Below are 60,948 nucleotides of genomic sequence, written 5' to 3' on the forward strand. Positions count from 1 at the left end.
GTACCCTGTGGATGGACAATCCTTCTTGCTGTGTTGAGGTCAAAAGTCCCACCGGCTGAATGTGCTTGTGCATCTATTTATAACAGTGAATCTGTACGTTGCTCTTTAGTTGCCCTTGAGCTGGGAACTCCTGGGACATGTGAGAATGGTCCAGTGAAGGCACAGTCTAATTGCATTAACTACTAGTATGGGATTTGGTTTGTACCCTGTATCACTAATATTGGGGGAAATTCACCTGAACGCCTGAAAAAAACAAACAGGGATGTGGGCAGGGAAACACCTACCTTAATCTATGATGTCACTGAGCATCCTGAAGGTACCCAAGGAGCAAGGACCCACCCACCTCAGACACTATAGCAACATGAAAATCACACAAACATGCTTAGTGTTCTAGGGTTAAAAAAATAATGTTAGCTCCAGTTGCAGAATGGCACCCTCTGCTGAAAGACCTTTGGCATTAGCCTGGTTAATAAACCAGACCGAATCAGCCGTTGGCAAAAAAAAATTGCCTACTGGCGGATTTCGGTCTGGAGAGGCTCAATTGTACGCCCATTTTCTACACACGAAAACGTGTGCGCCCAATAGGGACACGGTATGCAATATGGGCGGGCTTTGGTACAGTGACGTTCAATGCTTGAGACCTTTGACTGACAGTAGCTCTGACCAATTGCGTCAAAGAGAAAATGTTTCCCTGGAAATGAAATCCAAGCTGAGCCTCCCCAGACTAATATCCCGCGGATCCGTGCGATATTAGTCTGGTTTATTAACCAGGCTACTTTGGCATACCATCTACTACTGTTTTTGAGCGGTGCACACCGCTCCAATGACTGGCCGCTTGTGTCCCTATGTCCGTATGTCTGCATGTCTGTCCGTTTGGGGTATGAACAGCTGCAATACCGCTGGGTGACCTAAAGTGGCACTGTTGAGCAGCCTAAAGGGCCACTCGCACTGAGCACCACAAGTATAACAAAAGTATAACTAACAATAAAACTCTACAGTACAGTATAGTTACAGTACAGAGTACAGTACAGTAACTATCACAATAAAATTATAGCCACACCGCTCAGTTCACACAGGTGTGAATTTTTGCTTAAAGGGTGACTTCATCTTCTTCATATATAACGTGACACACAAAGACAAACACATCCAACTCGTACTTCAGTATCTGGTGATTCATTACACACGTCGACTCTGACTATACACCCACACTGTTTTATGTCATTATTTACAATGTTGGAAAGTAACTAAGTAGGCCTACTTTTACTCAATCCACTCTCAATCTACTTTCCTGAAACTGTTTGTCTGTTACTTTTGCCTCTCTGAGGTATTACCAGACAGGTATACTGTTCTATTCTGGGCGGAGCAATGTTCCAGCGATATTTACCCCTCAAGGCTTGAGGTCCCTGGGGTCAGAAAGAGTTCCGCCTTTCGGTTTGTCTCTGCAAACATTAAGAAGTCACTCCTGAACTTGTTTTATGGCATGAAACCCGCTCTGACATTGTCAGTAGTCGTGTTCGGAAATATGTTTATTTTAAAATAATATTTTAATAGAATCGTGACAGCATTGTCATTAGGACTACACGACGCAGGGGATATAAGCTTCCACGGTGTGACTTTGCTCGGATCTAGTTGCTACAGTTCATTTTTGTGGAATAAGGTTTCTCCTTTTTCCTTTATCTTGGATTCAAGGATGTTTGGATAAAGTATATCAACCCCAATCTCTTGTTTATAGGCGATAGCACAAACATAATATGTTTAAAAGGCTGCACACAAACATGTTCAGCGGCTTCAGCCTTTTACCTTCGAACCTCTGTGGATGTTTTGGAGGCCGCAAAAGGAGGAAGAAACCCGGCACTAATATGAAAGAGGTGCACCAGTCTGGATCGCTCGCACCACTTTCTAAACCTGACGAAGTCAAAGCGAGAAAAGGAGTGATAGTCAAGGTCAGTTTTCCAGGAGCATTGCAGATCTCATGAACACGAATGTCCCAGTAGTTATTTCTGCAGACAAAGCCAATCCAGAGTTCTGCGATGCTTATAATGTCTCAAATAAGTGGATGGCAATAACTACACCATTGATGTTGACTATATGGACACATGTACCTTTATGGCCATTGGCCCCAGCATGGGACAGGCTGGTGCAGAAGCATCCTTATGTTTTTTTCAGGATGGTTTAAACTAAAGGCTGAAGTACAGATAAATCCAATCCAGGTTAGTTTGAGAGTACATCATCTTTCTTGGTAGAAAGCTGCAGTTTTATCTGCATGTCATCATTCGTGAGCTCATCATTGAGCAGTCCAAATAGTCGCTCGTTTCAGTTACTTGGTTCAGACTATTTGTTTTTATATTGGCAGCCAAGGATGGTCGTTATAGGGTTCCAACAACTTGGGATGCCCAAAAAGTCTGGAGTATTGTGCTGTCTCAGCTATAATTGGCAGCCGCCACATATGGCGGAGATGCTGTTACTCATACCCATACAGCGCAGGCACACCTTAAGCATCATGAAGATGCCTAAAGCCGCTCGTGGCCGGCGTCTCTTCTTGGTTTTTAGACAGCTGGTGGATGGAAATGAAGCTCCACCCACGCGGCAGAATGCCGCGTGGGTGGAGGCAAGTTCTTCCGGGAATGTGTGATACATAGTTTGTGTGAAAATGTGGTTTGGATTCAGTTTTGGATTCAGCAGCCCTTAATACCCCTAAAAACATGTATGTCATAAATTAACACTTTAAATAAGCACATTTTCTGAAATCCTGCCTAGACTATGAGATTCAACGAAGATACGCCCAACTGCGACTCTGGACTCAAACCTGACCAAGTCGCTGAACTGAACGAAGAAGAAGTAGCCAACATCGACCAAGGAGTCGAGGCCAACATCGTCATTGTGGAGGGAGTTAAATGTAGGTGATTACATGTCAGGATTCAAATTTAAGACAACAGCAACAAAATGCAAGTCCAGGCCCCAGGGATGCAGGGGTCCCTGGGGGGGTGACTATCTAATCACACATAGTCATGTGTGGAAGAATCACACTATTTTTAGATACAAGTGTGTGTGTGCGGGTCAATCAAGTGCAGGTGTTATTATTAGCACAGGTGCTCTTGATGAGAGCTTGTCTTTCGGTTCAGAACAAGGACTAAAGGAGAGAAAAACACCAGAAACACAGCTTAGAATGTGTATTTATTTTACGGACTTTTATAAGTTCACTACCTGCCTAGTATTTAAGTTGTATGTGTCACAGTGTCACTGACCCAAAGTAAGTCACCCAAAAATATGTTTTCTGTTTCATTCATAGACTAATTATCACTATCAGCTTAATCTTTCCTTTGAAAATGTGGCAAACATGTGCTAAATATACTGTATTCCATTTTATTGTGATTCGAGTGAGATTGTGAGATTTGTTAGTAATGAGAATTCCTGTAGCCTACTGTGCTGTGTTACTATTAACAGAGACTTTGCCTTTGTGCAATACTACTGTTCTACCTAGCCCCTTTGGGGACCCTCGGTTACCTTTTCTGAATTTTGGACAGCGGTACCCTTATCCTCTCAAACAACATTAGTTCAGTGCACATGCAGGAACACAATCAACCACTCATATGGGGTTATGTGGACTGTCTGATCCATTATTAAAGGTCTGACATTGTCTTGCAGTGTCGGGAGGGGCCATGATCCTTGTGAATCAACCAGATGATCCAGTGAGTATTGTAATTTTATGACACCTGTCACCACTCGGTCAACAATATAGGCTATAAATCCCACTGTTCTTTTGAATGTGCAGGTGGAGGGCATTTTTGAAGAGGAGGCAGAGGCAGCACTGTATCATGTCAGTCATCTTCTTTAAATAGGCTATTCTACTTATATGCTATACTACTTATTAAAAATAAATGGATTCAGTATTTATGTATTTGATATTCATTTTAGCTGCCCTTCTCCCTTCCTATACGAGCCCATTGTAACTTCAAACTCCATTTTAAAACTGTTTAAGTGCCAAAACCGTAATCCCGTTTTATGGACGTCTTTGCAATGGGTGCCAAGGCCGACAAGACGTAATAAAAATAAAATATATATTTTTTTCTTTTCTTTTTTTTACAATTTTTCTTTTTTACATTTTTTTTTTGTCCTCTTTTTTTATAATGGGAGAATTGGCACTCAGAGCCTAAACTGGTGACCACCAGGTGGTACTGAAGGAGTTTGGATTCATATTTTTTTGCCCTTCTAATACATGAGGGGCCATGTTTATTATAATTTACTGTTTTCATTTTTTTTTTTTAATGTTTTAGTCTCCTCTGGCCTCCTCCTGGAGGCGGTTCTTCTTCCAAAACAATTATTTAAAATAAATGAAAAATGTAAATGAAAAAACACGGCCCCCTCACGTATTAGATAATATCAGTCACCAGAAAACATGTGTGTTTTCGATTAATCTATCATGGTTAAAATTGAGTTTTGAGGTTTGAGGTTAAAATTTATGTTTGATGTTAATGGGTTTGTATAGGAAGGGGGCTGGGCAGCTAAAATGAATATCAAATATCTAAATACTGAAACAAAACTGTCTGGAATGTAAGCCTGAGTAGACGATAAAAGGACAAAGTTTTTTTTTAAGTGAAATATCCCTTTAAGTCCATAATGGCTAAGGAATCATGATGTGGTTGTCATAGAAAACATAATTTCCTAACAGGAACCAACAGATGCAGAAGCTGGACAGATCCAACTTCGCAAAGCAGTGAGTATCAACATTAACATTTACCCCCAATGCACAATTGCTCCTGCTGTGCATATGCTAATTAATTGATGTGTTTAACAGGATTCACAAACTATCAGCAGTCTGTACACCACACACTTAAAACAACAGATTGAGTTGGCTGATCTCCAACTAGAAAATGACAAGAGGAAGAGCCGAAAGTTGGACCTTGAAATCCAAATACTGGAAAAACAAGTATGATCGTCATTTCAATACACACACTGTAAGCATGACTGTAATTTCTGTGTAGTAATAATATCCCCCCCCCCCCCCCCCCCCTCTATCTCTCTCTCTCTCTCTCTCTCTCTCTCTCTCTCTCTCTCTCTCTCTCTCTCTCTCTCTCTCTCTCTCTCTCTCTCAAGGTTTTGGTGCAGCAGGGAAACGGCCTTAAACGGCGTCTGACATTCATATAGGGGTGAGGCTTCCCTCACTTGTTCTGACAGAATTACCAGTCTGGTAACTGCCTTTCTTGGATTGAAAGTCAAGTCACTATAGCCAGCTATGGCTCACAGAATGGGTTTTCAGACGATAGTAGAACATGACAACGCCCAAGAAAATCCCCACCAAGTAGGGGAGGGCTATAGGGGGAGGAAAACCTCGCCCCTACGAGGGGTAAATTAAAGATTTGTATTATTACTTTTTCGTAATGTTTTGTCAGTTGTGAGATTCAAATAGGTCACAAGTGTTGTTTATTTTTGTTCCATTATAGCAGGGGTTTTCAACTGATTGTGAACGAGGGAGGGACCACCACTCTGACTTAGGATCAACCTGGGGACCACTGTTGTGTTGGGGGGAAGGATATGGGCTAAAAGATTAGTGCTTTTGTATTACTTGCTATGCATCCCATGTGTATACCTGTACATCCCATTGTTTCTCAACCAATGGTCCATTGACTACTAATCATTTCCTAATAATAATGACTGACAATCCAGTGCACTTCCCCCTTTTGAGATTCTAACTGATACTGTATAGGTCACCAGGTCATTCAGTACATGGTTTCTCAAGTAGTGGAAAGACAGACAAATCCTAATATAATATGTATTAAATACATAATACTAAATGTATGGTCAGGGACCACATGAATTACCACCACGGACCACCTGTTGAAAACCCCTGCTTTATAGAGCTAGTGGCCATCATAGTTAGTTTTGAAGGATTATACAAAAATTAAACCTTAAATGTTGTCCTTGTTCTTGCTTACTGTAAATCGCTCTGGATTAAGAGTGTTGTCTGCTAAATGCCTGAATTGTAAATTGCTTCAATGCCAAATAAGAGACATTAAAGACTCAGTAACAGAAATGATGGTTTACTGTGTGGTCATAGATCTAGAAACCTAGATACCTCATTCGCCGCTGCAGTTCATTGTGAGCAACCATATCGCGGCCGCCATATTTGGGGAGCCTTACTGCCACTCAAAGTGATTACTTTTACAGCTTGTCTTCTCCGGGACTTGTCAGAATCTATAGGGTGCATTTGAATAAACGAACGGCCAGAGGGCCCATCAGTGAGCTTAGTGACTATATCAGAACGCACCCTGGGTTACAAATAAACCGGCCCCCACCTGCCTCTGATTGGCCTGCCGAATGTCCCCTTCTGTGACGCACGCCGAAGCTTGCCTTCCCTAAAATGCCTGAGATACAGACACCCCAGAGCCTGAGGAGGCGTCTAGCTTTTTATGTCTGTGTGTAACTCTGAGTGTACAAGTGGAACAAAATGGACCCGTTATGTGGGTCCTTGAAATTAAAAAGTTTGAGAACCACTGTGGTAAGAAATGGAACAGAGCCTTTGTTATAGGTAAGACCTATAGGAAGTAAAGAAAAGGACCAATTTCTTTCCAACACATCTGTCGTACCAAAATCCGTGCCACAAGGTTGCGTCCGTTGTCGTGACTCGTGAACGCATGCACACAACTCCTGAAACCCCTTGTCAATATGGACCACGCTGACGGGCAGGACCACCATACAGATTTTCTGGGTTATTTCCTCTGTCCTCCGTGCATCACACAGTCTTCCCGATTTCATGGAGGGCAAAGTTTGTTGTAGGGGCAGCAGTGCATGGCTAAGGGGTAGTGTGGCCGGTAGAGCACCATTTTGGCCTCCGGGGCCTGACGATTGCCTTTTTAGTGCAGGTGTTGCTGATGTACTAGACTAGAGCAATATTAATTTTGCATTGCACAAGTTACAAGTAACCTCATTATTTTCCTAATAACAACTATCCAAAACACCACTTCTCTTTGCGTGCTTCATTTTGTGTGTACTAGTCGACAAAGAGAATATAGTTTTAGTGGAAGTCACATGTGGTTGCAAGTGTAATGGGGCGGCTGTGTGGCACAGCTAGTAAGTATTATATAGCAGGTCGTCCAATGATCCGTGGGACTGCGGTTCGAATCCCAGCTCCTTCTGTCCACATGTCGAAGTGTCGATCCCCACATTGCCTCCAGTGGTTGCCACCATTGGTGTGTGAATGTGGGAAGTGAGGACGCTGGTGATGACTGTTCACCATTCACCTCCCAATGTATGAATTAATGGACCATTTTAAAGCACTTTGAGTAACCACTCAAAATAAAATTCATATTAAAATTAAATCAATTATTAACGGTTAACGGCCATCCCTAATATACACGATGTATTGACCTTTTCTGTGTTACACCAACAGACATCGGAAATAGGTACAGAAGTTGTCCGATACCAAAACCAAGTTCGCTGAACACACAAAGAATTACAATTTACAATTTAGGCATTTAGCAGACACTAATCCAGAGCGACTTACATTAAGCAAGAACAAAAGCATGGGAATACATCACATAAAAGCATTTATCATGAAACATGCGTAAGCTAAGAAAGTAACAGTGGAATATCTATATATATATAATGAAACTATACATATAAACTACATATATACTACTATGCTATACATATGTACTATGACGTGCTATGACTACATACAAGGCAATTATAGTGCTGTCTACATAACATGCTATAAGTCTGTATCAAATGCTATCTAAGTCTACGGAAATGCTATCTAAGGGGGTAGGGTAAGTGCTATGGGCCATGATGGAGTCTGAAAAGGTGGGTTTTCAGACTACGGCGGAAGATTGGGAGTGATGCTGCAGTTCTGACTGCAATGGGAAGTGCATTCCACAGTTTTGGAGCCGGAAAGGGAGAAGAGTCTGGGACGTGTGGAGCGTTGTCCCGGGGTTTAGGCAATTAGGTTCAAAACATTATCATAGTGTAATTCCCTGTGCTTTAGTTCAGTTCACTGTGCTCCAAACCTGCAGTCCCTTGAGCCAAAAGTCCATGTATAAACATTCACCGGGTTAATTAGGTGTCTGATGATACCTGATGTTTGTCCCCTTTGCATTAAAGCTTCAACAAAATGACAACAATAAGAAAGTTAAAAGGGGCATGCTGCCAAGGGGGGGAAAAAATCAATCTTTGACTTAGTTTCTAATAATTTCAGTTTGTGAACTGTTTCACTATTTCAGTCAGTTTGTCCCCTTTAGTATCCATGAGACTTTTACTTGTCATTTTAAGTTAAGTTAATTTGAACAATAATATTTGTGTGACATCACGATCATCACCTGATCTGCATATATGGAGCCGGCCAGCAACTCTACATCTGACCTCAAACCTCAAACTCTTAGATCTCCATATATGGAGCTGACCTGTTCTGACATTCCATTATGTTGTTGATCCTTCCCCACTCGTCCTTCCTCTTCGATGTCTCCCTTTTGACTGATACCTGTCCATTCAAACTCTAGATGGACACGCCCCAAAGTTATTAGTGCAGCCGCGCTCGGCAGCCGGAGTCGAAAAGTAGAGTTCTCAACAGGCCCCAAAATTAAGGCCCAGCCCTACCTGGGCCCTCATCAAACCCTGTACACTCAAGACACTGCCCCCGCTGCCACCCTTAGATCTCCATATATGAAGCTGACCTGTTGTAACATTCCATATGTTGATCTACCTCATCAAACCCTGTACACTCAAGACATGCTCCATATATGGCCAGTACAGAATTCATTCCATATGTTGATCTGACCCCCCCATGCCAAAAGCGCCAGCGCTCGCCCAGCAGTCTGCCGTCACCCAGGCGGATGTGTGCACACGACCTCGCCCACAGGGGAACTGCCCATAGATCCGAAGTCCCGGTAGTCCGAACATGCACTGCTCCCGTGCTTGCGGTTAGGTTTAGGTTTGCTTCCATGCTTGCGGTTAGGTTTAGGTTAGGGTTAGAGATAGGGATAGTAATTTCGGAACAATGAATCTTCTGACGTCTTACTTTTTTAAGATGTTTTATTGGGCTATGTTTTTGCCTTTATTGATTATTGAGGTTGAAAGTAATCTGACAGGAAATGGGGAGAGAGACTGGGGGGAAGACACGCGGCAAAGGCCGTCGGGATCGGGAGTCGAACCCACAACACGCCGCGAGGATGGCTCAGCAGCCAAGGTGCCCAGACGGTTGAGCTAACCGTCTGGGCCTCTGCAGCTCTTTCTTAAACAGAAAATGCAATTTCAGGTCAGGATACCAAATTTTATCGGATGCGTAGCAATACATTACTAACCCTAACCGCACGCGGAAGCCACGGGTGAGTCTTAACCGGCCGAGTATGTCAGACTTACGAGACGTCGTACTAACGTATGCCCCCCAATTTATCCAATCAGGACAGAGAACTCAGACAGGATACAGATTAAACAAGTTAAATTGGAAGTGATGACACAAAGAAATGAGCAGACAAAATTGGAACTGGAACACGATAAACGAATGAAGCTGATATAAATGGGTACTCTCTCCTGATTCGCTGAAAGTTTGCAATGCACCTGCAAATGTATTTTCTTTTTATTGAAGAGCTGGAGAGATGGAGAGACTCCTGCTACTGAACACTATACTAGCAATGATTACTATCAGAACATTGTGCTTAAACAAAAACACATCACTTACCCTAGCTTTAAAATGTAGATTATATTTTTTACTTTTAGAATTATATTTTCCTAATATGAATTTGAGAAAATGAATGAGGGCTACTTGGACGTCATTCACTCTGACGCCCTGATCTTGTGGGAGCATGATTGCATCAATGAATACGTCAGAGAAAGGGGGACTATGCTCTCAGTTTGAAGGCAATATAAACATTGATGATCGGGTGGCTGCTTCAGAGGAAGGACTGTGGACAGGAACTCAACAAACACGCAGAAGAGGACCACCCAACTACAAAATACTTCACTAGGCTAATAAGGCTGCCGGTATATAATATTGACTAGGAATGGGTGCAGTGGACCCATTCAACTGTGCTCTTGGGAAAAACATCTCAAATTTAATTCATCCAAAATATTTCACAGTTTGTGGCTTTTCTGGTGTACCCAATGCAAAGTATTACTATGTCTTCTTGTTTTTTGTTTACATCGTCTCGGTGATGGGAAATTGTATAGTGATGGCTGTGATATATTTAGATTCCAATCTTAAAACTCCTAAATATATTGCGGTCTTTAGCTTGGCATTGTCAGATTTATGTGGTATGTCAACCTTGGTGCCAAAGGTTATTGACATTTTCCTATTTGAAAACCAACAGATCTCCTACAATAGTGGTTGGACGTACTACTTTTTCTTTTCCATCTTTCTGTGTATGCGGTCTCTTAAAGGGATTGTGACATTAAAAAAAAGGTTTTGGAATTGTCCTTGTTTTTTTTAGGTTTTCTAATCTCAATTGCACCCAAAAAACATGAACTTTTAACATTCAGTAGATTTTCTGTGATCTGGGGTTTTCTGGCTCAAACAGGTGCTCTGATTTGCCGGCAGTAAGTGATGTAAGACCCTGCAAATCCCATATATGTCAATGGGATTTGCCAGAAGATGTCACTGTTTCACTGTGTTGCCTGTTTTCATTGTAGCTCAAAAGGCCCAAAAAACCCCAAAGAAAACTTCAGACCACAGAAAATCCACTGAATGTTCAAAGTTCAGGTTTTTTGGATGTAATTGAGGTCATAAAACCTAAAAGAAAAAAGAAAAATAAATGAAAATGAATGTCATAAAACCTTTAATCTGGTTGCACTCTCCTATGACAGACTGGTGGCTATCACGTTCCCTCTGCATTACCACGTGATCGTGAACCACCGGTCTATGTATGCAATGGTTGCCTCTTTCTGGTTCTTCAGCGTTGCTCTTATGCTTACAGCAACTGCCCTCCATTCCAGACTGTCCTTTTGTAAGCCCCTGGTTTTGAACAGCTTCTTTATAGATATCGCGCCCGTAATGCAAAAGGCCTGCAGAGACAACTACACATACATCAACTATATCTTTGGTCATTTCATACCGGTTTTAATACTCTGGCTTCCACTGCTGTTTATCTTGGCTACGTATACTGCTGTATCGGCTATGCTCTGTCTAGCCCATTCTGACCTGAGATCAGATTCATACGAGGTTTCCGCCAGACACACACTGGTCTGATGAACCCATTCTGACCTGAGATCAGATTCTAAAAATGTCAGTCGTTCTTCGATTTAAAAAAAAAATAGCAGACCTACAAGCTCGTATCGCGCCACTCGGTGGCGCGATATGAGCTTGTAGATCTGCTATTTTTAGATAGCTGAAGCAAAACATGATGCTGACACCAAAATGGGTGCCCGGTCAGAATGCGCTAGAATAGCCACCGCTCAGGAGAGATTTAAGGCCATGAAGACCTGCTCAAGTCACTTGTTATTAGTGGGCGTTAATTACTTAACATATATCATCACCATGAGCTTGAACCAACATATCCATCACAATGCTAGGATGATTAACTTGTCTCTCAACTACACCCTCCCTTCCATGTTGAATCCGATCATATATGTCCTGCAGACAGAAGAGGTCAAGGAATCTGTGAAGAAGTTGCTAAGATTTAAAAGACTATCCAAAATCACAATGCAGTGAAGACGTGAATCGCAATGGGACAATCCAGCCATGTACTGTAGACCAATGGTTCTCTCTTTTTTCTTTTTCTTTTTTTCAGTGGTTATTTATTTTTATTTGTATGTGCCTCTAAAATTTGTCTCTCAAATTTGACAATTTGGCTAATGTTTTATAGTATAGTTTGCTTTTGCTGCAGTAATGGTCCTTTTTTTAGGTATTAAAAAAGGTTGTCACTTCCTTATCAAAATGGTGTGGACTCACAGGTTGAGAACCACTGCTGTAGACGGATGTTTAGCTACTGTACAGTACATCATTCTGGGCCTGATCTACTGTCAAAACATAACATAACATAACATAACATAACATAACATAACATAACATAACATAACATAACATAACATAACATAACATAACATAACATAACATAACACAACACAACATACTGTAACACAACACAACATAAACTGGGGCCTGTTTCACGAAACTTGGATTAGAGATTAAGCCGGGATTTAACACATATCCTGGCTTAATATATCCTGGATCAGCGATTAACCGGTTTCATGAAAACTGGTTAATCTTGCCAGATTAATTTAACCAGTTAACCTGGATATGTTGAGGCTTGATTCGGTTTCATGAAAGTGATGCTACATTAGTTACCATGGAAACTAATGCTTTGGATTTAGCCTAACAGCCAGGTTTAACCTAATCCTGATGTCTTTACTGTTCATTAAACGCCCAATGCATTCTCAATAGCAATAGCACAAACTTTGTAAAATTCAGTTTACTGAGTTATTTAATTTAAGCAGTCAAACTGATCACAAAACAATGATGTTTTCCAGAGTTATTCAATTATTAGGGGTTTATGTTGCCTTATTTGTATCGGTCTGCATTAAAGGACTAATTTAAGCACTATATAAAATCAAATAACCAAAATATATAGGCTGCACAACATCATGACAGCTTGTGAGCTTGTAGATCAGCTGCTTTTGGTGAATGTTCCTCAGAATAGGTTTGATGTCGTGCAAGTGCACGGTTAAGAAGAATTATTATATTATATTATATTATATTATATTATATTATATTATATTATATTATATTATATTATATTATATTATATTATTATTATATATTATTATTTTTGTAAAAGTGAAAACCACTAAATATTACCATTACTCATTGTTTTACAACATATTACCATTGTAACGTTTCACCCACTATTGAACCCATGACCCACAGTCACCAGTCTGGCCCCTGTCTGGACAACAACCCCCTTCCCCAAAGGTAGCTCCCTCAGAGGAGGGAGTTATGGCCAAATATCACAATGCGACAATATCATTATGCTTACAATATTAAGAATTCTGTTTTAAGTTAATAGTAGTGGTAAAATGTAAACTATATTTTTGGGGTAGTTAATCATTCAGTCTATCCACTATTGAGAGTATGTTCTCTCTTTAATTACAGCAGCAGTATTTATTTTAGAAGCTTAAGTCCTTGTATCAGTAAGTCTTGAATAGATTAGTAAAGATACTGAGATATACAAAAGGGGGCAGTAATGCAACTATTAAGGATGCAAACTGCCATAATACCGCATGAAGAAGAAGGATCAGTAAATCTGTGTTCTACAGACAAAAAGTCAGGCTATCTATTCAGCCAGGCTTGCTGATCCCGACTCGCCAAATCCGCCAATTCTGAGCCTCGCTTGGCTTTAGTGCAGGGTTCCCCAATTAATTTTCCTCAAGGGCCATATTTTGACTAGCGTACCAGTCTGGGGGCCGAGTCTGCACGCGCGAGGTCGAGGTCTTGCCCTGAAAATTCATTTTCAGGGCAAGACCCCATTTGAAAAGGATGCCCAGTTTGACATGCATAGGCTACTGACCCCCATTTAATGCCATTTATATCTGGGACCCTTAAAAAAAAAAAAAATGAAATTCTTTCATGGGCCACAAGGGGGCGCTCTGTGGGCCGCAAATGGCCCGCGGGCCGCCTATTGGGGAACCCTGCTTTAGTGGAACGGAATAAACCAGGCTGTAAAGACCAGGATTGAAAAGCCTGGTTTTGGCCTAAATCCTGGATTAGTTAATCCAAGTTTCGTGAAACAGGCCCCTGATTACCTAAAGATATAATTGTGAGCATTCTGCTACTTTGTTTTCCTATTTTGTATACTGAAATCATTAACATTGGCTTTGTTTTGACAATCTACTGTGTATTCCTGAGACGGGTTTCCTGAGAGAAACAGTGAATTTCATGTGATGTACAGTAAGTACACATGGAAAGAAGTGGTTTTGAGCTCCCTTAGCACCAGATCAATTTTGCATAGTTGTCTTTGTACTGATCAAGGTAACTATTGTTTATTCAGTTTACAATTACAATTTGTTCACTTTTATCACTGATGTACTGATGTCTAATACTTATTGTGTTAGTATAGCTCACAATGTTTGCAAACAAACATGTAGAGTGGTGTTTGTCTAGAATGTCTACTCTACGGACACGGATATTTACACAATATAAAATAAAGTATACAGAACAGTCTAGTAGTTAGCCAACCTGTGGATATTAACAACATTATTATTTATAATAGAATATCATACGCGTCCTTCTTCCAGAAATATGTTTTAATTTATAATACTTTCTTTAAATCATTATTTTTCATATCTTGTTGCAATGCTCTGCTATAAAATTGTGAAAGGATTCCTTTCTTCTGCTCTGTTCTTCTTTGCATAATAAACAACTGTTCAATATTGGATGGTTCCCTTAGTTTAGTATATTTTCCCACTCTCACTATTTGTCACTTTCCCCATGTACTCATAAAAAATATGAAATACTGTTTCCCCTCAGTCACTTGCGGTGCAACATAAAACATCAAGCCTATGCCTATCTAAGAAACATGAGAAGACCAAAGATAAAACGCAGCATAAAGAAACATTTAAAAGAGAGCCCCAAGTACAGTATGTGATATCATATGACGTGCGATTCATATAAAAGCTAGGTTACCAACACGCACATATAAAGTGCCATGGTGCATTCCTTAAAAAAAAACTTTACCTGCACAGTTTTAGTAAAGTGCTGTTGTGCACTTCAAAAGTGCAATTATATCATGTCCAGGCAAGCAAGATAATGCCCCACTTGTAGATATTTGTATTGGTCATGAGCAGATAAATTCAATTCTTGTTTCTGTTTTTGAAATTATTTTAATACTTGTACTTAGTTGATATGTAATTGTAATAGTTGACCAATATATAATATGCCAGCCCTCCATTTCCTAAAGCCTCTATCAATTCTAGCTGGGTGAAATTCTGGATTTATTAATATTTCTGTGGCTCTTGATTTAGAGATTTTATTTTTATTTTTAATTGAAATTCTTCAACAGAAATACGTTTAAATGAATAATACTGCCGCAATGTGACAGTTATCTATCTGGAAACATATTTCTTTGGTTGTGGTGATGATGATTCGATCTATTGTTTTATTGTGAATTCTGACACTTTATGAGTTGATGAATGTTATTTTCTATTGATATATACTAGCATGCTTTGTTATTTAGCAAGTAAAAGCTATTCATACTGTACTTAAATGTAAAATGAGTGAACGTAACACCATGAAGACTGTCTAAGCCGGCTGTCTAAGCTTATACTAATTCATTGGATGAAATAAAGACTGAGAAATATAAATATACTAGGCTGAAATCTATATGCATGTTATTTTGAGCTATGTGGCCAATGTAAACAGTTTTTTGCATAGAAAATGAATACACATGTACAGGAAATCTTTTAATATTGAGATGCTAATATTCTGTTAAAAAAAGCTGTCAAAACCTGGCATTTAAAAGGAACCTTATTACTGCATGAGGCGACTAGAGGCCTCAATCCAAATGAAATATGACTCTCATATAAAGAACACAAACTTAACTATAAATTAACTTAAAATCAACTAGAAATGCACTCTCGAGATGCCAACTTGCGACTTGCACACAAGTAGGCCATATATGGCCTACTTCATGTCATCATGTAAGTGCTCTAAACAAACCCCCCCAAAAAATCACCTATAGGCTTCCTTCCATATGATATAATCTTCAAACGCCATGCATTGGCTTGCGCCCCTCCAAAAGAATAGAGATCTGTTCAGATCTTCATTGAAGTGTTGACGACGCAATAGAAATACAGAAGAGCTTTTTCAGCATCATCAGTGTGCAGACTATATTCGTTTTTATGATACTTTTGCTTGTCTTGAACATGAGCAACTGGTGTGCATGCAGCACTGCCCTCCTCAGGAGTGAGTTCATACTATGGTTCATACTCATTTTCAGGCCTGTTTTGAAGGAAGCCAGTGATCCACATTTTTTGAGGGATGGTGTCAGGGTATTCCATACTTTGGTGACTGAAGCTGAAGTCGTTAGTTAAATTGTGATAATTAGCACATAATAGACAACAAACCCATAGATTCAATATGGATAGTTGACCAGAGTTTCCATATTTGGACATTCAGGAATCCATATCTGGGCTTTGGATGACATATCATGACCTCATGACATGTATGAAGGCGGTGCAGAGACAGAAAAGAGAAAAATGCAAACAAGTGAAAATGTCAATATGTGCCAATGATGGGCTTAAGAGAGCAGTTTGGAAGCGGTTAAAGGACACAATCATTACAGATTGCAAACGATCATCATCATGGAAGATATTGATGCTGGATCCGTTCACCACCAAGCTCCTGTCATTGTGCTGCAAAATGTCCCTGCTCATTTCAGAGAGAATCATAATTGTGGAGGATCTGCACAAAAACAGAGAACCTGCTCCAGGATTGGAGGCTATCTACTTCATGTCACCAACTACCAGGTCTGTGGGAGCCCTCATTGATGACTTCAAGGTCAAACCCAAGTACAAAGCATCCTACGTTTATTTCACTGACTACTGCCCCGACGACCTGTTCAAACACATGAAGCTGTACTGTGCAAAGTTTATACGAGTGTGTAAGGAAATAAACATCTCATTTCTGCCACTGGAAGCACAAGTTTTCACTTGTGATATTCCAGGGGCTTTCCAGAGCATCTATAGCCTCCACAATCAACACAAACAGAAGACGCTGGAGACAGTGGCAGACCAGATTGTGGCACTCTGTGCTACACTGGACGAGCACCCGGTGGTCAGATACAAGAACAGCAACATGGAAAATGCCAAACAACTGGCAGAGCTGGTGGACAACAAGCTGACCAGATACTTTGAGTCGGGTGACAAGAAGAAGGGAAAGACTCAAGCTCAGCTTCTGATAGTGGAGAGAGGCTTTGACCCCATCAGCCCAATCCTACATGAGCTGACCTACCAGGCCATGGCCTATGACCTCATTCCTATCCAGAACAACACCTACAAGTATATGGCTGAGGTTGGCTCAGTGAAAGAAGCCTTGCTGAATGAGGAAGATAGTCTCTGGGTTAAACTGAGACATATGCACATTGCCGAAGTCTCAAAAGAAATGTCCAAACTATGGAAGGAAGTACAGGTATCTGCAAAAAGCATACAGCCAGGAGATGCAAAGATCCCAATAAGTGGTTTGTCTCGGATGGTGGAGAAATTGGCATCCCGTAAAGAGGTGTCCCAGATAACAGATCACGTGCACCTGACTGAGGACTGTGTGAACCACTTCCATGATGTGGAGAAGCTCTGCAAGGTTGAGCAGGACCTGGCAGTGGGCTTAGATGTTTATGGTGCGAAGGTAAAGGACCCCATGAGGCGCATACTCCCCGTGCTTCTCCACCCATACAGCACTTATGACAAGATTAGAGCCGTGCTGCTCTACATTTTCAACTGCAACGGAACAACCGAGGAGAACTTAAGGAAACTCATCCAGCATGTAAACATCGACAGAGATTTTATCCTGAACTGGAAACAACTGGGTGTCCCCATCATCTCATCGTCGCCAACTTTGTCCCCACACAAGTCAACCCGGAGGGACCGCTCCCGCGAGCACATCTATGATCTCTCCAGGTGGACACCGGTCATCAAAGACATTATGGAGGACGCCGTGGAGAACAAGTTGGACGCCAAGACATGGCCGCATCAATCGGGATGTCCCAATATGGCTTGGTATGGCTCAGGTGCCGTCAGTGCTCGACTAAAGCACAAGGCCAGCATACAGGACGAACGCCATGGGGGCTCACGCCTCATCATCTTCATCCTGGGAGGGATGTGCTATTCCGAGATGCGTTGTGCCTACCAGGTCACCCAGAAAGTGAAATCCTGTGAAGTCATCATAGGTTCTACCCACATTGTTACCCCCATCAGTTTCCTGGAGGACATTCAGGCTCTTAGTAAAGGCCCCAGTGAGACCTACAATATAGAAGAGGGGAAAAAAGGTTTGGATTGTGGAACCAACAGTTCAAAAGTTACAGGCTGTTATAGCACCACCATGAAACCTACTAGAAACATTGGGGGAAAAGGTTCTTCCATGGCCTACCGTGTCAGAAAGGTTTCACGTCGATTGGTCCAGCAGTGCCGGAGATTAGCTGCTCACAGAACAACGCGAAAAAATGACGACAAGGTGAAACCATAGTCTCCATCTTTTGGCCTGACGGAGTTAACTATAATTTATGTGTCGTCTGTCACTGTCCCAGGTGAAAGTCATCAGCTCCTCAAAGTACTTACACCTTAACCTGTTGCCAACTTTGGCAGAGTTAGCTAAAGCCACTATTTTGGGATTTAGCATTGGGCAAGAGGGGCCCTATCTTGTGCCACCCTTATCCCTAAACTTATTTGACATTTCTTACTATTTTGAAAAACATTTTAAATAGTTCAACTAGCTGACCTACATCGACATGTGAGCTTGTACATTGGCTATTTGAAGAATTTTAAAAGGTTTTTTTAAATAGTAAAAAATGGCAAATAAGTTTAGGGATAAGGAAGGTGTGGCGCAAGATATAGCCCGGGGTGTTCCCCTGCAAAAGTTGTTATCTTGGACACCAGTCTTTATCCCTAAAACACCTGCAATACCTGTTAAATTATGCATATAGGTGTGGTTTTGACGTTACAATATTAAAACCGGGCCAGATGCCATTGCCTTTAGACTGCGCAAGCCATTATCCCCAGTGCAATCTTATGTCCTCTCCCTCTGCCTTGGAATCAATGTTTATTTGATATTTGGGATATATTTGGCTTTGGGTTTGGTGTATAAATCGTGATTTTATTGTCTGTATCAAACAATATTTAAGGTATCACGTATCAAGCAAATGTTGGCTGGCGACAGGGGCACTGCCCACACGCACAGAACCATGGATGTAGCCATTTTTAAAGTTCAAAGTTCTATAATTATAATGATAATGATTTTCATTTGTTTCCATTCAAATCGTGATTGTATTTTCTCTATCAAACTATATCAAGTGAAAAGCCAATGTCGGCCGGCGAGGCAGCCAAAATGTCCTCCATGGTGGAAAGCCTGCATGGTGACTTGTGTTCCAAATGAACTCTGTCGCTGCCATCGATAACATTGGACATCACACCCTTGATTTCTTACCTTCTAGCCTGTGATTGCCTTCCGTATTTGATATAATATCAAATTGACATAATTATCACCTACATGTTACTGATTAGGGAGAATTTTATATTATTGTAAACCATTATTTCCTGCTAAATTAATTAATGAAACTGAACGGAGCGAATGGAATCGCACACGATGAATGGAACAAATCGATCATCTTTGAATAGACTATAATCTTATATAAACACAATTGACAATTATAGGAAATTTTGAATCACAGATTTGTGGATAATTAGGAGAGAAGGATCGACCTCTGAATGTTGCTGCGTGCTCGGTGTTCCAGACTCCGGACATACCAAAACACTCACCTCAAAACAGTCTCCTTGGGCGTAGGCTACAGCCGGCGTTGCTGCTCTGCCTCGTATCCATAAACGTAACCTCATTAAACTATGCCTAAGCGGTTAAACCTAACCTTAACCTGAGTGAAATCATGCCAAAATCTAACCCTATTCTTAAGCTTAATTAACTCCAGTAAAACTATGCTTAACCGTAAACTTATTTCTAACCTTATTCTCTCAGTAAAATAAATGCAAGAATACATACAAGAATCGCCCACCGAGAGGTCAACGGAAAAACATTAGGGCGAGAGTGTTTTAACTTAAGGCGAGCATTCCGGTTACCGTCCATTGCAGGCGCACACTTTACCAAACTTGGCTTGGTTTTAGAATACGCTATCCCTTTCCCAAAGGTATGTGGACCTCCAGTCCACATAATGAATAGCAGGTAGTGCGGCTCAAAGATACCATTTGGTGACAAGTGCAAGCTGTGCTGCCCGTAAATCCCAGGCAGCGGCTAATGCCAACAAGCACTGGCAATAATAGAGCCCATTATGTCCAAACTCTCATTCAACTCCTCGTTCTCCTATTCCTTGCACATCACCACCTAAAAATCTAGTTACAAAAGGTGCGTGACCTACATGGGGAGTCGTGTCATATGGTCCAAGGAATCCAGGGCACAACATTTTTGAGGGGCCCTCCTATATTCAGCTATAGTGTAGATTTTCGTCTTACAAACATTAAATTCCCATTGACCATGAATGGAGAATCTACGTCATACTGTATGTGGATGAGCAAATCGGCCATTTTGATCGTCCACATTCCCATTGACAATGAATGGATGGTGTACAATGAAGAGCGCCCCTCACTTCCATATGTGGGTGGTTTTAGAGTATATACGGTACCAAACCACTGAAACCAGGTAGCCTATACTGACTTGGACTGCATGGACTGCATGGAAACATGCATTGTCAACAAGCAGGTGATATAAGCGTAGTCAGTGTGCATTACCAGTGTATTCACAAAAGTGTCAAATTACTACATCCGGGCGTGCATGCATGCGTGTGTGCGTGCGTACGTATACATATTGTTAGCACAAGATTACATGCATGGATGATTTGCATCCAGGGACTGAAGGAGGGAGTAAATTAGTAATGCAAACAATTCCCCATTTGGAAATAAGTCTCTGTGGGAACATGCATGTAAACAGGTGTAATATACCCAGGGAGATATTAATTCAATGATCATGTTAATAACAGCCCCACAGACATGGCTGTATTTCTAGTAAATTGAGGCCTCAGATGATGTGGCTCTATAGGGTTATTGCAATATAGGATTTTAGGCACAGCACACAGAGACAAATTTAAACTATATAGCTTGAGGAACCGAGTATAACATGGCACCGCTTCTCCATTGAACATTATGAATGTGTCCCTCCTGTTCTATTGGGTTTTGAATGCCGTTCTCGGGCTTAAATGCAACATTAGAGCTTAACCCATTAAAACAGGGATTTTAGCGTTTGCTATAACATCTTGAAGCTGCAAGCGTGTAAATCTGCAATTTCAAATCTTTTTAAAACATCTTAAAAGTGTTTGAAATATTTCGAATAATTTTGAATTATCTTCCGGGGGTCCCTGGTACAAAAGCATTTTCAGACGGGGTGTCCGTGGCCAAATGCATATCATTTTGGGGAGTCCCAAAATGATTGTCCAACAATTTAGTTAGTGTCGAAGTGTCCTTGGGCAAGACTCTGAACTCCTAATTGCTCCCGATGTGCAGGTTGGTTCCTTGCATATAGTTAAATATGTCATCGGTGTGTGAATGTGTAAATCTAATGCACAATCTATAAGCGCTGCTTTATAAATGCACAATTTACATCATGTACTTAGTGGGTGCGAAACGTACATGGTATCCTTTTATGACTATAATGCTATATGCTCCAAAACGTTCTTTACACTGACAAAAGTATGACCTGAAAAGTAATAATTATATACGTGTATATACTGTAGTAACTTCCATTTTAAAGTATAACACCTGAAAGACATACTGAAGTTGATATCAAAACAAAGAGTTGATCAACAAGTGATCACGGTGCTCCAAACCAGTCCCTTTGCTAAATGTTCATGTCTAAACATCCACTTGCTTAACCAGCGTTAATTAGGTCTCTGATGACAGCTGATGTTTGTCACCTTAAATTTGCATTACAGGTTCAACATAATGATGTAACAATTAAGAAAGTAAAAACGGGTCTGGGTGGGTTTAGCAGTCCAGGCACCTTGGCTGGTAATCCAGCATGACAGTGTGTCGCGGGTTCGAGTCCCAATCACGAACTTTACTGTGTGTCTCCCCCCATCTCTCTCCCCGTTTCCTGTCTACCTACTATACATCTATCAATAAAGGCAAAAAGCCCCAAAAATATCCTTGAAAAAGAAGGTAAAAACGGTCAAGGGTCAAAAGGGCTGCCATGGGGGGGGACGGGGGACGGGGACGGGGGACACACACACACACACGACACACATTGACTTTGTTTACTTTCTAATCATTGCAGTTAGTGAAATGATTCACACGTAAGTGTCCAACATAACATCTTTATGTTACTTTACTTCTTAGGGGCCAGGGACAGTCCACACCAAATGTACCCTGAATCAGCCTATAAACTATAATTCATTGAGACACTTCAGCTCAGATTGACCATAAACCATTTATTGCAAAGCTATATTGCATGCTAGTATGGCAGTGTGGCTCTGCTCATGTGATATCAGATAATCTGCGTATACCGAGACACAGGTCTGATATCACATTTGATATCTCCGAGACTCCGATTATCGGTACACCGAGAAACAGCTCTGATATCAACGACCCCCCAGAGCAGAGCCAAAAATACAATAATCCATGAACAACAATACACAGTAATAACACATCAACACATGATTCAGCACAATTAATCTACACAATCGCAAATAATACAATAATATCCCATAACCCCTGGACTAAGGGAAGGACAGGGAGGAGGCCGGGGAGGTGGGGGAAATCTTCACGCAGACACCGCACGAGCTTTGATAGCTCAGCATGGAGAATGACTAGTGAGCTGAGGCTGCTTAAGAAGGCTGCCTGAATAGAGACACACAGGGACTACAAATGTCACGCCCCCAAATGAGACAGCGGCCCCACTTCTGGTGCGTTAGAACGGTGTACTGCAGGCCAGCCCATAGAAGTCCATTGAAATTCAACTGTAGTTAGCCTACTTTTAAAATAATACGAAATTAACTGAAGACTATATTGATTTGAATAAAAAATGTGTTTCCAAATGTATGAAGTATGTCTTTGTCAACATATATTGTTGTTTTCTCAATAGAGGATGTATTTCACATTTAATTTACCACTTGAATGAGTTATCCATGTTAACAGAGCAGAGGGGAGACGGCAGACAGAGAACCTGTCGCTTTTAAGGGACGTCACTGCCTTTACGAGGCTACGGGCGCCGACTTTGAGAGCCACCATGAGGCTGATTTGAAAACTGTCAAGTGGCATTTCTTCCTCAGCCTAGTGGGAATAGGCATGCACGGCTTGGGAAGCCGTGGATATGCACGGCTTGGGATACACAACCCAAAAGTTGCGTAACTGATCTGACAGTGCCTGTTCCTCTCCGACACTGATGTGCATTGTGCATCACTTCACTTCAATGTCCACAACTTCAGTTATGATATTTAGCGTGGTGACTTCTCCTTGCACCAGCCATCCAAATACACTTTCCAGTGCAACTATAGTCCTTCATTCAGTCTCTCCATTTTTCCTGTGACCATTTTCAAATATTGGTCTCTCTCCGCCAATTAGGACTCCTAGCTAATTCCACTGCATCCGATGGGTGTTTTGGAATTGGAACCAAACACATACATATTCAACGTTTCTTTACCTATACAAGTAAGACGCGCAAACGCGGGAAGCGAACGCAGCTCGTGTGTGTGTGTGTGTGTGTGTGTGTGTGTGTGTGTGTGTGTGTGTGTGTGTGCGCTTTATATGATGAATTCCTGTTCTGTACTTTAGCTACATAGAAATGTCTATTTGTATGTCTCTAAATGTCTGTATGTCTTTAAATGTTTTGATGAATTGAACAATGTGGACCCTGTTGTAAACAAGTGTAATGCTTAATTGGGTCGTCCACTCACAGTTGACAGTCTTTGTATTGAGTTTGTGCTTAAAATGTACTGTAAATTCTACAAACTGTTAATAAATATTTCAATCAATCAATCAATCAATCAAAGCTGCGCCCTGTGTGTATGTGTGTGTGTGTGTGTGTGTGTGTGTGTGTGTGTGTGTGTGTGTGTGTGTGTGTGTGTGTGTGTGTGTGTGTGTGTGTGTGTGTGTGTGTGTGTGTGTGTGTGTGTGTGTGTGTGCGCTACAGCTGCGCCCTCTGGTGGCGGGCGGGTGGTGTCACAACGGGACAGACAGACAGACAGACAGACAGACAGACACACACACACACACACACACACACACACACACACACACACACACACACACACACACACACACACACACACACACACACACACACACACACACACACACACACACACAGACATGATCTGCAGGGTCTCATAGTTAGTGCTCATTGCATTCGCAATCACTGCGTTCGTAATAACTGGCACCCGCAGTTTCATTAATGAAACTGCGGGTGATACCAATTTACAATTTACAATTTACAATTTAGGCATTTAGCAGACGCTCTTAATCCAGAGCGATTTACATTTAAGCAAGAACAAAAGCATGGGAATACATCACATAAAAGCATTTTATCAATATCATGAAACATGCGTAAGCTAAGAAAGTAACAGTGGAATATCTATATAATGAAACTATACATAGCCTACACTATACATATAACCTATACTTATATACTACTATGCTATACCCCCATCTAATAGGCACCTATACAAAAAGAAGTGGAGAGCCGTGAGAGAACGGCCAATCTTACGCAAGGAACGCATGACCCCCCAGAGAGAGAATCAAGAGAGCGCTCAGAGCGCAACTGGGAGAAAAGGAAAAAAGGGAAACCTACAGCGGCGGCGCTGCCTCGACATGCTGCATTCCATGCTGCGAGTGTCGCGCGTAATTGTAGAACGCATGGCATTCACTGTGAAGAGTGCGGGCGCAGACACCACAAAACAGTTTGCAATCAAACAGCCAGTCAATATACAGCGCATGATAGACGCGCCTCGACCACGGCAACGACAGACAGGCTGACCACAGTGTTGCAGATGCAGTTAGTAGTGTAGCAAGCAACTCTGACAATAGTACAGTATACTGCAGATAGCTACCATTTGGATAGATGCACCAACGCAAAGCCAAGTAGCCAGGTGCCTAGATGTTTTTTTATTTCCAGAGCACACCTGCCAGTTATAGGTAAAGAAACGTTGAATATGTATGTGTTTGGTTCCAAAACACCCCAGAGAATTACCTGCAGGAAAGTGAAGGCTCGTTTGAGAAATAAGTTGTGGACATTGAAGTGATGCACATCAGCGTCGGAGAGGAACAGGCACTGTCAGATCAGTTACGCAACTTTTGGGAAATCGAATCCCTTGGAATCCACATGAAAGAAATGCATTCTTTTTTCTTTTTTTTTGCTGCTTACGCCTTTTATTGATTTTTTTAAGGGACAGATAGTAGGCTGACAGGAAACGGGAGAGAGATGGGGGGATGACATGCGGTAAAGGCCGTGTCGGGTTCGGGAGTCGAACCCGCGGCACACCGCGACTGGATCACCAGTCCGGTGCCCAGACCGTTACGCTACGGCCTGGGCCGAAAGAAATGCATTCTGAGAAGGAAGACATGGCAGTGTATCCACGGATATCCCAAGCCGTGCATATCCACGGATATGCCTATTCCACATATAGGCTGAGGAAGAAATGCCACTTGACAGTTTTCAAATCAGCCTTATGGTGGCGCTACAACAGGCCAAGTTGCGTCTCACACACACACACACACACGCACGCACGCACGCACGCACGCACACACACACACACACACACACACACACACACACACACACACACACACACACACACACACACACACACACACACACACACACACACACACACACACACACACACACACACACACACACACACACACACACACACACACACACACACACACACACACACACACACACACACACACACACACACACACACACACACACAACCCAAACAAACATTTTTAAATTACTCCTAAACATTTTGCCAAATATCACACACTCTCCTATCCTCCTGGTGGAGACCTGTGCCCAGGCACTTTTTCTAGTTAATTTCTGCATCTCTTAATTAGGGCCCATTTTGCATGTTTAATCAGTGGCACCGTTTCCATTGAGGTTCAATCATCCCAGAAGATAAAGGCATATAATAACGTCAGTGCGTTAAAATGTGATCTAAAAGCACGCTAATATGTTTAAATTACTATAATATATCCCTTTTTACCCTCTCTAGGATGATTTCCTGTTTTTGTCTATATAGAAGAGTATATTTGTACGTCTTTAATTGTAATGATGAATTGAACATGGTGGGCCCTATTGTAAACAAGTGTAATACTTTATGGTGTCATCCACAAATAACAGTTTTTGTATTGAGTTATGCTGAAATGTACTGTAATTCTGCAATCTGTTCGGCGTGCGACACCGCCGTACGAATGAAGGTCATTCATGTTGCCATGTCCGCTTATTATAAGCTACTGTGGGCTTGTTTTTCTAGATCCTATCTGGAGGGGAGAGAACAGGAGGTGGTTGTGGTGGAGCCTGAGGAACAAGCCCCCAGTGAGGCTATCCATAGTATCCAACGTCGAAGCTGCCACTACCTACTAGTGAAAAGTGGAACTGCAGCACGTTCATGGACGGACGTTCAGTGATGTAACATGCATCATCCCGGACCTCAAATTTGAGGTCCGGGCTGCTCTTCCGCTTGCCATTGAGTTATAATGGTACTTCCGGCAGTCTTCTGGGTGCTTCAAAACGCCACTAAGCAACTTATATTGAAATATTTTTTTGTCGCTCTGGTCCTCCCTCTATCCTTTATAACTCTACTATGGTGAAGAACAGAGCGAAATTACCTATCTGGGTTGCATTTTAGAGGCAAATATTTCCAGTGAAAAAATGGCCACTAAAAAAAGTCAACCAAAGAACACTGGTCGACAAAAACACCTTGAAGACCCTAACAAGGTTTCTTCGACTATGCATGCACCTCTTGGTACCACAGCACCTCAAAGGCCCTTAAAACAAGGCTCCAGACTGGTCAGGCTACTACTTGGTCTCACTCCCCGAACCCACCTCACCCCTGCCCACTTTGACAGGCTGGAATGGCTTATATGGTTGACAACAGAGTACAGCATCTTGCAATGGGTCTGGTCCACAAGATTCGATACACCACCAAGATACCCATGTACCTGTCTAAATACTTCCTTAATGTCAACGAAGTCCACACCCACAACACCAGAGGGAGCTCAACAAACCATGTGCACTGTGCAACCCAGAATTGGCACAAACAAGGGACTAAATTCATTTCGCTCCTATGCCACCAAAATGTGGAACGCCCTACCAACGGTCATTAAGACATGCAAATCCCTTGACTCCTTCAAATCCGCTCTCAAAGGGCACCTACGGATGGCTGAAATTCGAAACTGGCCCCCGTAAAATCTGAATCCCCCACCCACCCCTTTTCCCCTCACTGTATATGTTTTCTTTCCCCTTTTTACCTCCTTTATATATTTAAATATACACTAGAAGTGTATATTTGTAAGCTGTCTCTAAATGTTATGATGAATTGAACAAGGTGGACCCTCTTGTAAACAAGTCTTGTGCTTTATTGGTCGTCCACTCAGAGTTAAAATTGTTTGGAGTTGTGCTTGAAATGTGCTGTAATTCGGCAAACTGTTAATACATACTGCAATCAAATCAATCATGTGGCCTAGTCACTTCTTTTGAACTTGTTTTCATAGACCAGGTCGCTTAATTCTCTTGCGAAATCTGGCAACACTGAATCCAGGGGCCCCACCATGGCTCTGCCCACAATGACGTAATCACTAAACTGACTGGGGGCGGGCTCTCCTGTCCGCCGTCGGAAGGAAAGTAAAAAGCATTTTCGACGTCAGAAGAGTTGTTCGTCTTGTTGTCTTTTCTATTCTTTCCGGCTTTTTTTTTTACTCGTCAAGTCGCCAAAGTTTGCACACAATTAAAGTGTTTCGTGTCGGATCTTTAGCTTTGTTTTATTATGGTAATGTCTGTATTAGTAGTATCGCTGTTAGACTCGGTGAAATGCTCTTTCAGGAACCGGCAGACGGAGGACCCCCGTCGGCGCTAACCGCTAGCCGAGCCGCCGTTCACAGGTCAAGAATAGGACCATGCTAGCATGCTAAACAGCTTAGCCAACTTAGCACATTTATCAAAGAGACCGCGAACGAAGTCGCCGTAGTTTTTATTATTTTATAGTTTTTTTTAAAAATCTCACGCTTGGTGCCATTAGAACCTGCATATTATTTCGCCAGCTATTTAATTGTTGAGCGACCCAACTCATCAGAGCAGAGGCCACCTGAACCCAGGAAGAAGAATCAGTGTAGCAGAGAAAGAGACAAGTGGAGTCGGACTGTTGGAGAAACGGAGACAGGTGTATCCTCTGGGGGACATCAACAACAACAATGCTCTCCAACGCACAGAACCAGCCCCTGTTCCCGAACAACACGCAGCAGGGCCAGCAGCAGCAGAACCCCGCCGGCCAGCAACAGCAGAACCCCGCGGGTCAGTTCTTGCAGTTCCACGTCAAAGCCGGAGGTCATCTCCAGATCAAGAAGAACGCGATCACGGACGAGTACAAGGTCACCAGCCAGGTGCTGGGACTGGGCATCAATGGCAAGGTGCTGGAGATCTTCCAGAAGAAGAGCGGAGACAAGTACGCGCTGAAGGTATGTTTATTTATGAACATGACACGATGGTGCACTGTCTGGTAGAAGTGACAGAAATGTAAACAGCACGAGAGGTACAGTCAGACATTTGAGCTAAAAGTATAACAAAAAAGTCCTGGGGACAGCATACAAAATAACCCAATCCAATATCATCAACAAATACATACAGTAACACTATGTAAAACACTGTACTGTGTCCTCTGATTTGGTTTAATATCCTCTGTTATTGGCAGGTAGATGAATAAACTGAATTAAATGTATACACGGGGCTTTCCTTTTGACATTGATTGTATACTTTATTAACAGTTTGCAAAAAGTACAGTGGTACAGTACAATTATATAATTATGCTAAAAGGATAACACAAAAAGCACTGTGGGCTTGTTGACACTGTGGTCCTATCTCCTATGTATTCAACTCATCAAGAAAGACATTTAAATTGATACAATAGTACAAGAAATCATCAACACTAGAGTAGTGAAAGTATATGTATAGAAATCATAGACTTGTAAATAATATATATCAAGCTTTACAGATAAACAACATGGGTGAAAAGTGAAATCACACTGCCGTCCGTCTACTGTAGTGGGCAGTCAGTAGAGATCACTTTATCTCATTGTCTGGTCAATGATTAATCAATGGTAGACGTCATTGATTAACCTTTTCCCAGGTGGACAGTGTACTACCAAATGAATCTCTGCCTCAAACCTTATACCTAGTTACCTACGTCATAGTCATAGAAACATATTATGTGTTTGACAATGATTGGGAATATGCTACTGGACTGCTGTAAACACTAAACAAGCACTCTCACTCTTATTACACAATATCACCACCTGATGAATCAGAGCAGGGGAACATCCTGTTGATTCCTGTGCGATGGTTGGTACCTACATACGTGTGTGTTCGTGTGCGTGCGTGCGTGTGTGTGTGTGTGTCATTTTCTCCCCAAATGTGTGGTGTAATCCTGTGTTGTTGCAGTGTGTCATGTGGAAACCTTGGAGAATGGTCAGGCGTAAAGATTAATGACCATTTATAATTATATTCAAATGCATGCTTCTGGTCAATTGGGTCTTCTTATAACTTATGAGCCGTAGCCTTGCCAAGCCAATGAAGCCATGTGGCCATTAGGGCAGGAGCCTGTCTCCTTTTTCTGTAGCGTGACTGAGGCAGCTTGATGTACAAGTGTGTCCCCCTGGACATGACACTAGTATGTCGCTAGTATGTCTCCGGATTCTCTCTTTTCCTGGTGTTTCGCCCTGGTGGACGTGGTTTTGAGGTTAGGTTTGGGCATAGTTTCTGTGAGGTTAGGCATACGTTTTGGGAGGTTAAGGGTTTAGGCATAGTCGTTTTTTTGAAGTTAGGGTTTAGGCACAACCTGTGAGACACACCAATGAAAGAGGGAGTCCCAGTATGTCGCAGGGATTTACCACCAATCCAACCCTTGATACTGAGTGCTAAGCAGTAAGGAGTAAGGACTTAACCTCCCAGTCTCATGGCGGACAGTCTAACCACAAGGCAACTGAGCTGAGGTTCTTATCAAAGCTTATTTGAAACACTGTATCATGCCACACTGTAACATGTGTGGCATGTTTACAAACCTGCAACCAGCTGAAGTGGCCACATTAAATTGAGCATTGTGTCATGCATTCATTGAGAGAGAGCTGGGGTTTACAGTCTGTCACATTCAAGCTGGCACCAAACCACCAAAATGTATATAATAAATCAAATCCCTTACAAATAATAAATAACCTATGGCCTAGTTACTTAGGACAAGAGTCAAAAGCCTGAAAGGGGTGATCTCTTGTCTTTATGTTTTCTTACATCTTTTATATGGCTCGTTTGCATTATAGACTAAGACTAGTCACATTTTGTATCTTTGCATAGGTCCTTTCCTTGTAGTCTAGATCAAATCCTTGTTGTATTATTCAAATCGATGCAACTTGAATATTAATTGAATCCGATTTGAAACACTGGTTGTTGGAGGTGTGTGTGTGAGGTGAAATGTGGTATGTTTAAGTTGAGTAAGTACTAAGCAGTGAAGGGAGACCACATACACAAACTGACTGCTATGGTAAGCAACAGGCAATTTAGAATATGAAAGATAACGCATACAGATTTATGAGGTACTGCTAGGGATGTTAATGGCTAACCGTAAACCAATATTATTATTGCGGTTAAACAATGATTCGCTAAACTTTTATTTAAGTTATATTTTCATGTTGTGCAATCTGTTGTGAGCTTATAGATCTGCTATTTTTGACATTTAAAAAAATGGATTTCTACAGTATAATGAATGATTGTGACACATTGGCTGCATAATTGCTATTACCGATGTAATAAAAACATGTAATCAAATAAATAATTGTCTGTGGTCCTAGACCACAAGAAGCCAATTCTACGTAGAAGAGACAATGAAAGACGTCATACATGAACAAGTCTGTGTTCATTTATTTGTCTGGAAGTGGTGCAAAGGAAATTGGAATGCTGTGTGTTGTTGACATGGCTATACTCTTTCTTATCATCTCTGTCACTGTCTATCAGGAGTCTGAGTGAGTCTCTGCTGCAGTGATTGCATTGCACACAATGTTGTACCTGATATCGTTGCTGTTGGGGCAGGGCATAAACTCCGACTCCATGTTATAACGTTTTGTGTGTTTTTTCCTAAAGTAACGCCCGACTTGATCATACTACAGCGCCATCCAAAAGTATCAAAAGTGGCAGATCTGCAAGCTCAAAATGTAAAGCAACGTGCTTCTTCGAGCTTAATGTAGATCTGCTACTTTTGCTATTTTTTTGTTTTGGTTACAAGTTACAGCTTCCAACAAACAGAGATATATATATATATATATACTGTATGTACCATCTATGAGCTCAACCATCACGGACAGTTGTCACTTGTCAGAGCTGCACACACACACTGGAGCGTGCTCACTCAAAGATTAAATTCCTGAATATTGGGATTATTGGGGATTGGGATTATGAGCCCCATAATATCGCATGTATGTTTGAACATCACAGCACATAAGCCTATAATTCTCTTTTTAGCTCTACTCAGATTTTTTATTGAGACTCTTGCGGTAAGGTGACATTTTGATTCATCTGACAGACAGCCTCTGCACTGCAGTAAAATGCAGATTGAATCTTATTGATGACTCTGTGCTGGTGTAGATGGAAGGAGTCAAGGACGTGCTGTATAGCCTAATAAGATGCCTCTGTGCTGGTGTAGATGGAAGGAGTCAAGGACGTGCTGTATAGCCTAATAAGATGCCTCTGTGCTGGTGTAGATGGAAGGAAGGAGTCAAGGACGTGCTGTATAGCCTAATAAGATGCCTCTGTGCTGGTGTAGATGGAAGGAAGGAGTCAAGGACGTGCTGTATAGCCTAATAAGCGGATGCTGGGCACCTGTATTCACTAATGTTCTGGATGTCCCAGCGTTCCCTGGTGGCTGAGTCAAGGCCTATTCATAGTCTGGATTTTCGGTGGTGAAGTGACCACCGCTCCGGTGGTGAGCTGACCACCGGAGCTGTAATAACGTGGAGCGGTGGTGAGTAAAAACAGAGAGAAGGGCTGGAGCGGTGGCGGTGGTTTGCTCTTCACCGCGGCTCGTGACGTCACGTTGTAGTTCGGTGGTCACCCCACCACCGTAAATCCAGACTATGTATGAGCCTTCAGCCTACCTCCCGTCGATCCCATTTATTAGGCTGATATACTGAGCGTCAGGGCCAGGAATCTCCAGTGCATGGCCCGCGGTGACATCACCTGCTGTCAAAAACGTTATCTTTGTGCCAGTAATAATGGTGACCCAGCTGAATCACAGATAGAGAGGGGAAATTGAATTGAGAGAGTTTGTGACTGTGACAGCTGTTGGGCTCTCAGTCACCTGCTGCTATGCCTATTGTCGTCCTCCTCATAGCAGAGCAAGCTATGTGGAGATGGTGATGTCATGTCACCACCGTGGGTTTGGGTGTAGTGTTTGAGGTTAATGAACGTAAGCACTTATTCACTTCTTTAATCAAAAGCTTTTGTAGTTCCATCACGAAAAAAACCCAAAACAATCAGTGGCGAAAGACGCATCTGCCTGTATGTACGTTTTGTGTGTGTCTCACTCGGATACACGATGTTCGCGGAGAAAAAAAACAACACGGACGGACGTGTGGAGTTAGACGTCACGTCTAACGTGTACGTCTAACAATTGTACAATTACAATACCAGGGGTAACTCTGAGAGTGTACAAATGGAACCAAATGGACTAATGGAGGGTCCATTTGGTTCCATTTGTACACTCAAGTTACAGACCTTTGTTAAGGTTTCATTTGGAACCGCCTCAAGTAACCCTGAGGATCCTTGTAGAACCAGTGAAGTGTAGGAATTTATAGGAATCATCAGGAAGGGAACCATTAAACTCATTTACTGCCAGAGTTTATAGGACAGAGGTGCTACGTCCTCCTGGTGAACTGACAGGTGATTGAGGTGAACCAGGAGGATTATACAACAGCTGAATAGTCACAACCCAGTAGTGTGTGGGGAGGAATGTATTATGTAATGAAGAGCATGTAAATGAAGAGCTTCAACATTAGCCATTTCTTCCAAAGTTAGGAAGGGTGGCTTCCGCTGTGCGTCCATCAACCAGCCTTGCAGCCTCGTGGCGACAGAGAGGAGCTGTGCTTCTCAACAGCACAAGCTTAGTTCATTCCAGCTCAGCCCATTCACAAAATCATAGTAAAAAAGGAAATGGTGTTCATACAATGCTAAAAAGAAGTAGTAATCATGTGTTGTACAACATCATACATTTCCATGGTTAGGCACTGGGAAAATCATGAATGGGCCAAACGAAAATTGATTAATTTGTTATCGGTCTCAAATTCACTGGGCTGCCAGTGATGCAAATATGCTGTGTTTTCACTGTACCCGCCAAGACCTCCGCTGTACCCCCATGCAGAATACTTCCGAAAACTGTTTTTCTGAGCTTGTAGATCTGCACATTTTGGCTAAAAACAGCCATTGCAATGATACCGTCTAATGTCAAATGAGAGACTGAGCTTGATGAGAGATTGAGCTGTGTATAAAAGCACCACACAGGCATACACTTTATTTAGCTCACTGAGTGCACCACAAAGTATTTAATTTACTTATTTTATTTTATTTATTTGGGTGCTATTTAATTTACTTTATAAACTGTTCTGTTTGCATATACTTTGCACTGTTGTTTGCATAATTTGTGAGAATTGTGTTTCTTTCAGATACATTTTTATCTATGAATATAACCATATTATAACCATAAAGATGAAATTGGAGTTAAACTGCAATTTGTAATTCTTTTTTATATATATGTTTTTATACAAACTATGACTCCTAACGTCTTTGAAGTGGGACTCATTAAATGTTCCTGGGAGTGGGACCCATCTAAAAGACCACCCCTGGGTCCCTGGACCCAATACATTACATTGAAAACCTATTTACATCACTGGTGCTATTAAATTATTTTCACATTTTCCCCAGAGCCCCCAGACCATTGTGTCATTACGGGTTAATGCGAAATGTGTTTGTCAGATCATCATATATGGACGATTACAATTACAATGATGTAGCCTGTATGGTGCCTGGTGGAATTAGTCTTTATCTGTTTGGGGGGTGTGTGTGTCTGTGTGTGTGTGTGTGTTGAGTTGACTTTCATTAGGATTATACCACCATATCCACTGCTGTGCCACATGCTGATCTCCTTGCTGTGACCTACAACAGCTCAGCTTAATCTCTGTCTGGTCTGTCACTGTCAGTGACATTAATAGGCCCACTTATTGTGTGTCTGTGCCATGTGTACATGATGAGTGAAAGATGGGGCCTTTGGCTATGAGGATAATTATTTTTGTTTTGTTCTTGTACTTACCATTTCCCCCCTTGCCCCTCTCTCTGTCTGCGGCCTGTGTTTAGCTAACTAAAAAACATTGACTCGAGGCTATTTGCTGAATGAGTCCACTCTGATGTGACTCATTTCAGACAATGCCACTTGAATAGTGACATTGTCCCCACAATTAAGGAGACGCAATTTTGTAGTAGAGGTAGGTAGTAGAGGTTAACCCATTTAAGACTGAAGCAGATTCTAAAAACCTTCTAAAACCTTACCTAAAGTTTTCTGAATAAAATCTAATATTTATTATAAAATTACAAAAATGTTATGTTGCTATATACTGTACATAGCAACAAGAACCCCAAAAGTGGTTCCCGTCCAGAAGGGTTACAACACCAAATGTAAACCACTGCATGGTTTAAATTCTGAAATTGTAAAAAAAAAAAGAGAAGAAAATAGCAAAGTCTTCCTGGTCTGAAAGCTATGTACAAAACTGTGCCGTGTCTGCTGTGACACATTTCACCTGTCGCAAACCCTGGCCTGGCTGGAGCCCGCCCATTGTCAATGTCAACATCACTGATGAAAGGCTTTTTTTACAACGGTTGGAGAGGAAGAAACATCCTGACAGTCACCATGAGACAGTGTGAGGAAGGAAGGGAACCAGAAAGGGGAAGGAAGAGGTTCCCGGTCATAACTCCATGCCCTCTTCCATTCCTTCTGTATGTCCATAAGGTGGTTCGACCTCCGCTGACAGTAGCATGTAGTCTAATGAATGTCAGATGATCATGATTTGTGGCTATCAATTATTTTCCTGCTGCGAATATTGCATCGATTACTTTATTGATGAATCGAATAATCAAAAGCCCCTTTAACCCATTTAGGCCTTGAATAAAATAAAATAAAAAGTCTTCTGAAAGAATATATATTCAAAGATTTGTGCCGCATTTTCACGATATTTCAAAAATAGCAGACCTACAAGTTCGTAGCGTATGAGCTTGTAGATCTGCTGAATGGGTTAAGAATAATAATATATTTTATATTTCAATGAATCATTAACCACTTAAGCCCTTCTTTATACTTTGTCGCACAACTATGCTGTGCAAGAATAGTTGCAACTTGCCACGCACTGAGCTTGTAGATCGGCTATTTTCACTGTTCAAGAAATGTAATGTTTTGGGGCAGATTTTTGCCTGGAAGAATGAGGCCAAAAGGAGGGGTGGATTATTAATTGATTATTTTATAAAATGAGCGATTATCAATATAATCGATTAGTTAATTAAAATGAGCTGTTGCACCCGGTCACCCTAGTATAGTTTAAAATCAAACCAGTGTTGTTGGACTTCCTCTCTGTCACTGTGCACCTGAACAAACTTCTGAATCTCTGCTTTTGAAGACACATTTAGATGCAATTGTCTCTGCAAAAGTCTTTGTGCATCCGGAACTGGCATTTAAAACACACTGGTGGTGAGTGCATCCAAAAATAAAAAAATAAATGGCAGAGTCACATAAAGCAGTTTGACCTGTTCCAGAAAGGTGGATGAATTGAATTCTTGAGTTCCTAACACTATAATATTCTGGAACCAGAAATGGGACCTATGACAAGAACGTGTGAAGCGGAAGTATAGAAGTTGCTTCTAAAAGTAGGCCACAGGCAGACTTCCCTTCCATGATGAGATGACATTTATGAGCTTCATCAGACACGCACGGCCACATGCGAACACACACACACACACACACACACACACACACACACACACACACACACACACACACACACACACACGGCTTGTTGTAGATGGACCTTTGAATAAGTTCTGTTTGTGTGTGTTTTTCTTGATCATTGTATAATCCAAGATAATATTATTTTATATGGAAGTTTAAAATGTATATAATACTCAATTTAAATGTTTTATATATCAAAAAGTAATTTGTTTATTTTAATTAATTTGTTCTCTATAATTCTCATTATAGAAACTTGATTTCAAGATCTTGCACTTTCTTTTCAGTCAAAAACATTGGTATTCTATTCGGTTAGGACTCTCAAAGCATCGGAACCAGATATCATTCTTGTTGGCTCTAATCCAGTGGTTCCCAAACTGTGGTGCGTGCCGTGCACCCCATTGTGGTGCGCGAGCGCCTTCTAGGGGGAGCGCGACATGAAATGTCTAATGGTGGTGCTATGGTTTTATTTTAAATATATTAACATATTATGCCAATATATGGCAAGTAATGCAGCATATAGCCTATGCTGCATATAGTATGCCATATTCAGGTTCATACGTGCATATGTGCATATATGTGGATAAAAAGGAAATATATGTCTCTAGATAGTTTATGCAATTTATATTTCCATGTGGGGGGGGGGGGGGGGGGGTGCATCAGCTAGGTCGGGAGGTAACAGGGACTGAGTCTAATCCATGTGTACTCTTGTGTGATGCAATTATTCTTGGATACAGGAAGAAGTCTGGTTTTGACCAAAGATGATTTGCTAAGCTTAAGAACTGCCTTCCTCAAACAGTGAAAATAAACAGACAGTATTTCTTTATACACTGTGTATATGTACACTTCATATAGTATATATATATATATATATATATTTAAATTATTTTCTTTCTTCTTTTTACATGGGCTGGTTCCCATAAAGAGCGTCTTTGCAAATGTTCCTGGTTTTATTTCTGTTGCAGCTTGTATACAACTTGATTCTTGGTTTGCCGTGTGATCCTGTTCTGACAAACTGTTGAACCAGTCTGCGTCTTCCAGTCTAACCTGTAAGCATGGGCACACAAGCACAACGTTTGAAGTGCACTGTGGAATGCTGTGGAAAGAATATATACAGTATATATGTTTATGTTCAACCTTGGCAGTTTTCAAGTTGTCTCCATTTTGAGTAAAAGAACGGTCGGCCCGGTCAAATCTGTCGACCTAGGAACGGTAAACGGTTGGCACCAAAACCTACTCGGCCCCGGGAGTACAACGCATTCTCACTCCAGAGACGGCAAAGGTTTGATGTCTCGGGGGCACAGAGACTATGGGGGGATGATTTATTATTCTGTCCCCCTTTGCAGCGTTCGGCACAGTGCCTCTCGTGGCCTCCGCTAGGGGCTGTAAGTGTTCCACCTCGCTGGCGCCGAATCACCAGCACCAAGCGTATTTCGAAACGTTCAAAACCAAAAATGGGGACGACCGGCCGGTTACCTTAATTAGGTTTGTTTAAAAGAATTGTCAACATTGCATAGGCATTTTGCCACATCCCCGGCATTTAAGCATTCAATATAGAACACGGTTGGAATTTCCCAAACGGGTCCATGGAAAGGGGGGGGCACTGCACTATAGCAATGCTCGGTGTTGTTCCAGAGGAATGTGTGTGTCTTATCTCCAGTGACAGTGGACTGAAGGGCTCAAGTGTTTGGCTACTAGTGTGGCAGACCCGGCAGGCATGATAGTTTTACGTGGTGTTGAAAACAGCTGACCTACAAGCTCACAACACAGTGAATGTGCCGCGTGCGCTGTGAGCTTGTAAATCAGTGTGCGACAGAGCAGAAATTAGGCTTGAGATGGACAAGCTTGCTTAATGGTTGACTGAAGAACGTGGATATTTGCTGAGTTCTTCCCGTAGAAAAAATGTGTTTTCTCTTCTCTAACGTAGCACTGGTTAAGAGCTGTGCTTGTAATTACTTAACCACCACTCTATTTTGAGCATGTCATTATAGGCAAAAAAACCAAAAATGATAATTTCTTTAAAAGCAGATCTACAAGCTAATTTCTACAGCTATTTATGCTATCCATCGTACAGCATACCGTATGTAGAGTGGTCAAATCAGGCTTTTTAGGTAGGATGATTTAACCACTGAGTGTGAGCTGTGGTGTCTGCTCTGTGTTAGTGATGTTTATGGTCTGGCTCACTTACCGACCCCCCCCCCCCCCCCCCCCCCAGATTACTGAACTGTATGACACAAAACAAGCAGATCAGCTCGTGGCAAAAATACTTAGCTTGGCGATGTTAAGCTTCTTTGACTAAACAGAGATTTTGATTTGTTTTGTACTCATTTGTTATCTCATATTTTGTACTCCTGTTGTTGCCATGTCCGCTTATAAGTGACGTTTGGCTTGTTTTTCTGTAGGGACACTTGTAAATATTGGTGGTTGTGGTGTTTTTGGGTCTTGTTTCTAAAGTGTAGTTGCTTATTTTGGCTTGTTTCTTAATGTTGTTTAAACCAGGGGTTTTCAAACATTTTCATGTCAAGGACCCCCACATTAATATGTACACTCCACGGACCCCCATCTGAAAATATTTTGTGCCAGGGAGGTGTTTGGGAAATCCTTGTGTTTGAATAGCTGATCTACAAGCTCAAAACGTGTGTAGATCTTTTTAAAATAGCTGATGTTTCCATAGGTTTAAACTAAGTGCTCATGTGGCCGATAGTCACTTATTTTGGCCTTGTTTTCATAGACCAGGTTGCTTGTTTCTCTCGCAAAACCTGCCAACGCTGATTCCTGTTGTTGATGCCCAGTGCCTCCCTCGCCCCACTTCAGACCCCACCATGGTGTTTCTGTCACCTCCTCCTTTCCTCAGTTTTGAGACTGTGTTACTGTTTAGGAGGATGTGGCATTGTGGCTGTGCCTTGGTGGCAGACTAGTATTTAATTACTGCCTCCTACTCTCTTTTCCCGATAAACGTACCCATGATGAGCTTTCCATGTTGAATGTGAACACCCACAGAGACAATTTCACTCACTCACTCACTTGTTTTTTAATGAAAGATTGAAAAGGTTATACCTCACAGCCTAATGTTTGACTCTTTGCCTCTTTTTAAAATACATTTTGGGGCTAATGTTTTTTTTATTTTTTTATTGGGTACTACTAGCTCAAGACAGTATCAAAATCTAAATATAAAATAGGGCGTAAGTGGTTAATGACCCAAAAATGCACTATGTTCTTTTCTTTTTCATGTTGATTCATTCATATAAAAAACAACACCACACTAATTAATTAAAAAGAAAATAATCAATATTTGCTTAAATGTTTGCCTCGAGTCTGAAAGTGTAAACCTTTTCCCCTGCTGGTTGGTATCATGCTAATCAGGCTAAGCCTCACTTTTTCTGGATCTATTTTTGTGTTCGTATGCATCTCCTCTCTGCCTGCATTGGCCTCGTGATGTGTCCCTAATAAGGAAGTGAAGTGGTTGAGTGCTGCTGAATGGTCTTATCAGAAAAGGGAAGTGGATGTGATTGTGTTTTTCTGTAGCATCATTCAGACAAACTGCCATGAGGTGATTCATGCTGTGAGGCTTAGGCCTACCACGCACGCATGTACGCACACACACTCTCGCAACCCACAGCACAGATTCACACTGCTCAAATTATGTTTGAATGGAACGTATATTTATTTTATTTATTTATTTCCTGGTGTCTATCTTGTTGATAGGTTCTTTTTAAACTGTCCGGTTAAGGGGACGTGTCCACTGTCCACATAGAACGCCTTTTGAGTTGGCAGCGCCAGTCTTCCATGTATTGAAACACACTCTCACTCGGTGTTGAATTGTTACTGTAACCATGTTTACATTGTTTCAGCTAAGCTATTTGTGCTTATGAAAACGGATGACGGGACGTTTGAGCAGTGAGCACCTCAATGGTTGATGGGTTCAATCTGTGCAGGCATCTGCGAGTGCTATGGACATGATATCCAAAGTGCGTTCTCTGTGGACACGGACCCTAATGGAACAGAGAATAGTATTGACTATTACTATTTGTCGATGGATTTTCCCCACACAGACAGACACACACGCATACACGCATGCACACACACGCACAGACGCACACGCACACTCACTCTCACTCTCTCACCCCCCCCAAAACCACAGCACAGAGTCACACGGGAGATCCCCATATCATTTGAAAACTGTAGGAGACTGCAATAATTAGGTACAGTAAATAACACATCATTCTTAGCATGTTTCTGTATCGAAGTGATGATCTAAACGATACAGAGGAGGGGATTTCAGGTTGTTTGGACAAGCATCTGTGAGGTGGAACTGAGATTAAAAAGTAATACACATGCTAAAATTCCCATCGTTGATCATACGTTAGTCACTCGTCTCCTCTAGCACCTCATCTGATTTCCTAATCCTTATTGTCTCACATCAGACCCTCCTCCTCGGTCGGCTTTCTCCCCGCCCCCACCCCTCCCATCCGTCTGTGTGAGGAAGTGAGACAGCTGTTTTCTACGTGCAATGTACTGTAGTCTGTAGATGTAGTCACTCGCTGCGACTCTGTGCCGTTCCGACTGATGTGAGTCCTATCTTTAATGACGGTTGTGTTGCGCAATGGGACACCTGTTAGCCAGACAGAAAGATGCCTTGAGCAAGGTGTCTGGCTGCCTTTACGTCGGATGAAGGCAGCCACTTGACTCACCCACCTGTGAGTCAAGTGGCTGCTAACAAACAAACACCTGACACCACCAAAATAATAATATATTTGAACTGGCAAGTTCAATATAGTTGAGGCATTTACATTTAGTTTGACTCTGTTCCACAGATAAATATTGTGAAAATAGCTGGTCTACAAGCTTGTGATATACTGTTAGATCTGCTACTGTATGTGCCACTATCGTACAATGAAATACAAATGCCTTACTGCCTTGCTGGAACTCTGTGACGTCACAAATAAAGGTCAGGGCACAAAAGGGCAATGCAATGGCAGAAGTGACGCCACTGACAACCCCTGAAGACATGCACCATTAAGGTGACAACCCCTGAAGACATGCCCCATTAAGGTGCTTATGTCATTGTTTTTTGTCCGTTTTATCTGTGTCACAGACGGACAGTTATACAGACCCCCCCCCCCCCCCACCCCCACACTCCCATATGGATATTTAACCCAGCATTGCCAAAAATAACACAACAGGTTTGATGCCTCTCTTATAAGCTGGTGCACAATGCCCTAGCCTCAATAACAGACCAAAAGCTCATCCCCATAGCTGATTTAACCCCCATGGGTCACAGGGAAACCCACAGGGAACCGTATCCCCATACCACCCTCTGTCATACCGCCTCCCCACTCATACCTCGTTCCATTGTGACACCACCCTCCACTGAGCAGTCTATCTCTATCTATCTTAAACCCTCTTCCTGCATTGACGGAACCAGTCTTAACCCCTTCCGTGCGTGTCCCACACAGGCAGGTGGAGGATTGATCCTTCAACCCCACGGTGTCCCAGCCCCCCGTCCCACCACACCCCCTGTCCTCCAGCCCCGGGCTCAGGGGGCTTTTGTGTCGGCTGGAGGGGTTTATTGTATGTCCATCTGCCCCCCCCCACGTCTCCCCCTCCACAAGGCTTTAGCCTCAAAGGGACCACAGCAGATGTTGGGCTGTGACGCCACACGACACTAGGTGGAGAGGTGTGTGTGTGTGTGTGTGTATGTGTGTGTGTGTGCGTGTGTGTGTGTGTGTGCGTGCGCGCGCGCGTGTGTGTGTGTGTGTGTGTGCGCCTTTGTTTGCGGAAAGAGGTAGTTGTATTCGGAAGGGTTGATAGCAGTTTTAGAGCACATCTTCATCTCGGTTCCTCTTTGACACATGGACAGCAGGCTAATGCGCGTCAAATATATCCACCTTTTTATTTTAAACTACTTCCCAATGTTTAACTGAACCCAGTCCTTGTTTGGTGCTCGGCGGCTGTGTCACTATAAGCCTGTTGTTATTACTCAGTGTTTTGAGATTCATCTGCAACAATGGCTAACTTGTAAATCACACTAGTCCGGCGTGTGGCTCTTGTCTCGTGATGGGTTTATGCGGTTAAGGTTCATGTCTTATATTGAATTTCTTGGCAGTTTGGTGACTATTTGGTGACCCCAAGCAAACTGCCGTTGCTTGGGGAACAACATAGCGCACCATAAAATTGGTGGTTTTACCGTGGTTACTTGGCCAACTAAGATTTTGACAACCACGGCCTCTTGAGGCTTATCTAGCTTTATTTTGCACTTCCACTTGGCTATTCTTATATGGCCCCGCTGAGAGTAAACACCTAGGAGGAGGACAGGCTCACGGCACTTATTGACATTATGCAACAACGTCCAGGTCAGGACAGGGAAAGTAGGCCTCTGGGCCTGGGTGTAGTGGTGTAGCACCGGGAATGGGTGAGTGTGTCGTGGCTTTGTGGCTCTGTGTGCACACCAGACCAGAGGACGATGTTGTTGTTTCTAACCCATTATTAGACCTGAGGCCAATTCTACAAATGTCTTAAAAAATTAATAAATAAATAAACAGTTTTCAGTGGTGCGCAAACGTTTTCATGTCAAGGACCCCCCCAAAATGATCTGTATTTGGCTGTAGACCTCCATCTCAAAATGTTTTTCTTCCAGGCAGGGATCCCAGAGAAGCAAAGATTTGAGTTAAAAATGTTAACAGTTTCCGTGCTTTGAATGGATTACTCCAGGTTAATGTCGCTGCCATATCAGAGATACGCGACTTTTGTTTTATGTGTTTAATCCGCCGCAATGTAATAATTAAAAAGAAAATCCGTCTTCGCCGCAGAGAAAGAGTGTAGATGCATCTGTTTTGATGAGGAAACGGAAATCGTCACATGCTGTGGGCTGCTAGGGCTTCTGGGAAATTGAGGCCAATGTAAACGAATGGGGTTCAACGCCTCATGGAGGAGGGTCCTGTGCTGCGTCTTCCGGGTGTACCAAGATGGCGGGTGGTCCAGCCGTTCATAACAAACGGGGGAAGCTTTTTTCGCTCGATTTTCGCGGATTAAAAGCCCAAATAATTCAGCGTATGCTCTAAAGGTAATACAACAATCTCGGCAGTGAAGGGGGGTTGATTAAAAGTCTGATAAATCGTTTTCCGCAGTCAAACTGTTATAACATCAAAGATTTGCACAAAAATGTATGTTCACGCTAAAAAGAAAGGAGATCTACAAGCTCATAGCGCTGGTTGAAGGAAGTGACGTACAGTTAAAAAAGAAATCCTCTTCTTATCTCTTTACTAATAACTGTACTATCCTGTTTTTCATTCACGCTGCAGTAGCTCTTATGACGTTTGCATTTCCCCCACGCGGATCAATAAAGATTGACCTATCTACGTAAATCCTTGTGTGCGTTAGTAGCTGTGTGTTTTTCCCTCAGATGTCAGCTTTGACGCAAGCAGTCAGCCAGTCCTGTTTATTGTCTCAGGACGGGTGCTTGAACTCCAGTGTGTGTTCCACTCTCTCTGAGTAACGACCAATAATAAGTTAATAACGTCTCTGTCCAAAACTGTTACTTTTCAGGATTCAAATTAAAAAAAAGTGCAATATAGCAGATCTACAACGCCAAACGCGTCGCGCTTCAAGCTTGCAGATCTGTTACGGTACTTTTGATACTTTTGTGTGGCCCTGTAGTTCAAATATGGACTGACCACAACCACATGCTATTCCTGTTTGCAAATAACGCAAAAATAGCCGGTTTAGAATGTATTGAATTGTGAGCATGTATGTGTAGAGATTGGCTATTTTTGCTATATTAGATTTTCCCTTTCCTTTTCAGTTTTTTGTGTATGTGTGTAAATTTGTCAAAACCTTCTCCCACAACGACCTGCCCAAAACAGCGACACCAGGTTGAAAGAGAGCAGTGTCAACCCATGCAAGCTCGACTGTTGGCTACTCACGTGGTCACTCTTATGTTGCGTTCACAGTGGGCGGATTAAACAATGCAGTCTACCATTCATTGTCAATGGAAGCCAGCGAAGTGACGCAAATTATGCTGAGATGTGTTTTTGCATCGTTTCCATCCGCCTGTCTGAACGCACCATTACATCGTCGACAACATGTGTCATATGACAACATGTTGAATCTCAAATTGCACATTTACATCTTATTTGTTCACACGTCATGCGTGATCGCATGTCATTTTCTCACAAAAGCACTCGTTGAGGTTTTTGGATACTGTATGCATGAAATACTGTATGCATGAAATTTGGCATCCAGTTAAATTAGTATGATGGTAATATTGTTGTTACTGCATTTGAGGTCCACATGTAATGCTCAGCACAGTGCAACTGGCTGCTTCTTACATTGATGTCAAATTGTGACTCATGATTGTCCTTATATTGAGGGCGTATTTGTCTCCAAACTCATGGAGACGCACACGCACACACAAACACAAACACAGATTGCTTGGCTTGCATCTTGTCTGACACTGCCAAGAGCAAGACACTAGCCAGATGACTTTGTGTGCAGACTAATAGTCAGCCTATAGTTTCAAACATGCCATTCAAAGATTGTGGGAATCAACAGGTCTCAACATGTAGGAGGGTGTGTGTGACTGTGTAAGCAACAGAATGTGACTGCTCTCTGAAATCTCAGCTAGTGTTGTGTACAGTAGGCTTAGTCCATGTCTTCATTCTTTCCTGACATTTCACTGAAATGTACGGTATATGATACTTATGTAAACAACAACAAAACTAAAAACCATAAAAGCTGAGGTGTTGGTGATGAAAGACGAATAATATGACATTGTCTAGTCTACAATGCCCTGCCATGTTTAATATGCAACTACTAAACTACCTAAACAAATCAGAGTTCAGATCTATGGCAAATAATTAGGAGTAGATAGATAATAAGCACTCTTTTTTTTCTGGTGGCATGTGCCATGCACTTTAACCCATTCAAACTGAGAAAGCATTCTATTCCGTGCCATTTTCAATTTTAGTGTTTGCTATTTTAAAATGGCAGATATACAAGCTCATAGCGGATCACTTCGTGTCGCGCTGCGAGATTGTAGATCTGTAGATCCCCAAAAACACAATAAAATCGTTAATCACAATTATTTGTGTGACAATTTATCGTCAATTTAAATTTGCAATGGGGACTGACAGCCCTAAAGCCCAAACCACACCAAAGGGTCGGGACAAAACGTTTTTTTAAAGTAAAACACACCAATGCAACTCATTGACCTGCATTGGTGTGGTTGACCACACCGTTTTGTCCCGGACCGACCCTTTGGTGTGGTTTGGGCTTAAGAGGGACTGGATCAAAGGTCATCATCCCCCGGTTGAACTGGGTGGGGTAGAAGTTGCTTCCCCTCCAAACGTCCGTCCGTCCATCCAGACAGACGGCGCAGCAGACTGGACTCTCTTCTCATGGCTGTGACGGCTCTCAGTGTCCACTGGAACCAGTCCCAGAGTCCCAGAGTGGCTGTGGTGGGCAGTGCTGGAATGCAAGTCCAAACACTACTTGGACAGAGCCCAGCTCATTTTGAAGGATACAGAATTGTGCACATTGTTTTTCTTTATTTATTTAAACCAGGAAAGCATCTGTCATTTTAGTTGTTGTTTCTTTTGCGTTGGCTATTCAGAAATAGCAGACATTATTACAAGCTCACAGTGTCACTTTGTGCCATGCTGCGAGCTTGTACATCTGCAAAAAAAGAAAAGAAAGAAAAGACTACTGATTTAGAGAATCGGCCTCATGTCTTAATGGGTTAATACATTTAGAGGATGTAAGTTTCTTTTGTTCACATTTGATTTGACTGTGAATAAGAAATGCACTTTTCTGTTTCTACTGGTAAGAATGTAACCCTGGAATGTACTCTTTGCTAGTAGTGCAGTATATGTTAGTTTATAAGAATTATAATTATAAAATGGTGTATGTATTTTGGGGTGAGAGGTGGTGATGTTGTTGTAGTAGCTCTCTTAAAGTTTTAGTTCACAAGAACGAACCAGCCCCTTAGATTGTTTTACATGTTGTGGTGTTTCTAGCCCAAGCTTTTGAATGGACATCTCTTTCAATTCCTTAAGCCAGCACAATCGCCACATTATTGCTCCTGTCGTACACCCAACAATATCGCTTTTTGCTGAACGAATACATTTGAGTAAGAATTACTGATATGAAATTTCATGAGCAGTTTAGATGAGTTGAGTAGAATTTGTTGTACAGCTTAAAAAGTAACCAATTAATATATAGCCCAAGGCCACTATGATTTCCAAACCTAGTGTTTTATCATTAAACTATGTTCTCTCTGGGTTTTTTTTTTTTTACATTTCTTTTAACATCTTACTAAACATTTGGTCCACAAAATCTGCAAAATAAATAAATATACACTCTACTAGTTTCTTAGTTGTGTTATGGCTCATTGTTGCACAAAGAGGGCGCTACATTCACACAATTCTGGAAGGGGAATATTGCTGTTGGTCTGTCTGTCTGCCTGCTGATGGCAGCACTGCACTTCTACACTGTATGCTGTGAATTAAGCTAGGAGTTCAAGTGATGACCGTGGAGCCAGTGAACATGGCCTTTGTGAAATATGCATATTGTAGTTGAAAAGGAGCCATAGTTGATGGCTTCTGTAGCTATAGTTTTATTAATTTCCTCCCCTATGTGTGTGTGCCCTTCTCTCCAGATGCTTCAGGACTGTGCCAAAGCTCGTAGGGAAGTGGAACTCCACTGGAGAGCGTCGCCCTGCTCCAACATCGTGCGCATCATCGACGTCTACGAAAACCTCTATCAGGGCAGGAAGTGTCTGCTCATTGTCATGGAGTGGTGAGTGCGCAGATGCCTTACTATAACCGCCTCTGAGTGCACATGGACTATTATAATGCTCTCTGGTGCACTTGCACTACTGTAAATATACTCTGGGCAACCTTTTATGGCACCGGAACTAGCAGATTTCTAAGGTTGGTGAGGTCTACCATCACCAGACAGTGGAAACCACCACCGCTTTTGCATCTGATTCATATTTATAATAATCCAAACGTAGAATAAGTCAATATTGTAATAATAAAGTACATCCTAACGTATCATAACTCAATAGTCCAATATGAACAATAAAGGCTGTGTGAAAAAAAAAAAAAAAAAAAAAGGTACCGGTATGCACATCAAATGATACGCAATATATATGGGACTTCTAAAATTCCGATGACAGCCACTTAATACAATTTCAGATCAAGATCAAATATTGGCAACACAACAGTACAGGATAAATATATTGCACTATTATTCTGATGAAGAAGAACAAATAAATACTCCAAGCAGGTGTTACTGGACTTAAAATGAGAGGCGGGAAAAAAAAACACAGTCCTGCCAAAATAAATCCAATTTCACACACTACAACTATCTTCTGTGTGACAGTTGTAGGCACCGGTGGCACAGATAACTTCTGGTTGCCAGTCCATTCAAATCATGCTGCTTGCAATTCTCAAAGAGGCCACAAGGTGGTCACCTGTCACTGATGATGATGATCTGTATACTTTGAATGTGAGAAAGCAGACTGGCATGGCATGAATGGAACACGCTTTCACCTTCACGCATCATGTCTTTCATATTCAGTGTTTTCTTAAACGGTGCTTGCTGCTGAATAATGAGCGAGGAGGAACTCACAGGTTTGTGGGCACGGCTGTGGCTGATCATTGCTGGGGCACCGTCTGTTGTTAAAGGAAACGAGTTTGAAATGAGGGGAAGTTTAGTTCTGGTGCTCCAGACTTCAGTTACTCCACAAACTAGCTGAAAATGTCCGTTTCCTTTCAGTGGAAAAATTGGGAGCAATTCTTCCTGTGAAAATGATCAATGGCTGATAGAGATGACCTTCTTTACCAACAAGATTTGTGAAAATAGGCTGTCATATTGTTCCTTCAACTCTCTTTTTCTAACTTCACTATTGACTGGAAAATATATGATTTGTGGTTTGTCTCAGCACAGTTGTTGCAGCAGAATGGGATGATATAAAATAATTATCATCCTTTCTGTTTGAACTTTGTATGTATTTTGTCTCATAACGTGTCTTCCTGACCTGGTTGAAAAGTAGTCTGTTGGTGCCCTAGGACTAGGTGCTAGTAAATGGGTAACAGATACGGAAATTATTTTTTAAATTCTGTTATCCATCCACATAAATGTAATAATATCAGATACCATTACCAATCAACACCAATAAGCAATAATGCAGTGGTTTTCAACCCTTTTCATGTCAAGGCGCATTATTTATTCGGCTTTTGAGACCCACAGCCACAACTTGAATAAGATTTTGTCCACAATTCCATGCTGTATTGAGGTGGAACCAGTAGGAGAGACATCGTTGGCAAACGTTGATCAAAATAACAATTCTTCTATATTCTCGAATTGACCCCCCCCAGGGAATCCTGTCATGTGGCCCAGGATACATCCATGCAACATATAAAAAACAAAAACTCCTGTAACTAGCTGCTCCCACCCCACCTGATCACCCACAAATGACAGACTTCATGCTTTAATATACCCAATATACCCATGTAAATGAACAAAAACTACAGACTGCATGTGCACATACATGCACATACAGTAAATCCAATCAATGCCATGCCTTCTCAGTTATTGTAAACACGGTCACATTAGTTATTGTAAAGTGCGTGCGTGCGCCATGAGACTTAACCCATTTCTTCTAAATGAGGTGAAGTGTTTTCTCTAACTTTGATTTTTCAGGTTCAAGCCACAGCACGTGACACATTTCCAGTACTGTCTGAGGAGCGCGTATAGCTCAGACAGTATAGACTCTATCCAGTCTCTCTGAGTCTATACTATAGAGAGACTGGCATGTAAAGAAACAAACAGAAAAAAAGGTCATTCTGATGAAAGAAATGAGCTTTTCCAAGAAAATCACACGTTGTGAAATACTAGCTAGCTTTAGTGTTGAGCTTCAAGTTTACTCATCTTCTGAGATTGCAGATAGATGTTGACCTAGTCGTGCTCTCTACGGATGAGGTTTCAGTGTTTTTTTTAAAGATATTTTTTTTGCGGCTTACGCCTTTATTGATTTTTTAAGGGATAGAAAGTAGGCTGGCACACCGCGACTGGATCACCAGTCCGGTGCCCAGACCGTTACGCTACGGCCTGGGCCGGTTTCAGTGTTACTATAGGTCACCATGTTCTGTTTCAAATCGAATCACGTCTTCTTTTTTTAAACAAGATTTGTGGTACCAAAGTGCTGTACAGAACCCATGGGGCTGCAGCCTCAGTCCTAAGGAAACTACGACTGTGTGAACAGTCCAGTGACCTCTGCTGAAGGAGCACGCCATGTCAAACATGACAAAAGAGAAAGAAGAACCTCTGCCTCCCTCCAGTCACAGCTGCGGCAGATGGTTTGAGTTTCTAATGGGTCGCCTTTCTTACTCATTCCAGTTGTGATACTAAAGTGCAGTCCTGTTTGACATGTGCGGCAGCAGTTTTATCAGGCTTAAAGTAACGCAGCATTTCACACACTTTCAGCGAAGTCATTCAATTTGTAGCTTTCGGTTTTTGTATGTGTATTGTGTTACTGACCCGTTTCATGCACAGCGACCACACAGTAGCTTACTGTATAGTAAATCCAGATATGACTGTACTGCACTGTACTCTCTCTGGTACACACTGTTCTTTCCTCAACCCACGATGTATTAACTTGTGATTCTGTTCCTACCGCCAGCCAGCATCAGAGAATAAATGGCATGCAGTTATTTATAGTGCCTATGTCAGTAGTGGTGTCAAAAAGAATAATATATGGGCCCTTTAGGGCGAGATAATTCTAAATAAAGTATGTTGTTCAGTAATCTGACTGCTTGTATTGACTGATGAAAAATGTGCGATGTTGTGCAGTAATATAGAAGGGTGTGATTAATTGCAATGCATCGTATAATCAAATCGTTACCTGGTGAATCGTGATCGAATGAATGTTGGAATGAATGGATCACAGCTTTAAATTTGTCCTGTTGCTGTCGATTTGTGCTGACTCCTGAATTGTGTGTGTGTGTGCGTGTGTGTGTGTGTGTGTGTGTGTGTGTGTGTGTGTGTGTGTGTGTGTGTGCCTTCCAGCATGGATGGAGGAGAGCTGTTCAGTCGAATCCAGGACAGAGGAGACCAGGCCTTCACAGAGAGAGGTAAAGTTCTGGCCTCATAGCCAGTTAGCAACGCCGTCCCTTATAGACCTCTCCTGTGGTCGATTCTACACAAACTAGACCGAGACCGGTACGTGCCCGTCGGCCACCGGCCTACTTGAGAACGATGCAACTTTGGAACCTAATAATACCCGTTGTCAACCTGTCATAGCACCCGGTGTGGAACGCGTGTGTCGAATTAGAAGTCGCTGGTACAAACTCGAGTTACGTGCATTACAGCCGTACACGTACGCAGACACACAGAGACGTGGCGCATTTATAGTAGGATGTCTTCTAGGTCCTAACAGTTTTATGAAAGAATGTGCATGTTGCTATATCCGTGGTGTACTTAATGAAATGAAACAAAATGAAATATGTTTTGTCAACTTGGTATTTTTTGTCTTTTATTTTTATTTTAGAAGCGTCCGATATCATGAGGAACATTGGAGAAGCCATCCAGTTCTTGCACGCCATCAACATTGCACACAGAGATGTGAAGGTTTGTTTTGCATCGAACAATCACACAGAATTTGCGTTGGCATCAATATTTCTACACTGCTGAAGAGCTTGCAGAATGTAAGTGATGTGATGTTGTAGATGTTTCCAGGGGCTCTCCCTATGCATGCAAAGTGCAGTATACTGACACGTTGCAAACTTGCACCTCTCGTCCTTTATCTTGTGGCCGGCCTGCCGCTGTCTCCCTGCAGCCTGAGAACCTACTGCATACCTCCAAGAAGCCCAACGCAGTGCTCAAACTCACAGACTTTGGGTTTGCCAAGGAGACCACCACCCACAACTCCCTAGCTACTCCATGCTACACACCCTACTATGTCGGTAAGGATCTGCAAAGCACGCACGCGCACACACACACACACACACACACACACACACACACACACACACACACACACACACACACACACACACACACACTTATTATGAAGGAGCCTGTACTGACAAATATATGGCCCAGACTATGGTTGAAAATGTGCCTTTTGGTCAAGTTCATTGTCTCATCACAAGTTGTAAAGGAGTGGGTGAAATTATTTTCTGTATGTGTTTTGAAGTAAATCCCTACGAATTTAGAAGAAAGAAAGAAAAAGGTAAAAATCATATTTGCATAAAGTGTGTTCATAGTCCTATTCACCTTTTTCATATAGCCCATAAGTCTTTGCGTTTGTGTGTGCATAGACATATTAACGTAGACACCCTTTCCGGCTCTGGAGCGTATGTGCTAAAGGGGGGGGGGGGGGGGGGGGGGGCAAAACATTCCCGAGATTCCTTGCGAAGCCCCGCGGAAGCATGGAGCGTGCGTCACAGAGTGCATGATATGATATATTATGATATATCTGATATGTCCCGGAAAAGATGCGCTTTGATTGGCCAGTAATCACTTGAGTGGCAGCGTGACGTGACGTGCCTTCCACACACTTCTGGCGTACTTCCCCCAGTGTAACACACATCGCTCCAACGAATGCAGCGACCAATGAGGCATCTATTTGTTTTTTTATATCTATGTGCATAAGTTCCTCTTTCTCTTTCTCCGTTTTGCCAGTTTTGCAAGAGAAACAAGTGGCCAGGTCTATGCAAACGAGCGCAAATGAAAATAGCTGATCTATAAGCTCACGGAAATATATTTAAAAAATATCTTTAGAGCTTATTGTTTTATTTCCTTTTCTGCTAAGCAACAAGCTATATATGCTTAGATGTTTTCTATTTATATTAGGATAAATGTGCGCGACTGTAAAGGAGACTCCACTTCCGCTTTATAGTTTACTCATGACAGCTCTTCCGTTGGCCGTTGGTATGATGAAGCATTTGGAAATTGCGGAGGCAACAGTCTGGTAAGTGGTAACGCAAGACTAATGCCAGTGGGATGTTGATTAATGTTCACTCTCTCTCTCTCCTTCCTCTCTACAGCTCCAGAGGTTTTGGGTCCAGAGAAATATGACAAATCCTGTGACATGTGGTCATTAGGAGTCATCATGTATATCCTGTAAGTCTGTTTTACTGAATGCTTCTGTCATGTTCAATTTGTAATTTGTTCATACTTTCACAGTGAAACAAAAGTGAAAATCATTTGGAAAATGAATGTTATTATGTTGTTGATGATCTGAGCAGACAAAGCATTATTTGTTCCGCCAACAAGAAGCATTTTTGCAACACTGAACTGGTGACCAGACACAAACTTAATGTATCTGTGTCCTGTTCCTGGCTGCCCCTCAAGTAAGGTATGTGGTATGTTACTGTTGATCTAATCCTCCACAGGTTGTGTGGGTACCCTCCCTTCTATTCTAACCACGGTACTGTTGATCTAATCCTCCGCAGGTTGTGTGGGTACCCTCCCTTCTATTCTAACCACGGTCTAGCCATCTCTCCTGGGATGAAGAAGAGGATTCGGATGGGACAGTATGAGTTTCCCAACCCAGAGTGGTCTGACGTGTCAGAGGAGGGTAAGGATTACTTTTCATACTGTACATACTGTACATAGCATTACTATTGTGACGTAGGTATTCACAAAGTGGCAATGTCTCCACAAATTTGTTTTGTTGCTAGTTGGAGTTTACTGGTATAGATGTTATTGCAGATTGTCATTAATACCATGTGTGATTGTCCCTTTATAGCCAAGCAGCTAATAAGGACCCTCCTGAAGACTGAGCCCACCCAGAGAATGACCATTACAGAGTTCATGAACCACCCATGGATCAATGTGAGAACATTACCATCTCTCTTTACCTCTCTCTTTCTCTCTCTCTGATACTTTGATGTGAATTGTAGTGCGGGTTGGGAACCTTTTGTATTTAAATGATTCCGGGTCCTTAACGATTCAAAATCCATTTGGTTCCATTTGTACATTCTCAGAGTTATGGGGCTGGGGTTCCTTAAAATTAAAACCATTTCAGAACCACTAGTATTGTAATTGTATAACAGACAGACAAAGCTCTGACAGTGTGATGGGACCGGTTCTGGAAAGGTGTGATGGAACCAAATGTGATGGAACCGATTCCTGGTTCCTGAATGTGAGCCTGGCTCCAGCCCCTGAATCGCTAGCAGATCTCTAGCCTCACATTCGGGGTCTGGTGACGCTGTAGAAGGCGGTGTTTTCTCTGTTGAAAATCTAACCTGCGGCTGCAGCCAATCTGGATCAGGATAATCCTATATGAACCACAATGCGCCAAAGAGTCCCACTTTGGCCACACCCCCCCCTCTGCAGCACTGAAAGGGCTCTCGGACTGAATAATGGAGTAAAACTAAATGTTTTTCATTTATGCTTCCTTCCAGCAGTCGATGGAGGTTCCTCAGACCCCACTCCACACCAGCCGTGTGCTGAAAGAAGAGAAGGATGCCTGGGAGGACGTCAAGGTGAGATTTCCCCCCTTTCCATATTTTTCCTAGAGTCCGAGCTCTGTCAGTCTCGCAAACATATGGACCGATCAGTGCCAATCGTATAGTGCATGCTAGTCTCTCAAGACAGACTGTTTGACGATGGGGTTCTCAGATTGAGTGCATGCTGACAGTAGGTCAGGGAAATAAATTCCCAAATATATTTTTGACCATAATTGGGATTATTTACTTATTTTCTTTTTATCTTTCACACTTTTCAAAAGAATTCATTCGTCCTTCTATATTTGGGAAAGACTGTTATCAATACGACGTCATCAACATGACTTTATTTGTTATCCTTTTGTCCTTAACAGTTTCCGTGCTTTGAATGGATTACTCCAGGTTAATGTCGCTGCCATATCGGACATACGCGACTTTTGTTTTATGTGTTTAATCCGCCGCAATGTAATAATTAAAAAGAAAATCCGTCTTCGCCGCGGAGAAAGAGAGTAGATGCATCTGTTTTGATGAGGAAAACGGAAATCGTCACATGCTGTGGGCTGCTAGGGCTTCTGGGAAATTGAGGCCAATGCAAACGAATGGGGTTCAACGCCTCATGGAGGAGGGTCCTGTGCTGCGTCTTCCGGGTGTACCAAGATGGCGGGTGGTCCAGCCGTTCATAACAAACGGGGGAAGCTTTTTTCGCTCGATTTTCGCGGATTAAAAGCCCAAATTATTCAGCGTATGCTCTAAAGGTAATACAACAATCTCGGCAGTGAAGGGGGGTTGATTAAAAGTCTGGTAAATCGTTTTCCGCAGTCAAACTGTTAAAGCAGTCACTTTTTAACAACTATATTTTTGGGATGCACCGATATGGACATGCTTGTCCCTGTTAGGGCCTTGACTATATTATAGGGGTCCCTGTTAGGGCCTTGACTGTATTATAGGGGAGACAATGAGTTTTATCCTGATATGGACATGCTTGTCCCTGTTAGGGCCTTGACTATATTATAGGGGAGACAATGAGTTTTATCCTGATATGGACATGCTTGTCCCTGTTAGGGCCTTGACTGTATTATAGGGGAGATAATGAGTTTTATCCTGGCATTCGCCATGGTATCAAACCAGAACTGCCAGTCAAACAAAGACTGACCAATCAGAGCGCGTCTTGCAGAGACTCTTTGGTAATGAAGTCGAAGATGTTGGCTGCCATGTTATTTGTGTTCAAAGTGGCCACTGATACCCCAAACTACATGCCAGTTGCTGCTTTTTATGTCTTACTGTACCACGTGCTGTTTACATTTCTGAGTAATAAAATATTCAATCAATAAAAAATATTATTATATGATCATTTCACAATGATTTGTCTAACCCAAAACCCTGGAAGCGCAAGGTGGACTGTTATGACTGAAACAGGGAAACTGCTGGGGTTTCTACGTTAGGTGGTCTTCTCTTAACAAGCTGTTTTTGCACCCTCCGCAGGAGGAAATGACCAGTGCCTTGGCGACCATGAGGGTGGACTATGAGCAAATCAAGATTAAGACCATCGAGGACTCGACCAATCCACTGCTAATGAAGAGAAGAAAGAAAGCCACCAACGCCATTGCGGATGCACAGTCACCCGACCACTGAAAGATGCACGCACACACACACAGGTTGTAAAAGAAGAAGCAATAATTGTCGACACGTGGGAATTGGGAGGCACATTGCATGTATTTTCTTATCGTTTTATTGTCCTTGGCAAGTTCTAATGTTTTTGTAGGAGTCTTTTATTTTTTATATATATATGTATATATATAATTATCACTGTACCAATGTAACAAGCCAACCACTCTGCTATGATAGAGGGGGAAGTCTAATTTGTGTTTCGTCGTAAAAGAGATTATTAGTTTCAAAAAAGAGGAGGGGGGAGAGAGAGAAATCGATCTCTCCTCTCTTTTCCCCAGCTAACGCATTGTACTGAGAGGGGGATGGAACCAACCAACAGCTTTTGCATTCGCACTAGTTTTAGTCTTCCAACCCCTCACTTCTAGCTCTAGACCCGAAAACCTGTGATTGTTTTGAGATCTGATGGCTAACCCCCACCCCCCCCACCCACAAATAATGCAAGGGAAAATGTACCTGGTAAACCATCCCGGTCGCGTGAATTCACATGTAAATGTGAATTAACGAGAGTGGGATGGTTTACCAGTCTTATGGGAAAATGTTTTCTTCTACGTAATTGCAGAGTATTTTTGAAAAGACAAATGGAATGTAAGTAAGCGCTCTTGTCTCTGGCCCCAGAGCAGGAAGGAAGAGACTTCCTTAGCTCATTCTTTGTTCCAGGGGGGTCAGGAGCGTCTGTAAAGGTTCAATTTTAATTGAATGTAAAGCCGAGGCCTTGTCATCATAACGCCACTCGATGGCCGTGCCTCGTTGTTGAGCGCCTTAGTCTCGCCATCTCTCTCTCTCTGCAACAGTAATACTAGGGCTGGGCAATATGACTTAAAATATTTTACAACAAATTATTGAATGATTATTTCAAACCTTAGCCTGGATTGATGAACGATTGTTTAAATACCGGTAAATAAATGCATAAATAGTGTAAATAGGAGATCTACAAGCTCACATTCTCACAATGCATTTTGCGACGCATTGTGAGCTTGTAGATACTAGGCTATATTTGTACAGTGAAGTACAATACAGGGTTAAGTGGTTCATCAGACTAATCAATATAGTCGATTATAAAGAAGCTATTAGAATCTTTTGTGTCGATTCGTTGAAAAATATATACTTGTGTATATAAAAACAACACATTTTACGTATCGGTCAAATGATACGTATCGGTCTATATTATTTTGGGTTAATTGCCCAGCCCTAAGTAACACACACTGGTCCAGGTATAAGTGGTAAGGGCAGAGAGAATGGAGTCAGAACCTGGACAACACCTCCTGCAGGTAGCAGGAGAGGTTTTTATGTTTGTTTAAATCTGTAGCATAATTATAGCTGTTGTTCTCAACCTGTGGGTAAAGACCCCTGGGGGTGGGGTCGGGTGGGGGATTCGCTACATGATTTTTGGGGGTCCCCAGATGTCCGTGAAGTGACAATTTACTTTTAAGGCCTTTTTTAAAAAGGCCATTACTGCATCAAAAGTAATCAATAAACTATAATGTAAAAACTGGTCAAACATTGACCAAAATTGTCAAGAAAGAGGCAAACATTTTGAAAATACTGAAGAAACTTCTCATCAGGGTTGGGGGTGGCCTGAAAAGGTTGAGAACCACATATAGACCGTTGTTCATTGTTGCCATGATGCAAAGCAACGGTGGACTTTTAACCTGCACACAGTAAAATCCTGAGTGTTAACCACTCCAATCCTAGCCAGGGTCCCCCGTTGGGCTCTGTACTGGTTCCACTCGTATTTCCCGCTACACCAAATGGCTTTGCCGAAAATAGCGTGACGCATTGTGAGCTTGTAGATCTGCTGTTTTGTAGATCTGCTATTTCCACATGTTCGCTCCACAATAGGGACGACAGGTTTCAAGTGATTTTAAAGGGAAACGTTTTGGACCTAAATCCTGATTTTGTGTGCATTCCATGGAAGAAATGCAAAGAAAAGACACAGGGAAATGTTCCAACACTTTTACTGTATGATCTCACATCACAACGACACACGCTCAAAATAATCGGATGACATTTCCCTTTAATTTAACTGATAGTGTTATCAATGGCAATATTAACACTGAGGAGTTTTACTGTTCACACATTGGTGCAAGCTTTTACCAATTTGATGCTTTAGAATCGTCTCTCCACACAGTGTTTCAGGTTAATGCTATGCAGATCGCCTTCATCAGCGTAAATTACTATTAGGATATTTTTTTATGCTTTTATCATTGATTTATCTGTGCAAATGTGTTGGGAGAGACACTGTAGCAAAACAAGTGTGTGTGTCTAGCAGCACCTATAGGGTGACACGATGATTAGGGTTGGGAATCCCTTAACGATTTCCGGTTCCTTAACGATTCTCTCTTAATGGTCCGATTCCATTACGGTTCCCTTTAACCATACGGTTCCTAGAGTATAGGAACTCCGAGACTGTACAAATGGACCGTAACGATTCCTATAGGGTGTTCCTAACAGGTCTGCAACTCTGAGACTGCACACTCTCATAATTATGGTGGTTCCTTGAAATTATAAAAGTTTGAGAACCACAGGTATTGTAATTGTACAGCAGACGTGAAGTCCACATACCACCAGCTCTGGCAGTGTGACGAAACCAGTTCCAAATGTTATGGAACCGATTCCTGGTTCCTCACTGTTGGATCTGGTTCCTCCCCGATTCATCTGGGTCCAGATCCCAACTCTGATGACGACGACCCACCCTGTTTACTGTTAGTTGCACGGTAGCACTGTAAAAACTGCAACTGAAAAAGCAGCTCAGAGGAGCTCAAAGGGACTGTATAAACCAACGTTGTCTGATACTGTCTGTTCTCCAGCCTTTTGTAGAGAATAGCAAACTCCACACACACACATGTCCTTGAAGATTTATTATAGGAAGCAGAGTAGCAGCTCCACAATACACGACACAAGGTATTTCTTAGGAAGTAGAGTTTACTTCAGAACTGCTCTCCACACACTTCCTGGAAGCTTCATGCGAACTAGAAAAAAGTACTTAAGAACTGCTCTCTCCACCTTGGAAGCAAGTTCTGACACACCACCAGCACGCTACGCTACTGTATTATTAACATTCTGAACGGTTGTCAATCAATGTTTAATTGTTTATAGTTCTTGTCTCCGACCTTTACCGTCGACACCTTCACGCAAAAAGGAAACCCGCCCAGCTTGACCTGGGGGATCACAGGAAATTATTATTCTTTGTCTTCTTTTTTGTTGTTTTTTTTTTCATCGAGTTTAGTTTAATTCCACAGTGTTTTTTGTAAGAAATCACGTTTTTGTTTTCCTATCCCCATGTTCCCCATCAAATCTCTCACCATAAAGACAATGTTTATGTGACTGTTATTTTTTTATGTTTCCTATACCAGAGGGGGGAGCACAGTTCAGTCCTCCTTGCACAGTTAAATTCAGACCGAACTCTGAGCAGAGTTACATTTAACACTGCAGATTCTTGCTGAATACTTTTATTTTTTATTTTTTCCTTTCTTTCATTAGTTTGTTGAAGTCCAACTGCTGTTCTTTCTGTCTGCTTCAGCTTTGGATTAAAACAACATGTAAAACACATCTTGCCGCATTGTCAATTTCCTTTCCTCGAAATGAATGATTATATATATTTTTCTTGTCTTGGCCTTAGACCCATACCTTATGGGATTATAGAGCGTTGCAAAAAGTATTTATTTAAAGACGTTTACGCCATGGACAAAGCCAACTCGAGTTGTGACAAATCATGACCATAAACACAATGTTTTGGACCGATCAAATAATTAGAAGAAAATAAAGGCAGTGTACAACACTTTCTCAATACTAATTATTTGATCAGCCCAAAACATTGTGTTTATTGTCATGATTTGTCACAACTCGAGTTTACGCCGTTCAGTCACGCGAGAGACTCGGAGTAGAGTCGCTGCTTCTTCGCCTGGAAAGGAGCCATCTTAGGTGGGGAGGTCCTCGAGGCACTTCCCACTGAGAGGAGACCCCGGGGCAGACCAAGGCGCAGTTGGAGGAAACACATCGACTCACTGGCCTTGGAACGTCTTGGGATCCCCCAGGAGGAAGTCACTAATATTGCTCTGGAGAAGGAAGTGTGGAGCTGTTGCCCCCACGATCCGACTACGGATAAGCGGTTGAAGATATATATATATATATATATTATATATATCACCCCTGTGAAGTGAGGGCAGCTCTAATCATTGTACACATCAAGAATGGTGATCCCTTCTTGGGTTCCCACCAATATACATACCGGTATGCCGATTTGCTCAGACACATATGACGTAAATTCATTGTCAGTGGCATTTTTAATGTTTGTTCAGATAACAAACTTTAACGCTGTATATAGGAGGGGCTAGTGCCCCCCAAAAAAGAAAATAAACATATATGGTTAATTCCCAAATCAAATGATATGTTTTCTTTGTCCTTTTCTCTACATTTTCTGTGCGAATATCTTATATTCAAAAGTCCATACTACAAGTCTCTCTGTCACACATCAAATCTATGTTTTGTTTTATTTTCCATTGAAGAAGTAATATAGGCCTAATAATTAATAAATCCTTGTCTATCTGCGTTGGTTATTCTGTTAAAATTACAGTAACATAACTACAAATGCAAATTTGAACAAAATGATCAGTTTCACAAGGTAGCCTATTATATTCCTCACAACACTTGTATTCCCCCTAATCTTCACAATGGTATATTCCCAGGTTCAGCGGGTCAGCACGGGGTCAGCACTCAGCACAGGTGCAATGCATTGTTGTTATTAGCAAGGCACTGAAGGCAGTGGCGCGTTTTTTCAAGCAAGTTTTTTCTGGCAGAGAGTTTACTTTAGGGCTGATGGTAAAATGAAAAGGAAGCGGATTTGATCGTGCCGACAATGGATGAAGTTCTGGAATTAATTAACAATGGATCGAAACATTGGAGCAGAAGGATGGAAATGGACAACGCAACATTTGGACTTTATGTTGGCGCTCTTGACTTTCACTCTGAAGGCAAATTGACGGCGCATCACAGCCATCAGAATCGGTGAGAAATACAATTGCATTGCAGGTTCCTTCTCTGTATTTGGTCGCTTGAAGACAGTTGGAAGACAGTGCTGCCGCTTGTCCATTGGGGACTATTGTTGTTGGTCGTGGTCGGCTTAATTGTGTTGGTTACTTTGCCACGTTTGCGGAAGGTTCGACTGCTGCTGGTGCAGGTAGCCTAATGTGGTTATTTATTGTGCTCTGTTGAATTGGAAATGCATTGGTTCAACTGTAAATGTGCAGTTGTGCATTATCTGGGATTGATGTTCAATTGCTTGCTGTGTATTCTTGATGAATGTTGCAAATGTCTCAAAATAGGCCAACACTAGCCCCTCTCAGAACCCTCCATAAAGCTTTTCTGAAATTTGGATGTCGCTTTATTGTAGGGTCCCTGTTCATAACTATATTTTCGTATGGGAATTTTGTACATAAATATGCTCACTAACATCGTATCTGTGCCGTTTGACGGCCTGTTTTCCTTTGAGGGCTTCTGAAATCGTGAACTATAAGTACCTATACATTCCGCTGCGAATATCTCCTGTGGCGCGGAAGCCGTTAAGTATTTTTAATCTTTGTTTGACCGATTTGGTCGCTTTATTTCTTCTTGTTTGTTTACCGTTTATTGTACCGCCTCCCGGTGTGCGGTTGGCTTGTGCGGCTACGTCCCTGCCTCTGATCTGCTCTGTCATAGCTATAGTCAATCAAAGCGACCAAATCGGTCAAACAAAAATACTTAGCGGCTTCCGCGCCACAGGAGATATTCGCAGCGGCATGTATAGGTACTTATAGTTCACAGATTCAGAAGCCCTCACACGAAAGAAAGTCGTCAAAGAGCGCAGACAGGCCGTAAACACGGTGTTTATGTTTTATTATGTCCGCGTACCAGGTGGCAGG

At 42.0% G+C, this 60,948-nt stretch overlaps 3 protein-coding genes across 4 annotated transcripts; all 3 read left to right on the forward strand.

The window, feature by feature from the left end:
* Window positions 1-2,760: 2,760 nt before the first annotated feature.
* On the forward strand, window positions 2,761-11,643 carry LOC310863758 (olfactory receptor 51F2-like; the record flags this gene model as incomplete). Its single annotated transcript, XM_083772253.1, is given in 4 exon segments — window positions 2,761-2,900; window positions 10,732-10,848; window positions 11,368-11,609; window positions 11,612-11,643. Coding segments are annotated over 4 exon segments (531 nt in total).
* A 4,549-nt stretch (window positions 11,644-16,192) lies between these two features.
* On the forward strand, window positions 16,193-18,256 carry LOC310863760 (syntaxin-binding protein 3-like; the record flags this gene model as incomplete). Its single annotated transcript, XM_083772255.1, has 2 exons — window positions 16,193-17,960; window positions 18,219-18,256. 2 exons carry the CDS (start codon window positions 16,193-16,195, stop codon window positions 18,254-18,256), a joined length of 1,806 nt encoding a protein of 601 aa, XP_083628381.1.
* Window positions 18,257-27,526: 9,270 nt separating this feature from the next.
* On the forward strand, window positions 27,527-58,600 carry mapkapk2a (MAPK activated protein kinase 2a). 2 transcript variants are annotated; one of them, XM_083770527.1, is made up of 10 exons: window positions 27,527-28,362; window positions 46,582-46,721; window positions 49,998-50,062; window positions 50,479-50,558; window positions 50,767-50,893; window positions 51,980-52,055; window positions 52,388-52,512; window positions 52,684-52,769; window positions 53,342-53,422; window positions 54,866-58,600. In XM_083770527.1, exons 1-10 carry the CDS (start codon window positions 28,099-28,101, stop codon window positions 55,013-55,015), a joined length of 1,194 nt encoding a protein of 397 aa, XP_083626653.1. In that variant the 5' UTR covers window positions 27,527-28,098; the 3' UTR covers window positions 55,016-58,600. The 2 variants fall into 2 exon arrangements, with proteins under 2 accessions (XP_083626653.1, XP_083626654.1); XM_083770528.1 differs by having other exon boundaries at window positions 53,345-53,422.
* The last annotated feature ends 2,348 nt before the right edge of the window (window positions 58,601-60,948 follow it).

The sequence above is a fragment of the Protomyctophum parallelum genome (assembly GCF_964188405.1).
Source record: "Protomyctophum parallelum genome assembly, chromosome: 8".
NCBI classification, from domain to species: Eukaryota; Metazoa; Chordata; class Actinopteri; order Myctophiformes; family Myctophidae; genus Protomyctophum; species Protomyctophum parallelum.

Excerpts from the sequence above, each read along its gene's own strand:
- mapkapk2a (XM_083770527.1), top strand. The coding sequence starts at position 28,099 with ATGCTCTCCAACGCACAGAACCAGCCCCTGTTCCCGAACAACACGCAG. Across the intron at positions 46,722-49,997 it reads CTGCTCATTGTCATGGAGTG|CATGGATGGAGGAGAGCTGT; the intron begins GTGAGTGCGCAG and ends TGTGCCTTCCAG. Across the intron at positions 50,894-51,979 it reads CTACACACCCTACTATGTCG|CTCCAGAGGTTTTGGGTCCA; the intron begins GTAAGGATCTGC and ends TCCTCTCTACAG.